Source organism: Diceros bicornis, chromosome X, assembly GCF_020826845.1.
Source record: "Diceros bicornis minor isolate mBicDic1 chromosome X, mDicBic1.mat.cur, whole genome shotgun sequence".
NCBI lineage: Eukaryota > Metazoa > Chordata > Mammalia > Perissodactyla > Rhinocerotidae > Diceros > Diceros bicornis.
Window position 1 is genome coordinate 42,177,647 of NC_080781.1, and position 68,676 is coordinate 42,246,322.

The 68,676-nt window shown below is 51.1% G+C and overlaps 4 protein-coding genes across 8 annotated transcripts in view; all 4 read right to left on the reverse strand.

The window, feature by feature from the left end:
• Positions 1–3,235, reverse strand: part of PIM2 (Pim-2 proto-oncogene, serine/threonine kinase) — a 5,642-nt gene extending 2,407 nt beyond the window's left edge. Inside the window, exons 1-3 of the mRNA XM_058535824.1 lie at positions 3,006–3,235; positions 2,742–2,851; positions 1,990–2,040 (exon numbers count right to left, since the gene is read on the reverse strand). Coding sequence (XP_058391807.1) covers positions 1,990–2,040; positions 2,742–2,851; positions 3,006–3,066 — 222 coding nt within the window. The 5' untranslated portion in view covers positions 3,067–3,235. The remainder of the gene's footprint in view (positions 1–1,989; positions 2,041–2,741; positions 2,852–3,005) is intronic.
• Positions 3,236–6,651: 3,416 nt separating this feature from the next.
• Positions 6,652–32,844, reverse strand: OTUD5 (OTU deubiquitinase 5). 3 transcript variants are annotated; one of them, XM_058535828.1, is made up of 9 exons: positions 31,494–32,844; positions 21,473–21,563; positions 13,727–13,791; positions 13,483–13,639; positions 13,236–13,384; positions 9,611–9,814; positions 7,834–8,035; positions 7,632–7,745; positions 6,652–7,325 (listed from the first exon to the last, which is right to left on the reverse strand). In XM_058535828.1, exons 1-9 carry the CDS (start codon positions 32,085–32,087, stop codon positions 7,201–7,203), a joined length of 1,701 nt encoding a protein of 566 aa, XP_058391811.1. In that variant the 5' UTR covers positions 32,088–32,844; the 3' UTR covers positions 6,652–7,200. The 3 variants fall into 3 exon arrangements, with proteins under 3 accessions (XP_058391811.1, XP_058391809.1, XP_058391810.1); XM_058535826.1 differs by having other exon boundaries at positions 21,473–21,566; positions 31,494–32,843; XM_058535827.1 differs by having other exon boundaries at positions 6,652–7,322; positions 21,473–21,566; positions 31,494–32,842.
• A 2,774-nt stretch (positions 32,845–35,618) lies between these two features.
• Positions 35,619–44,012, reverse strand: KCND1 (potassium voltage-gated channel subfamily D member 1). Its single transcript, XM_058535829.1, has 7 exons — positions 43,795–44,012; positions 41,234–42,476; positions 39,358–39,520; positions 39,169–39,252; positions 38,982–39,080; positions 38,460–38,710; positions 35,619–36,836 (listed from the first exon to the last, which is right to left on the reverse strand). Exons 2-7 carry the CDS (start codon positions 42,352–42,354, stop codon positions 36,611–36,613), a joined length of 1,944 nt encoding a protein of 647 aa, XP_058391812.1. The 5' UTR covers positions 42,355–42,476; positions 43,795–44,012; the 3' UTR covers positions 35,619–36,610.
• Positions 44,013–45,921: 1,909 nt separating this feature from the next.
• Positions 45,922–67,150, reverse strand: GRIPAP1 (GRIP1 associated protein 1). Of its 3 annotated transcripts, none has more exons than XM_058535831.1 (26): positions 67,094–67,150; positions 64,981–65,047; positions 64,779–64,840; positions 63,744–63,770; positions 62,753–62,860; positions 59,515–59,665; positions 58,572–58,756; positions 58,330–58,377; positions 57,596–57,627; positions 57,446–57,493; positions 57,216–57,315; positions 55,816–55,893; positions 55,493–55,585; positions 54,603–54,737; positions 53,728–53,823; positions 53,248–53,460; positions 53,001–53,114; positions 52,108–52,185; positions 51,909–52,004; positions 51,727–51,783; positions 51,523–51,622; positions 49,805–49,935; positions 48,543–48,665; positions 48,312–48,405; positions 47,317–47,453; positions 45,922–46,476 (listed from the first exon to the last, which is right to left on the reverse strand). In XM_058535831.1, the coding sequence occupies exons 1-26, from the start codon at positions 67,133–67,135 to the stop codon at positions 46,384–46,386; spliced, it is 2,508 nt and encodes an 835-aa protein (XP_058391814.1). In that variant the 5' UTR covers positions 67,136–67,150; the 3' UTR covers positions 45,922–46,383. The 3 variants fall into 3 exon arrangements, with proteins under 3 accessions (XP_058391814.1, XP_058391813.1, XP_058391815.1); XM_058535830.1 differs by having other exon boundaries at positions 47,317–47,471; XM_058535832.1 differs by lacking the exon at positions 47,317–47,453.
• Positions 67,151–68,676: the final 1,526 nt, after the last annotated feature.

A 68,676-nucleotide genomic window follows, 5' to 3' on the forward strand; every position in this document is an offset into this window, starting at 1 on the left:
GGAAGGTGAATTGAGCCTAAAGCCTGTGCACATCTGGCATGTAACAGGAGCTCACTAAATATTTGAAGAATAAATGAAAGTGGTTCTTAACAAAAGGCCTTTGGCAGAAGCAGCAACTGATGAACACTACTGTGTAATACTTTATCTGTTTTGTTCAAGGACATCTCCAAGGAGAGTAGAACAGTACTTTACACCCAGCAGGTACTCAATAAATGTCTGTCCAATAGATGAAAGTATAGCATAGAGTCTGGCATGGAGTTAGCACTCAGTAAATACTATTATTGTATAATGGTGTTGGGGAAGAGGGAGAATCCCCCCCCAGCCGCCACCGCCCTTTCCCTTAAGGCTCTATGGCTGGCCAAATAATTAAAAGACAGGTTAGCAGGAGAAAATAATACCAAGTTTAATAACATGTATACATGGGAGAAACCAGGGAAACTGAGTTTCTCAACAAAATGGCAGAGATTCTCATCTTAAATACTATCTTCACCTAAAGACAAAGGAGGATGTTGGGGGAGGGGGGGAGTCAGTTGTGGGAGATTACCAGAAAAGCACAGTAAACAAGAGTAAGGTTATCATGCAGATTTAAGGCCTCCTCTTCCACACTGATAAGTTTCTAGAAATGAGGTCATCCCCCCTCTTCCCAGTAGGGAGGGAGGTACCTTTACAAATGGATATTTCCCTTATAAATGTAAATGTTTGTCTGGCAACTCTTTGCAGGACCATCTACAGAATGTGGCCTGGGGGAGACAGAACTTTTGATAAGATGGGCTTGTTGGTGCCTTTCCTATTGTAACATCTATTTTACATTATATTACACCCATCAAGAGACAGTGGCTCCTTCCTGAAACAGGTTTTCTATGTTAAATTCTTTAGGCAGTTTGGGGGAGGTCAAATGTCCATCAGAGAAAATAATCAAGGTAAAGAGATATATTTTGGGGTGGCCAAATTTTGCTCTCCCACAATGGTTTGTCTGTTTTGTTCACTGACATAGCTCAAGCGCTAGAACAGTGCTGGCTAACAGGGCTCAATACATATTTGTTAAATAGGTGAAAACAACTAGTAGAAAAGGACCTAGCACAAAACGAGCTCTCAATAAATGTGGTATTTTGTGAATTGCCTAGAATTGTGTCTGGCACACAGCAGGTGCTCAATATACAAATGTTAAATAGCTGAAAGTGATTAATTGCAAAGGAACTGGCACAAAGTAAGAACTCAATAATGTTATCATGTGATATTTTGTCATTGTCACCAAGCACCTAGAACCGTGTTGAACGAAGGTCTTAGTGGAATTTGGAATACTATAAGCTTTTATAATGAAGCAAAAAGCCTGAGGCATACAGTCGGTGCTCAATAAAAGGCATAAATGTTACTGGCCACAAAGCCACCCCACTCTAGAAGCCCCGCGTGGGCACACAGACTGCCAGAAGCAGCCTTCCTGCCTGAGGTGGAGCCCTCTCCTGGCCAGTCCACTGACTTGCACAGCCCCAGACAGGTTTTCTCACAGCGATGAGAATGCCGCTACTACGCAGGCGCATTTTCTCCCTCTTAGTCTCACAGGCTGCGCAGGCGCAGCTTCCCAGAGCCCGCCAGGGGGCGCTCCCGCCTCTACAACTTACCCAGACCCGCCCTGTTGTCCGTTAGCGCTCTAACGGCAGAAGAGAAGCAGCCACGGTCACCATGGCAACCAGTGACCTCTGCCCCTCTTTACCCACCAGCATGCCCTGCGGGCAGCCCCTGAAGCAGTGTTTGGAGGGAGCATGAGAAAGGGGGTTTGGAGGGGAGAATCCAGGGCTCTAGGAGAACTGGGGTGAGTCAGAACTGTATGGAGGTGTGGATGTCACCATAGGGGAGTAAACATGGGCTGGTAGGAGTATTCTCCTCACCATTACAGGGCCCAAGGAGTCACAGGAGCGTAGAAAGGCAAGGGGGTAAGTCCATCGTCAGAGATGGCGTCGCCAGGTCAGGAAGGACTCCAAAGATACTCACCAAGGGGGACCAGCCCAGCACACGATTCCGGGGGATCACTTTGATGGCCACCTGGAGAAGACGGCTGAGGTGAGGGGGCCAGCAAATTATCCCCCCCAGACCCCTCCCAGTCTTGACTCACACCCTAGTCTTTCTGGTCCTAAGCACACCACACTCCAAAAGGAGCTGGGGCTTCTCCCCTGCCCTCCAAGTCCCCAGAACCAAATTCACCTCTCTCACCATCCTTAGCCCTGATATCTCCCTTCTCAGGCCTCAGGACCCCTCACTCAGGACTCCAGGTCTTGAGTTCTGAATTTCCTAACACCCCAAGCCCTCGATCTTCCCATCCAGCTCTAGGACACCCCAACTCTGTACCGGGGTCCTAATCCTCCTGCCTCCCAAATCCCCAAAAATCTCAGCTCTTAGGTCCCCATCTTCTCACACATAAATACATCCCCTGGATACCAGGGTCTAGAGACCTCATGACCCCCACTCCCAAGTCTCACTCCTTGGACCTCCAGAAGCCCTGCCCTGAAACCCCCCCCTCCCCTACATACCCACCTGGACCGCCACACACTCACACACACACACACGCGCGCGCGCGCCCGCCCGCGCACTCTCGGACACCCTCAGCAACCCGGATCCTGGTCCTTATGACCCTACCACACACACACATTGTAGGCTCATTCCCTGGTCAATTAGCATCCCAGCCCCAGGACTCCCGCCCTCGCCACGCGCACACCTGATCCTCCCAAGACCCTCGTGGTGAATACCTGGAGTCGGTCTGTGACGCGATGCCCTGCGAAGACGGTGCCAAAGCCCCCCTTACCCAGGAGGGGGCCGAGTCGGTACTCGGCCTCGAACGCTTCCCGATTCTTGCCTCCTACGCAGGCGGAGACGAGGAATTCAGGGTGGCGGCGTGCTCAGCCCGGCCGCGACCCTCTCCCCCCTCCCCCTCCCCCTCCCCCTCTCCCCTCGTGCCGCCCTCAACCACTTCAGCCCTCCCGGCCTGGTCGCAGTAGGGGAGCCTCGCTCACCTGGCGGCGTCGTGGGGGTCACGGGGGCCACGGGGAGCCCCTGCAGAGGCTTGGTCAACATGGAGGAGGCGCTGCGCAGATTGAGCCCGCTGAGCCCGCAGGGCGTGGACGCCCCGGGCAGCGAGGCTGGGGAGCCAGGACTGGGGGGCGCCAGGGTGGAAGGCAGAGAAGCTGGTGGCCCAGAAGCGCCCACAAACGGCGCAACGTTAAGATTCACCGCGCGCGCCAGCCCCAACGCTACTGATCCGGGGCACGCGCCTCCCGAGAGAGTCGCCCTGGACGACAGCCCCGCCTACTTGGCTTTGATCAATCCGGACGCGGCACCTGCTGTCCCCCAGCCAATCGGAGCCAGTCCTTATTTGCATACCACCCTCAACGTTTCAAGTACCCCCTTATGCAAATACATGCCCGGATCTTCCGTGGGGGCGGGGCCTGCATGCAAATGAGGGGGGCGCGCGAAGAGGAAACTGGTTCTGGGAATCCCTTTGCAGCAACCGCATTTGTTTTGGTTGTTGCGCGGGGTTGTTTTTATATATGTGTGTGTATGTGTGTATATATAGATATAAACTTAAAAAAACTGCACCGCCTCCTTTCCTAGGAAGTTGGTTTGCCGCCGCTGCCTCGAGATTAGCGCGGAGATACCACCAGGCCTGGCTTCTAAGAATCCGGGCCTGTGCCTTGGACCCTTGTTTTCGAGGGGTGCTCCTCACCCAGGACCAGAGAGCCTTCTAGGCGACCGGCGGCCTCTGCCCTGAAACTCAAGCCGAGGATCCTGGAAGAACCTGTCCCGCTGCCAAGGAGGGATAACCCCCTGATCGCCACCGCAGGGGACGCGCTGGTCAAAGGCAGTGTTCCCACGCCCGGAGGCAGTGGCCTGTGGGATGTTTCTGGAGCCCCTAACCTAGACAGACCTGGTTAGACGTGGCCGTGACCCCAGTCAGCAGGTCTATAATCTGGAATGGCGGGGGGGGGGGGGGGGGGGGGCGGGGCGGAGCAAACCAGAGTGTGGTTTAGGGGGTGTGCTTCCAGATGAGAGAGACAGGAACGGAGAGAGCTCAGGGAGGTAAAATACCCTAGTCACAAATTTGGGAAAAATAGGCCTCACGCTGCAGAAAGACAGACGTGCACTCCAAAGACACACACACAGAAGTACCATATGAGATACACACACATGTACTGTCAGACACATTCATATAAACTTGTCCTAGACACACATGCAGACATGCACTGGCACAGAGACTGACATCCACCATCAGACAGGCATGCTGCCAGAAAAAGAGTTATGTCCCAGAATGACACTCAGAGATACACTATTACAAAAGACAGGCATTCCGGAGATTCGCATACACCTACATCGCCATGTGACAATGCCACAGAAATGTCTTTGTCAGACACACCACCAGAACTTGTCATAAAGACACTGGCACCATCAGACATGCACTGTCACAGAAAGACTTGTACTGTCCCAGAAATGAGACCCAGAATCTGTCACAGGAAGACACACAGATGCTCCAGAGACACACATGCACTGCCCCAAAGGCCAACATATACTTATATGATAGAGCCACAGAGACGGGCAGCATCACAAAAACAGATGTGGATACACCCAGTCACAGACACACATCAGCAGACATGCAGCGAGGTCCCTGAAACTGTCCAGAAACAGCCACCCAGAACGGACATTCACTCCATCAGAAAGAAATCACAGATGCACTGTCACAGACAGACCCACGCAGACATGCACTTGTCTCAGAAACAGACACAAACTACCAGAGTCCCACACTCAGTCACCATCTGACACACCTGGAAACAAGCCCTCATCACACACACGACTAGACACTCCAGTGCATGAAGTGCACAAAGACTTGGACTCACCACAGTCACACACACACAGACAACACTCAAAAAGCAAATACACACATATATTCTCCCTTATTCATCCAACATTTATTAGGGGTCTACCGTAAGCCTGGCAGGCCCTGGTGGGGGTGCAAATATTAGAGATACACAGATAAGTCAGGCATCACAGCCCTCACCCAGGAAGTTGACAGTACAGTTACTGGGGAAGGACTAAAGACATATTTGTAAATAGAGGTGAGAATGTGGATGGGGTCACAAAGGGCTTCTCAGAAGGTGACCCTCTACCCGGGTAGTCTTGAAAGTCAAGGGTAGGGGCTCGGGACAGGGGAAGGACAAATTCTAGGCAGAGGCCAAGGAAATTGGACAAAGCAGCAAGAAGAAATAGACAGGGGCCAAATGGTGCAGAAAATTCAACATTAGGATAATAAATAATAATTGCTAAGATTTGAGCTCTCAGAATGTGTCAGGCATTGTGCCGTTATACATTATATTGACCATACGCGTTCTCTCAATGCTCACAACCAGAGAGCGTGAGGTAGGAGACATTAATCACCCCTGTCGTACACATGGGATACTTGAAAGTCAAGAGAGCCTGTGATTTGACCAAGGCCACACAGCTAGAAAAAGCCGAGGAAGGTTTCAAACCAGTTCTCCAACGTACACAGGCTTGAGCAGGATTCCACAGAGACATCCCATAGACAGCCACTCAGCCAGCCACGCCCTCACCTGCAGAGCTGGATGTGCATCCTTCCACAGGGGCCCCATTATTGAAGCACAGCAAAAAAAGACATGTGACAAAACTTGGGGGCCAGCCATCCTTCTCTGCCTTGGCTTTACCCCTAGGAATGGCAGGGACAGAAGTTTCAGAGCACTGAGGGACATGAACAACAAAAAAGGGTTTAGCCATTCCTCAGCTTCTAAAATCCAGTGGGGGAGGCCCCACTGGTAACTTCCACTAAACTCATGTTGCTATGAAGCGTCCGTTGTGCCTTTCCAAGGCATTTCATCATCAAGCAATCACAAGGAAAAGGCGAACATTTATGGGGTGAGGCAGGCAGAGAAGCTGGAAGTTCAGTCCCTGTCATTAAGCTCCCAGTCCTCTGCTACCAACACACCCCAGGAAATAAGGCAGGCAGGCTACATCCTGTACCAATACTGAAGCAGGGACAGCAGGCAAAGACGGAGCTTTCTTGGTGGTAACAGGACCAGAAGGTGGTTTAGTAAGCAGTGAGTCAAATATGAACGAACTCTGGGCCCCAAGACAGATCCTACTGGAGAGCACATAGCCCTCAGAGGTCAAGCCAAGGCCTATGTCACTGCCGCCTCTGCCCAGAGGCCCACCCGCCTCCTGCCCCACACAGAACAGAGGCTCTCAGGGGAAACTGACATTTGGTTTTATTGTGCCAAGGACATTACAGATGGCAGATCTTGTCAACACCTGCAGGGCACGGGTGTCCCATCTGCCGAGGCTGCTCCCACTCCCCACACTCAAATCCTGGGTGGTGGCCATGATCCTCAAAGTTGCCCCCCACCCTGAGATTCCAAACAGACTGGTGGTGATGGTGGTGGAAGCAAAAGGAATGCAGCGAGGTCAGAGTCTCATTGTCCAAAGCCCATGTGACACCTGCCACCCCTGCCCCGGCTCACACTCTAGACCCTGCCCACCTCCACAGAGCTGGAGGCCAGAGACAGCAACCATATCTTTGTGCCCCCTCTGTGCCCCATGGCCTGCCTGCCCCCAAACGAGAGAGATGCCGCCTTCATAGAGCCAATGCTGTTGTCTACATCATTTTTGATTGGTTGATTTTATAAGATAAAAGTATACTTTAATAAAGAAAAAATTCAACATTGAAGGCTCAGACATTCTTGGGGTACTGGGAAGGGGAATTTCCCACTTCTTCCTCCCACCTCCCTGGCATCAATGCGGAGGTGGGCTAACAAGTTTATCTGATCTTGGAAGGAACAGGGGGCAGGGAGACTTTCCTCTGTCTGAATGTGTCTCCTCAGGGCTGCCTGGCTGACAGGTGGTTTGTCTCTGTGTGCCTCTCGCCTACCTTCGGCACCCTTGCCTGAGTCCCCTGTGGAATGCAGGGATGGTGCTGTGCAAGGGGCAACAGGGCACGTCAGCTGGCGAAGAGACAGGTGATGGTGGTGGTGGCAGCGATGAGAGGAGGCGCAGGGGTAGGCCAGCCAGAGGGAAGTGGGGAGGAGGGAAAGGAGGGGAGAGAGGGAAGAAGGAAGTAGGCAAAAGGGAAGAAAGCCACAGAAGGTGGGGTGGCACCGGAGGGCAGGAGTGGCGAGGGTTGGGAGGTGGTCTCCAGTCTCTGGGTCTCCATCAGCTCTTGTCTGGGGGTGGATCTCTGTGCACTTTGTTTTTCTTCATACTGTCTAGGTATTCCTGTTGGGACACGGCCAGCACCGACGCGAGGATCTCATCATCATCCCAGTCGTTCAGACCTGCTGGGCAAGAGGAAGGAAAAAGGATGACGAAGCACTCAGCCTGCCTTCTCCTCACCTGTCGCTGATCTTCGACCCTGGAGACATCCCATCCAGGCCCCTCTCACTCCTTTCTCTAAAGAGAAGGCTCCTCTGGGCCTGTGAAACCCCACTCAGATCCCCTCAGGGACAGATCCCTAGGGCCTGAAAAATTCCCTTTTCTTGGGGAGCTAGCCAGAGGCTTCAAAATCCCCCTCTCAGGACTTGCTGTTTCTTCCATCTCTCCCCAACTCCCAGGTGGCCCCTGGCCCCTGGACAGAGGAGGCTTACCAAAGGCGGAGGGGGACATCTGCTGAATGAGGGCTCGGCACTCCAGAGCAGGGTACAGGGACACGAGGGGGGAAGTAGCTCGGTCGGCCCCTGCCGAGAACTGGCTGCTTGTACCTGGGGCAGATGGACAGTCAGAGGCAAGGCCCAGAACCTAGCCAGTACCTCCTAACCCCTGCATACTCCCTGTCAGTAAGTCACTGACCTGGTGCACAGGGCGAAGGAGGTTTGGCAAGAGCTAAGACAGTGCTTGGGGAAGGGGGCTTGATGCCCAGCTCGGCATGCAGCTCAGGGTGCTCAGGTGACGAGGCTGAACTCCGCTGCCGCGGGGACCGGCTGGTCCACTCTTCCAAGCCACTGGAGGCTGCTGCTGTGGCAGAACTGCATGTGGCGCTGGCTTTCCGGGGCTGCGGTGCGGGGGGAGGAGGAGGAGGTAAGGACCAGTACCAGTCTCGACCCTCCTCTGCTCCATCCCTGAGGGCTTACTCCCTCCCGGAGTCCTGGCTATGATACAGCCTCTGCATAGGCCACCATCATTCCTGGTCACACAGTGTACCACAAGATGAAGGTAAGCTCCTTAACCCTCCCTCACACCCTTAAAGCCAATCTGACAGGCAACCTGTTACCTCCACCTTCAAAACAGATCCAGAATCTATCCTCTTCAATACTGTGAACTCCCATCCTCCCTTGCCAGCATGGTCATCAGTCACTGGGACTACTGTAGTAGTCTCCTCCTCGCTAGTGTCCTGCTTCCACCCCAGCCCCCTAGACTCCACTTGGCACTCAGTAGTCAGGGAGACCCTGTTAAATCCTAAGCCAGATCCAGTCTTTCCTCTGCTCACAACCTTCCTACGGCTTCTGCCTCACTCAGAGTAAAAGCCAAAGTCCTCACCAGGGCCCATAAGCCCCTTCCCAATCTGGCCCCACCACCTCTCTGACTTCATCTACTACAACATTCTGTTCAGTCACACTGACCTCCGGGCCACTCCTGAATCACACCAGGTATGCGCTACCTCAGGGCCTTTGCTCTAGCTGGCCCTCTGCCTTCCCCGGCACATGCACTTAGCTAACTCCCTCACCTTCTGCAAACTTTTGCTCAAATCTCACTTGCTCTGAGGCCTACCATGACCATGCTATTTAATACTGTGAACTCCCACCCTGCTCAGCCCTATTCATCCCTTTTACCCTGCTCTACAGTTTTCATCCATACCACCTCTCAACTAATTTATTCATTGTGTTCATTGTTTATTTTGTCTCAACATTGTGTTCATCATTCAGTTTGTTCCACTCTGCAAAAATGTAAGCATCACATTGGTGTCCTGATTCCACCCTTGGGTGGGTGGATCTGGACAGGGATCTGGGCCTGCCCAGCTCACCAATGTACCCCCATACACTGAGAACAGTGGCTGGCACGGACCTGCAATAAATATTTGTTGAACCATTATTCAGCTCTTGCCAACATCTAAACTCACTCTAAACTCCTTGTGATTCCTCCAATGCCTGTCTGCCCTGCCCGCTCCCTGTCCTAAAAATTCAACCTTCACGTATGAAGACTGACCAGAGCTCCCATCTCCACTGGTCTCCTGGCCAGGGTCAAGGGCCCCACTAATGTGTCTGTCTCCCTCAATAGACAGGGGATCATTGAGGGTGGGGGGGTGGGGCGGACCTGATTTTACATCCTCAGCAAAGAGCCTGGCACACAAGGACATTCAACAAAAGCTTGTCTCTCTGAAACTATTCATCAATCCCACATGTCACCACCAGTGGCTGCCCTCACTCACTCCTTAAGAGCTTGTTCTGCACCAATGTTGAGAGTTCTAAGGTACAATGCCAAGACTAAGGCCAAGATGAGGTACAGATAGGGCTGAGAGCTTCCTTCTCTCCCAGATGTCAAAACTGCTTAATTTTTTCTGTCTGTTTGGGGACAGAGCATGGGAAGTAATGGGTTCTTGACCAGGCCAGTGACAGAGCCCAGGACTGACCTGGCTGGGGCCGCGGACCTGGCGGGCCTGTTTCTCCTGATCCCGCAGCCACTGCAGGTAGGATTCCCGAGCTACTTGCTCCTCGATAGCCTCATTTGTGGCCTCCCAGTCTGTGGCCCGCTTCTTGTCTTCCAACATCTGCTGTTCAATCCATGACTCCTCTGATGTTTTTATGGCATTCTTCATCAGAGACTGCTCCGCAAACTGCAAGGTGGGGAGGAACAGGGATGTGGGGTGACACTCTGGTCAAGAGCCAGAACTGGCTCAGGGATGTGGTCCCACCGGCCCAGAAGAGAGGAGACAGGAAGGCAGGTACTCTTACTAAACCCCCCGGCGCAGGCAGGCTGCCTATTCATCAGGGACTGGGGGAAGGCAGGCTTGGTTTGTAGGACCTGTCATTCCAACCTCCTACACTCAGAAGCCCTGCTCCCAATCCCAAGATTCCTCAACTGGAGTACTAAGTCTGGGGCAACCAGGTGCCCTCCAGCCTAGGCCAGAATTTAAAGAAGCCTTACCCAGCGATGACTCAGTTTCATAATGCTGAGGCCTTTCCCATCTATGCCCAGTTAGGACAAGGAGAAAAGTCCACCTGAGAAGTTAGCTGTGTGTGTGCAGGGTAGAGGGAGTATTCGGGCATTTAAGGGATGAGGGGACACTATGAGCATGGTACGGGGTGCTGAGTTCTGGGACACTGTATGAGAGTGCTCTTTGTCAGGCTGTGTGATACAACAGCATTTTAAAAAACAAAATAATAAAAAATATCAGAGGATATTCCAGGGAATAAGTGTAAGTATTCTTCAGTGAAACTCTAACATTATTATTTTTTTTGGTGAGGAAGATTGGCCCTGAGCTAACATCTGTTGCCAATCTTCCTCTTTTTGCTGAGGAAGATTGGCCCTGGGCTAACGTCCGTGCCCATCTTCCTCTATTTTGTATGTGGGACGCCACCACAGCATGGCTTGATGAGCAGTGCATAGGCCCACACCTGGGATCTGAACCTGTGACCCCTGGGCCGCTGAAGCGGAGTGTGTGAACTTAACCACTACACTACCAGGCTGACCCCTAACCTATGGATAACAGTCCAAAAAGTATGTAAAACTCTGTTAGAACAAGCCAATTTAAAAAATGGGCCAAAAAATCTAAACACAATTTCATCAGAGAAGATATACAGATGGCAAATAAGCACATGAAAAGATGCTCAACGCCATTTGTCATTAGGGAATTGCAAATTAAAACAACAAAGAGGTCTCCCAGTTGGAGATATCAGTAAGAACTATAGCTTCATATATATATATAGATGGTTACATATAGAAATATTTCTAGATATGTATATACACACAGATTAGTATACACACATGTATCTCCTTGCTCTGTCAGCTCAAAGGGCCTAGAAGAAAGGACACCCCAGTAGCAAGGAGCACACTCAGCACTGAGATCTTGGTTTCTAATACTATTCTCCAATAAAAGGAACCAGGACTCCTTGGAGAAATGGCTGGTTTTAGGACTGGGGCAAGAAATATACAAGATGAGCCTAGAGCACCTTGTAGTGCCAGAAAGTAAGAAGTGCCCAAAACAAATAAACAAACAAAAAAACAAAACAAAATTTTTAAAAAGCCACCCCCACAATGATGGGGGTATGTCACAGACATGTAGGAACCTAGTAAGAGAGCTCCCAATAGTCAAAACTGGAACAATATGAGCATCAAAATAAAAATAGTATTGGATTATAACCCAAAGTATAAAAGTATAAAATAAATACCTGTGAGTCTATATTGATATAAATGACTGAATAATAAATGGGGGACAAGAGACAAATTTCCCTTGTAGAAGAATTCCAAATAATTTATGTAGATACTTTGCCCTCAAGAGATGGAGCTTATATAACCCCCACTTAAGTGTGGGCTGGACATAATGACTGCCTTCCAGATGGTACAGTATGGAAAAGGGGGTGGACGGAGAGAGTAATTTTACAGTGGAGAAAACTTGACAAACACTACTTCTGCCAGGTGATCAAAGTCAACATCAACAGTCATAAATAATGTTCATAGTACATACTACTGATATGATGTGATGAGAATGGCACTTTACCACTGTGATCTTCCTCCCTAAAACCCATAACCCCAGTCTAATTATGAGAAAAACATCAGACAAATTCCAGAAAAGAAACATCCTACAATATACTTGACCAGTACTCCTCAAAACTGTCAAGGTTATCAAAAACACACAAGCGTGAGAAAAGTCACAGACAAGGGAGCCTAAAGAGACATGATGACTTCAGTTAATAATAATGTATCAATATTGGCTCATATATTGTAACAAATGTAGCAAGTCATCTGATAGGTTAATAATAGTGAAACTGTGTGCAAAGAGGGAGGAGGATATATGGGAACTCTGTACTATCTTCTCAATTTTTCTGTAAATCTAAAACTATTCTAAGCAATTAAGTCTATAAATAAAATAAAACAACTTAAGGCATTCACATTTTCAAAAACAGGAAAAAGAAACAAGCGATCAAACCACAAAAAGTCATGGATCAATCTTAAACGTACGGTGTTATGTGAAAAACATAAACACTCTGAAAAAGCTACGTACTGTATGATTCCAATTATATGACATTTTAGAAAAGGCAAAACTATAGAGTCTGTAAACAGATCAAAAGCAAAAACAAGGAAATTCGGAGAAACTGTCACAGCCAAGAGGAGCCAAGGAGACATGACAACCAAATGTAATATGGTATCCTGCATGGAATCCTGGAACAGATAAGATCATTAGGAAAAAACTGAGGTAATTTGAATAAAGTAAGGTCTTTAATTAACATATCAATATTGGTTCATTAATTGTGACAAATGTACTATTCTAATATGTTAATCACCGTGGGGTATATGGGAATTCTCTAATCACAATTCTGTAAATTTAAAACTGTTCTAAAATTAAAAGTTTATTTAAAAAACATAACCAAAAAAAACCCTATGTTGGAGGGTGTGTTGGTGTTAGGGTGTGTGTTTCCTAAAATGAGGCAGGAGCACTTTGTTTGTAGGAAGTGAAACCTGAATACAAGATATCAAAATCCCCAGCAGATGACTGTTTTTGAGAGAGAGAATGAGAATCTGTCAGTGTGTGCTGGGAAAATGTACTGCCACCTTCTGAGCACCTACTAGGCACCAGGCCCAGTGTTAGGTGCTTTCGTGTATCGGCTGAGCTGCCAGCCCAGATTACTTGTATAATCTGCCCTAGGTCCCACAGTCACTAAGTGGTGGGGCCAGGCCTGCACTCCAAGTCTCTGTGACCACAACTGCTGAGTTTCAGAGGAGGATCCACGAGGGTGCCAAGACACCCAGACCAAGCCCTGGCTCACAGTTCCCAAATGTGATTCCCTATCCCAAAATGCCAACCCTCAATAGGCAAAAGAGATAGGTGGAGCCAGCTCAGACAGGCAAACCAAGACCACAGAATGAGCCCTGACAGATCATCTTGGGTAACTCCCTAATTTTACAGAGGTGAGACCTCAGGAGCAACTCAGAGAGGGGACAGGCCATTTCTGTGGGCTAGGGGCAGAAGCGAGACCCCAACAGTGGTTTCTGGCCTCTACATCCAGTAGCTTTCCTAGGCAAAGTGACCCACTTACCCCTGGTTTGAATGACGGCAGGCCCAGCCCCACACCAATGGTGGCCTTGTTGGGATTCACCACTGAATTGTAGTGGATATTCCGATGGTAGCTGACGCGGATGGGTTCATCCTCATTTTGATGGATCCCATGGAATGTGTTGATGGGTTCTGCAGAGAAAGACAAGGAGGGAGCATCCACAGTGGGCCAGGTAGGGCAAGCTCGGACCAGGTGCCATCAGTCGCTCACCTACCCACCACAGAAGTACCTGTGCTGTACTGGTACACCTCCACAGGCCGGTTGTACATCTCCGCCATGGCCTGCATCTCAATGTGGTTGCCATGGCAATTGTTTTTCCGCTTCCGGTTGATGTAGGTGGTGAAGTCCTCTGTGACATAGTTGGAGAAGTAGTCAGCATTCTTCATCTGCAGAATAGATCAGAGGGTCAAGGTCCGTGTGGGGAGGAAATCCTCCCACTCTGCCCCCGCCCCAAGGCCTCTGTGAGGTCTCACCAGATAGTCCATGCAGTGCTTTCGCACAACCTCATGCATGTCCTGGTCTCCATACACCTGGTCAGCTGTGGGGACAGAAGAAAGGAGAGGCGGGGGTCAGAGCTGCCACCAGAGAAAAGTTCCGAGTCATGGAACAGCCTTAGGGGTGGAGGGCTGGGGGCCAGGGAAACTCCCTTTCCTACACCAAGGCCTGGAGAGTTCTTGGCCTTGTGGGCTGGAATGGGGTCGTGGAAAAAGAGGCAGGCAGGGATAGTCTTTAAGAACAAGAGAGTACAGGTGAGAGGGACACAACCACAGGCCTCTCCGACAGATGCCTTTGTTTAGGGCTTCCCCAACCACTCAGGCAAGTCAACAAATATTTTAAGTCCCATAAGTGGCCTCAAACACCAATGATTCCACATTCCCCCCTTCACTCTTCACATGAGGAAACTGAGGCTTAGGTAGAGTTTACGGCTTGACCAAGGTCACAGAGAAAGTTAGTCTGTGACAGATTCAAACTCTAGAATTCAGTCTTCCCGGCTCCTAGGAGTCAGCATGGCCTTTGTAGGTCTAAAAAAAAAAAAAAAAAAAAAAAAAAAGGAAAGAAAAGAAAAAGAAGAAGAAAAAAAGAAAAATAACTGGGCTCTAAGCCCAATTCTGTCAGGTACTAGTGAGCTAAATGACCAGAGGCAAGCGACCCAAGTGTTCTGAGCCTCATAAGCCTCACATGTAAATGGTAACAAGCTGGATAACTCCCTGGCAGGCCTTTTGTGGGATTAATGAGATAATGGGTATAAAGTGACTAGCACTGGGCTTGGGACAGAGCAGTAAATCAGAGTTCCCTTCCCCATAATGGGGCGTGAATGTGGGGTACTGTGAAGGTGACACAGTAAAATCCTGCCCCTGCCCACAAGAAGTACATAGTCTAGTAAGCGAGACAAGGCACATTTGCACCTAACTTAAGCTTAATTCAGGAAGGGCAGCCTGCGGCCCAAATGGTCCAGGCGTCACGGGGTTTTCGTCAAAATAAGAACCAGGCTCCGTCTGCCTCGCTTGAGGATCTTCACATGTCATTCCCTCTTTTCGGGATGTTCTTTCCATCTTCCTTGGTTGCCTACTTGTCAAACACCAACGTGCTCTTTAACACAGTTACCCACCCTCCCCACCCTCCAGGGTACGTCTATCACCACATTTATCAAAGGTGTGTACTGACTTCATCTGCCTGACACACTGGGCTCCCACAGAGGACAGTTCACATCCAAGTCCACCCCCAGCTCAGGACCCGATACAGTGCAGGAAATAAGGAGCAGTTTGCTGAGTGCATGGATAGGCTGGAGGAGCCAGGGAGTCTTCTCCCTAGGAAATTTAACTGGGCTTGAAGATGAGGCACGCCTGATGTCCACTGGCTAAGATGAAGAGGGAATTTCCCTTTGTCTCCCCGGAGGACCGTTGCTCTGACGGGATCTCCCTGGGGCACTGGGGCAGGGTCAGATCCTGTAGGGAACACCGCAGAGTTCTTCCATGACAGCCAGTCTACCTCTGTGAAGAATCGCCAGAAGAACGCCTTCGCCGCCCTCCCCTTCCCTCCCTGGTGGGTTCTGTGAGATAAGGAGAAAAAGGCTGCTCTGAGATAGAAAACGGGGCCCATGCCTGTCTCATGTCCTCTTGGAGGTGCAGAGACCTGAGGGTGAGGGGGAGTGGAGGTTGTGAAGGCGGGAAGGGGTAGCCCCTTCACTGATGTAAACAAGGATGTGGGTTCTGCGGCCACACTCTCCCCCATCCCCCCAGCGGCACTTCCAGCAAGTCACATGCCCTGCGCACAGGCTGGGGGCCCCCTGCTGCTGTCTTTCTTAGAAGCCAGGACCACAGAGCCCGCTGTGGCTGCCGGAGCTGCCTGAAGAGCTATTTCTGTAGAATGAGCTTGGGGTGCCGGGGAGGCAGTGCTGTTAGCAGCTGCAGTAAACAGGAACTGAGACGGGAGCGAACAGGTTAAATAGGGGTCGGCCTGCCAAGCTCAGGGAGGTGGCTGAGATGTTCCTAGGGAAGGGTCAACTGGCATTTCCAGGCCTGGGAGACAGATCTACCTGAGCTAGATGCCAGATGCAAGAAAATGGGGGAAAGAGGGGAAATTGTGGGCCAGGGAAGGGAGCTGGGGAGAACCCCATCCATTTCCCTTCCATTGACCCCTCTGCCTGGCAGAAAAGCTCTGCTGCCTCCTAGCTGTGTGGAACTGGACAAGGCCTTTAACCTCTCTGGGCCGCAATGTCCTCATCCATAAAGTGCGGAGAGCAACTCTTCTTTCTCTCACAGGGCGCTGTCAAGACTACAGGGGATAGTTTGCCAAACACCTGAGGCACACTAGGCATTCAAGAAATGGGGCTCCATTTGTCATGAGGACGACGACGGCTCCTTCAGCTAGCTAGCTACCCTCAACTCAGCCAGAATGTCACCAGAACCACCTAGTAAGCCCTTCCTCGCTTCTGCTTCCTCAGCCAGAGGAAAGCCCCAAACTCAGAGTCTAGGCTGTCCCTCCTTGTGCAGGCAGGACTGGCTCTCAATCTTTACAGAATCCAAAGGTCCACAGGCCTACCTTCTGTGCCCGTAGTTCAAATCTTTAGCAACCAAATTAACATCAAATCAATAACATAGGCTTCACAAAACAGGGTCCTTAAGTGTGGGCAAGGTATGACCTTCTCTACTTATCTGTAAAATGTAAAATACCACCTTCTCTCCTCAATTATATGATGCATTGATAGGTGGTACAGTACATGTCACAGCTTTTGCAGGGGGGACCCACCTCACTGATTCTAAGATGTATTCTAGCTTAGGGATCACTGATATGGAAGAAAATGTGCATCTCTGAACCAAGGAAACAGAGCAATAGTACCTCCCCAATGAGGGAGGGTAGAAGGATCTTTTCAATGATAGAAGGTGGGGAAAAATACCCAGCGCAGGGCTAAAAACACAGCAAGTCCTCACTGAGGAGGTGCTTTTCTGACTTTGCTAGCCCCACCTCTGTCCTCCAGAAAGCCCTCCTCCTCCCAGAAGGTTGGCACATGGGACTAGGGGCCGGACTGGACTTCCCTGTGGGGGCTGAGGTGGGGAAAAGGGCCCAATGGACCTACAGAGGTAGGGGAATTCAGAGAACTTGTTTTGATAGAAACTGAAACTCCTCCTCTTGCTGACGCTGCACTTGTGGGCAATCTGCACCTGCTCTCTCCTCCCAGAGTCCAGCTGGAAGGGAGTCCCCCACTACCTCACCTCTGTCCCCAATCCAAACATGGCTCGGAAATCCTCAGTACAATGCTACGACTGGTTCCACCAAGGCCTTTTCACATTCCAACTCATTCCATCCTCACCCAAAAAACTCTCCTTTACACAGGAGGGATACTGAGGTACAGAAATGCAGCACAGCCGGCCCAAGGTCACACATTTGGGAGGGTGAAGGTGAGGCCAGGATCTCAAGGAGTAACTGGTGACTTTAAGCACTGATGCCCCAGGTGACATTACCATACCCTCCAGTCCAGCTATCACCTTCGCCATTTGACTCCCTGGGGCCAGGCCTGATCCTGTCTGCCTCAGTTTCCCCATCAGCACAAGCAGCAATCAGCTGGAACCCAGAAAAGGTCTGGGAATGGGCAGAAAATACAGATATCAGGGGCTGTACCCTTCTCTAGGGCCACAGAGGTCAGCATGAACCTTACCTCCCCATACCCCACTTCTGTCCTTTCTCTGAGCATACAGAGACACCAGCACAGAAATGCACATGTGCACACCCACACAGCCAGCAGATCCTGCCCAAGAGGTTCCCTGAGGCCAAATACTCACACAACAACCCTCACAACTACAAAGAACTATCACATTCAACATGTAGATGCCCTTGCCACCAACCAGGCAAGACTGAAGGCTGGACAAGATTCGAGGCTGTACGAATGGAGGACCCCCCACCTCCTGCCTAGCCTTTGCCAGGGGTGGGTGGGAGGGGAGAACAGCCAATAGTTCTAACAGACTTGCTCCAATCTCCCTCTCCCCTGCTGCCTGGGGGAAGGTCCCCCAAACCTCTGTAATCTTTCCTCCTCAGCTTCCCTAAAATGTCCTCACTATTTGCCGAGGAGTTATTGGAGAAGCAAGACAGGAGAGCCTGGACTATCTAAAGGAGTTTAAGTACAGAGCCCTACCATTTGTTTTAGAGGCACCTGGGAACTGCCTCTCCGCCAGGCTGCTGCCTGCCTGCCTGCTGAAAGAGACACAGCAAATTCTGCTGAGGACAGAAAAGGAAGCTTGGTGTCTGCAGGGAATCTAAAAACATACCACACAAATGTGTGTACACACAGCAGCAGGAGGAGAGAGGGACCTGGTCTGTTTCCCACTTTCCTCCTGGCCCAGTGGGAACCCTGGCCCCAGTGAGGAGATGAGCCAGGAAAAAGTCCTCACCTGCCTATCAAGCAGCTGTGGTGTACACCTGGCCGGTGGCTCCAAGTACCCCAACTGGCACACTCTCAGTGGGGGGAGACAGAACTCGGCCCCCTCAATAGCCTGGTCTCTGAGATGCCTGCTCCTCTACTCAAGGATTCCCATGGCAAAGACGGGAAAACTGAAGAAGGCAAGGCAGAGAGAGGCCAACGGAAGCTGGTGTACCTGGTGGCCCATGGGAATCTTCTCCTTCTGGCCTGGTTCAACCTCAAACACCGATGTTCTGACACTGGCCGTGTGATCTAGATAACAGGGTCTCGGCTTTCTCTTGAGGCTTCAGTTTCCCCATTTATAAGACAGTCAAAATTGATCTAAGATCCATCCCTCTGATGCTAATGGTCCGTGTTCCAAGACCAAAAGGCCCAGAAGAGTGGGCCTGGCTAATGTCTCTGGACCCCACTGCTGTAATACGCGTAGCCCCCAGCTGCTTCCCCATGGCCCATGCAAACACAAGCACATGCGGCCTCCACTTTTCCCACAGAAGCCAGCGCCAGGGCCAGAGGTTTTTGCTGAGTCAAAACCATACGGGGAGAGGGAGGGAGAAGAGATGCAAACTCACGTTTCCAAGAGGAGGTTATCTGAGCATAGCAGAGGCAGGGTGGACCACAGGATACCTCTGGGACTCAGGCTCCCACTTCCACTCCACCCAAACCTTCACTGATGCTCATGAGTCCCCAGTAGGGGGTAATGGGAGAGATTTGGGCACAAACAGTGGGTACTGGTTCACACAGGGACACCCAGACCTCAGAGGCAAAATAGAGGGTAGAAAGCCATCTGCCTCAGGATTCCCAACAGTAGAGGGCCACAGGCCCCTAGCTGGAGGAAGTGAGGCCCAGAGAGGTCAAGAAATACATCCAAGGTCACCCAGCCATTCGACAGCTAAGCTAAGAAACCACGGCTTTCCTAAGGTCATAGAAAGAATGTGTCCTTCAGACACCTCTGAGTTCCTATGCCAGTTCTGCCACTAATAACCCCGAGCACGTCATTTCCCTTTCCCAAGCCTCAATCTTCTCACCTGTCTCATGGGATAATGATCCCAAAATTTTGCAGATGAACCTGAAGCATCCTGATCTGAATGCCTAGCAATCGGTCAAGGGTCAAGGAACAATGGAGTGGCCCCTATGTCCGCAATCCCTCCCTCCACCTACAACCCTCAGTTATGTGCTCCTTCCACTATTCAATGTGTGGCAGGAAGTTAGAACCTGAAGGCCTTCTCACCAGAGCCTAGGGTGACTACCATCTGTCCCTGTCCAAGCTAGGCTGGAAGCAGAGGGGCAGCAGAAAGCCTGAGGACAAAGGCCCCTTCACAGGCACACTCTGCCCCAGGGAAACCTCCAGATGAGGCCTAGGGACTCAGGGGCCATGTACTTCTGGGGAGAGACGATGGGGCTTCTGAGGTTTTACAGAGAAAAGCCCAGTCAGGGGAAATGGGTAGCCATGGTGCTGATAGGGAAAGGCCTTCAACCTGCCATGGACAGCTCTTCCTGTAAGCTCAGGCCCCTTACTGGAAGGCCCCAGTGGGGAGGGAAGGGTCAGAAGTTGTTCGGAGAGAACAGCTAGATGGACATACATGCAAATATTGCTCTTCATATCGGTTATTGCACAAGCCAAGTCCTCACTGGGCCCAAGGTCTGCCTCAGAGACCGCCCAAGACTCAGATGCTCAGCTGCATTCTCTGACCCTCACTCCACCCGCAGCCCTCCTTACCTCACATCCAGCCTAGGTCTCAGCACAGGGCCTAACACCTAACAGGCCCCCATCTATTCTTTTTTGCCTTCCTTTGGTCCAAGATGCCCCCAAATCCAGCTCTTTCTCTAGGAAACATCCCAAGGAGAACACAGACTTGAGCCATAGGCGTAGCAGGTTTGGGATTTTCCCAGCCCAGAAGAGTCCACGCCTGAGCCTCTTCTGCTTGGTAGAATGAAGAGGCAACTGCTCACCCCACCTAACTTTCTTTCACCCATTTAACAAACATTTGTGGCTCTGAGGCACCACTGAGAACAGCACTCAGGCTTTACCAATGCTATTGTTCCATGAGGGCCTACTATGTGTCAGGAACTAAAGGGATTTACTGAAGTAATCTCATTTAACTGTTACAACACTGGGTCTTTTAGCCTCACGTTACAGACGAAGAAACAGGCTCAGGAAAAAAGGGCTGCTTGCTTAAGGTCACACCAAGAATCAGTGCCACAGCCAGAAGTGGAGCCCGAATCAGTCCATGCCACCAGTAGACACCGGGGGTACCCACAGACTGAGGGAACAGCAGATCCAGAAGGGATTCAAGGCGCCCTTCAGAATCAGCACCATTTCACAGATGGCAAAATGGAAGTCAGGGCCAGAACTAGATGAGGCTTCTGAATCCCAGCTCAAAGATCCTAACAGACAGTACTTTTCCTTAGTACGTATCAGAGCTCCAAAGGGAGGATCAGATCACGCTCCCAGCTTCCCCTGGACACTAGCACAGGACCTCATGATTGCTTGTTGGATCACAGATTCAGAGCCAGAGGGGCCTCAAGATGTAGCTCAGACTGGAGAGTAGACGGTATTAGGAATTATTAATTTTGTTAGGTACAATAATGGCATTTTGGTTATATTAAAAAAAAAGAGAGAGAGAGCCCTTATCTGTCAGAGAAACATACAGAAAAATTTACAAATGAAATGATCCAATGTTGGGGTTTTGCTTTAAAAATACTCGTTTCAGGAGAGTGAAAAAGAGTAGGCGGGGTAGTGATGAAACAAGGCTGGCCATGTGGCAATGACTATTTTGAAGATGAATGATGGGTACACAAGGGTTCACTACTCTACTTTTGTGTAAGTTTAAAAAAATTTCTATGATCTCAGGGTGACAGCAGTGTGCTGTGGTTAAGAGCATAGGCCTCAGACTAACCTCACCCAGACACCGACTCCCGACTCTACTACGTACTATCAGACCCTGGGCGAGTCACTCTCCATCTCTGAGCTGCTTTTCTAATCTGACAAATGGAAGCAATAGTCCCTACACTTATCTAGCTTGGGGGAGAATTAAAAAGAGTTTCCTGTAGTGCCTGACAGAGCGATCTGTCCCTAGGTAATGTTATTTTCTTTATCACTATTATTGCTGTTATTACTCTCACACCACACCACACCGCCTCATAACCGAGGGCTAGAGGCCAGATACTAACTTGAGGCTGGGGCCTGGAGTTCCTAAAAGACTAGGTAACTCGTCCCCCAGTCCTGTCTCAGGGCTTATTCCTGACAACTGGGACACAGCTCAGGGGCAGCCCTAGGCCCTTGAGGGCTGAGGCAGAGACTCACCTACGGCCCGGAAGAGACAGGCGCCGTCCTCCTTCATCTGCTTGATGATGAAGCCCTTCTTGTCTCGCAGGGCCTTTTCAAACCAGTGCTCCTGCTGGAGGGAAGAGGTGGGAGTCAGCAACAGGAAAAGCCTGTACCCCCTCCCCAGGGCCCTGTCCTCAAGCTCCCGAGGGGCCCCACTGATTGGCTGAGAGGACACTGGGCAGGTCAAGTTCTCAGCCCTGCTTAACCACTCAGGGCATATGGAGCAGGAGGAGACCCTTTCTTCTAGGGAAATCAGTCACTATGTGAGCAGACTTGCTCCCAGAAGGATCCCAGCTTCCCTGAGGGCAAAGACCCCATCTGCATTCTAACCCCTGCTGGCCATGCTGGGAATCCAATGCTGGGCCTTCCCCTACGCAGCCAGAGGCCCAGACCTGGCAAGTACCTGGGGGGAGAATCTGGCTCTACCTCAAGGAGTTTCACCTGGGGACCCTCTAGGCACTTGGGAGAGGAGAGATGTTGAGGAGGGAGTGACTGGCAAGAGCCTAGATCCTGAGCCCCACATATAGCTAGGGAATTCAAGATATATTGTATATGGCAAAACATGCAAAGTATGATGTCACTTGTGATTGAACACATTTAACATATATGTATATGCATATGTATACAAACACACATGCACAGAAAGTTGAGAAGGCTTGGGCCGGCCCCGTGGCTTAGCGGTTAAGCGCGCGTGCTCCACTGCTGGCAGCCCGGGGTTCGGATCCCGGGCGCGCACCGACGCACTGCTTCTCTGGCCATGCTGAGGCCGTGTCCCACATACAGCAACTAGAAGGATGTGCAGCTATGACATAAAACTACCTACTGGGGCTTTGGGGGGAAAAATAAATAAATAAATAAATAAAAGAAAGTTGGGAAGGCTATACAACAAAATATTATCCCTAAGTGTTGGTATTACAGGTGATTTTACTTCACCTCCTTTTTTATAAAAGATATACAATCCCTTGTCCAAAAATTCCAAAACTCAAAAAGCTTTCAAAGTCAAAAGTCGTTATCTAACTCATTTGGCATCATAACCTGACCTGAGCTGACAAGAATGTATTTATCTCACTTGAAGGTGAATATTCAAACATTTCCATGCAGAAACATTTGGATGTTTGATTATGAGGTGCTGCCATAGACCCCCCTGGGGATGTAACATAATACATAATATACACACCAGGTGACTTTTCTAAATTCTCAAATTTTTCTAAATTCCAAAGCACATCTGGCCTTGAAGGTTCGGGTTAAGTAAACCTGTACAAATGTGTATTTTCAGATGTTTTTTCAAAAAATAATGGAGAGATGAATAGGTGGAAGACATAGGATTTTTAGGGCAGTGAAACTACTCTGTATGATACCATAATGGTGGTTACGTGTTATTATACATTTGTGCGAATCCATAGAATGCACAACACCAAGAGTGGACTCTAACGTAAACTATGGACTTCGGGTGATTATGATGTGTCCATGTAGGTTCACTGATTGTAACAAATGTACCACTCTGGTGAGGGACTTTGATAATGGGGGAGGCCATGCATGTGTGGGGGCAGGGGTATATGGGAACTCCCTGTACCTTCTGCTCAATTTTGTTGTGAACCTAAAATTGCTCTAAAAAATAAAGTCTATTCAAAAAAATAACGTCCACGTGTCACTTAAAACATATTTTCCATTTCCTAACAAAACAAATCAGAAGCAGCAGACCTTTCCCAGGCCCCTGACGCCCTCTGCTGGCCACCAGAAGAAGCTAGCCTGATCCAGCATCAGGGCTAGGGACCAGAAATCCCAAGCCTGCTCCTTGGGGACACCACCCTGCCCAGGGATTTATAGGATCCGAGCTAATGCTGACCAGACAGAGGGGATCATCTCTCTGCAGGCCATTTTCCCCCAGTTCAACTGAGAGAAATTCCTGGCAAAGGAGGAAGCACAAGGTTTGGAGGCCAAAAGCTCTGGGTTCCAATCCCTGCTCTGTCACTCACTTGCTGCATGATTTCAGTTAAGCTACCTATCCGAACTCTCCAAGCCTCAGTTTTCTGTCAAATGGGGGATATGTGATCTACCTGATAGAGCTGTCAAGAGGCTCAGAGGAGCTTCAGGGCCTGAAAAGGCTTTGTAAATAAAGTACCGTACACTGGTGAGGTGGCCACCAGTCACAGAAGAAGGGGCAAGACCACACAGAGATGATGTACAACTGCGAGGCCCTCAGAAAATCCCAGGTGAGTGGATGGACAGGAGGGGATGAAGAGGGAGTGACAAGGGAATACTCAGCAGCCCCACCATCAGGGCCCACACCCCAGGAAGGTGTGGCTGGCTTTCCAGAGATGACAAGGCAACTGGAAGCCCTTAATGGGCTTCCATGGGCAGCATAAAGTGTCTTGTTTGTGCACAACATTCCAGCAGTCCAGGTGCCCCTCCTGCCCCAGGGGCTGCAAACTAGCACACTCAAGCCAGTTCCCCCAAGTCCATCCCTGCCCTGCAGGGTCAGCCATCTCTCAGCACCAGGGCACCTGCCCTAACCAGGGGTCTCCAGAAGGGAAGCTACAACTTATGACTATGCCCCACACTGGACAGAAGGAGAAGTTCTAAAAAAGAAGGGCACACAGCAACCTCCTGCCCTTGAGCGTTGGGGGGAAGGAAGACCGAGAGGATCAAAGAGGATGAGAGGGGCTCTTACTTATTCATCCAACAAAGGCTTACCAGGCAGCTACTAAGTCAGACCCTGGGCTGGCAATGAAGACAGAGAAATGAATCAGACTTGGTCTCTACCCTTGATAAGCTCAGAAACTGCTAAAGAGGCAGGGAACCAGGCAATGACCACACAAAGTGTGAGCAGGGCTGTGAAAGAGATGAACACAAGGGTGCTGTGAAACACTGAGGAAGGGACCTGGCCAGTCATTAAGGCTGGCACCTGAGAGGAGATGCCACCTGAGCAAAGGATTAAAACACCAAGACCTCCAGAAATGCTTGTTAAATGGATAAGAAGTCACTTCTGCCACAAAGCCCCAGGGATGCCAGAGGCCCAGCAATGAGTTCTGCAGAACTAAAATCCTGGGTTGGACCAGGCAGGTAAGCAGGGCAGGGGCCAGGAAGAAAGATAAACTCATATAAGCTGAATGCCTGCCCCACGCCAGGTGCCAGATGCAAAAGGTGACCTCATTTAATTGTCCTTACCACAGTCCAGGTGGCAGGAAGCATTATCCTCGTTTTACAAAAGCAGAAAGGATCTAGGGTTTGGGCACCAGCAAAGCCTAGTGTAAAGGCAACAGGGAAGGCCTCATGAGCCACAGCCTGGAGCCCATCGTGGGAAAATCCTGGTTTACCCCTAAAAATGAAGGAGGCCTCAGCACACCCCTGGGGCAACCAGATTGGCATCTAGGCCTGCATCTGGAGGCCAGACCACTAGCTACCCACTGGCTTTGGCACCAGAAGCCTTAAGAGCTTGGGCTCTGGCTGAAATGCCTTCTCTCTCTCCTTTTGGGGAGAGAAAACAGGGAAGTCATGGTCCTGGGCTCCAGGAAGAGTTTAGAGAGTCCTAGGAGCTCCTCGCACAGTCTACTCCTTCCCCTAGCTGGACGGCAACCTCCAAGAAAGTGCCAACCTGGGAGTTGTCTAGGAAAATACCCACAGGGCTGGCCCCATGGCTTAGCGGTTAAGTGCACGTGCTTTGCTGCTGGTGGCCCGGGTTTGGATCCCGGGCGCGCACCGATGCACCACTTCTCCGGCCATGCTGAGGCTGCGTCCCACATACAGCAACTAGAAGGATGTGTAGCTATGACATACAACTATCTACAGGGGCTTTGGGGGAAAAAAATAAATAAATAAAATTATTAAAAAAAAAAAGAAAATGGCCCAGGAAGGAAGGACGGTGGGAGTGAGGGGTGGGGGCTGGCCCAGCCATGGGTAAGTTTAAGCTACAACAATGCCCTGGCCTGAGAAGTCCAGACAGTGAATCTCGCAAGCCCACTGCTGAGCCTGTGTGGGCGAGTCTATCCACATCTCTGAGCCTCCACAAAAGGGCTTGGCAAAGCTTTCTGACACCAGGGATTCCCAGGTGCAAGACTATGCAACCTACTAGTCCAAAGGCCCAAGAGACGTTGAAGCAGGCTGTGAGACTCAACTGACTTAGATTTCAATCCAGCTCCACCAATTATTAGCCATGTGATGAACTGCTCTGAGCCACAGTTTTCCAATCTGTGAAATGGGATAACAAGCCTCCCAATAACAGGAATACTGGGCAGACTCAAATATTACAGGACTTTGCCTAGTAGAAGAGCACTTAAGTTCCCTTCCCCTCCCTGGAAGGGAAACAAGAACACACCTGTAGTAGGCTATAATAACCATCCAAAGATATCAGGCCCTCATCCCTGAAACCTGTAAATGTTGTTTTATAAGGGAAAAGGGTCCTTGCAGGTGTGATTAAGTTAAGGATCTTCAGATGGGAAGATTATCTTGGAGTATCCGAGTGGAACCTAGATGCAATCACAAGTGTCCTTAGAACAGCAGAGAAAGATCTGATACAGACAGAAGAGGAGACCACACATACACAGAGGAGAAGATGATGCAAAGGTAGGCAGAGGCTGGAGTAACGTGGTCACAAACCAAGGAATGCTGGCAGCCACCAGAAGCTAGAAGACTGGATTCTCCTCTAGAGCCTCTGGAGGGAGTGAAGCCCTGCCAACACCTTGATTTTGGCCCGGTGAAACTGATTTTGTACTTCCGGCCTCCAGAACTGTGAGAGAATAAATTTCTGTTGTTTTAAACCACCCAATTTGTGGTAATTTGTCACAGAAGCCATAAGAAACTAATACAACCTTCTTGTAACACTCCCTGGTGTGAGCTGTGAGGTAATGTGGCATGGTTCCCATCCCACAAGATCCACCTCTCTAGCATGCCCCCCAAAGAGAGGGTTAGAATTAAGGCAGCAGGGGGTTGGAATCCCCGCTCCCAGCCTGGGAAGCTGCTGACCCTGCCTATCAATGACAGGAGGGACAGGGGGCAGGGGAAGATGGCAGCAGCAGTGGCAGCTCATAGACAGATGTCTTCCTAGAGCCCATGGCCAAGAGGTGTTTAGTATTCTGGGCTTCACAGCTCTGTCTCAGCAAGCCCGGTGCCAAGACCACCCCTCTATCCTCAAAAACACCCAGGAACACTGGCTCAGCTCCATGGGCAAAACACAGGCAAGCCACCTAAGGAGAAACACAGACAAATGCACTGCTTTCTAAGGACCAACACAAGCTCTCCAGGGCGAAGGAATGGGAAAAGAGCAAGGCCCCAAACCTGCTGCCAGGCCACTGAGATTGGGGGGATTATAAAAAGGAGATTTATTATTCTGCAACAAAAAGAAATGAAGTACCGATGCATGCTATGACACAGATGAGCCTTGAGAACATTATGCTAAGTGATAGAAGCAAGTCACAAAGAACTGCATATTGTATGATTACATTTATATGAAACATGCAGAACAGACAAACCAATCAAGACAGAAAGTAGATTAGCGGTTGCACGGGGCTGGGAGGGGATGAGGGGATTGGGGAATGATGCTGCTGCAGGGGTTCTTTCTGAGGTGATTGAAAATGTTCTAAAATTGACTGATCATGGTGATGGATGCACAACATACAAAAACACTAAAAGCCACTGAATTGTACACTTTAAACTGGTGAATCGTACGGTGTGTGATTTACCTCAATAAAGCTATAAAAATTAAAAAAAAAACCCAAGTCCCTACAGCACCGGCTGGGGAGAAAGAAGCTGAACACCGCTTGAAACTTCACAGCACACCCCTAAAAGCGAAGGGGCCCCTCAAAATTTTCAAAATGGGTGTGGGGAGTGAGGAGCAGGGAATTAAGAGATTACAACTAGCTTCAGAGCAATGAGTCCAATCTTCCTCCTCACCACTACACATTTTACGGATGGAGAAACTGAGGCCCAGAAAAAGAGAACTGCCCAAACATACAAGACTCAAACCCAGACTGCCTGGGCAGGGACCACTTCCTGCTATACCAATCTGTCTCCTCACCAGAGGAAGTGGCAGGTTCCTAGATGCCAAATGAAGGATCTCTGCTAACAAAGATCGGTTCGTTACAAAGGTTCCTAGGAAGAACCCAGATGATCTTGGGGAAACTGCAAGAGAAGAATCAGTCAAGGTCTGAGGTGGGCCAGGTCATGTATTCACACTCAATAACCCTGGACAAGGATGGACTTTTGCAAAAAAGGCAGCCGAGAGTTTGCCAAAGCCATAAAGCAGCCAAGCAGGAGACCCTGGGGTTTGAACTCAGGCCTGCCCAGCTCCAAAGCCCTAACTCTTTCCTCACACAACCCTACCTCCACACCATCAGACAGGCCCCCTGGCAGGCAATCTCCGAACTTCTTCACAGCACACCTGGCCACAAAAATCATTGTCCGCCAACCCCAAGCCTCACAGTGAGCAGGCTGCTTGTCCTGCCCACCAAGCTCGGATGGCTGGGAAGGAAGAGACGGGCAGGGAGAGAGGGAGAGGAACGCAGTTCTTCCTCAAAAGATCCACCATTCTCTGTCACCTCCAGGTCCAGAGGGCTTTGGTGTGAGTTCCCTAAAATCCCAAAGCTAACTGACACTTCACCAGCTCCTTACCTGACCAATGAGGAAACTGAGGCCCAAAGAGCAGAGGCAAAACTACTCTGGTTCATCCAGCAAAGCCCCGGCAGAGCAAGGGTGGGAACTCGGGCACCCTGGCTACAGTGTCAGGTCCAGCTTCTCCTACCACCTCAGCAAGCATGCCCCCTTCTCAAAATGCTCTGTGGGGTCCTCAAGCTCAGGATGCTTGTAAGCCATTCTTTTCCTAGGGTACTCTCAGCAAGGCTGCTGTGCCTGGGAAAGGAAACCCCTGACATCACCACCTCCTCAGCACCGGGACCCCAGGGGGCCAAAAGGACTTTTAAAAGCAGTAGAGGTACAGTCACAGCATTGAGACAGACAGGAAGTCTGAGTACTCAAAATAAGGACCAAATTCACCATCTGGGCTCCCTTCAACAACTCCCCTCTTTCCCAAGGGATCTAATTGGCCTCCAGGCTACAAATGCCCCTAGTGACAGTTCAGGACCAAGACTGGGGTGGCAGGAAGAATCTCCCCTCTTCTCATCCCCAGAAGGTCCCAAGTTGGACCAGATGAGGCAGAGAGAAGCATCTTCTTCCCCCTTTTGTCCCAGGAAGTGGGAGGACAGGAAGCCTCTCCTCTGTCATTGGGAAGGGAAGGTATCATGCAACCACAGAGTTTTACTTCCATGTTCTTATGGGGACAAGAATAGGGGAGGAACTCCCAGCCTAAGAGATGCAAAGGGAGTGTAAGGAAGTGTCTTTCTAGTCACCATGGCAGCACACAACTTTCTTCCTCTCTGTCCCTGGAACCAGGAACATATCGCTCCCTATTTCTGTGGAGGAGGAGGCAGCAGACTTTACTCCAACCAGGGAGAGAAGAAACAACTCCTGGTCCTGGCCCTGTGGGGTCCAGATGAGGTTTATCCTGCCTGGAGAAGTAGTAATGGGTAGAAAAGGAACAAGGACAGGAGACTTAAGACAAGGCCCTGGCCCCTGTGAAATACAGCAAGATTTACCTGAGTCAAGGGGGAGAGGAATATAGGTGGGGAATTTCCCTGGAGTGGGGATGTCCCAAACCCCCTCCCTGTCTCTGGGAAGGAAAAAGCTTGTTTAAAGCAATTCAGGAAGCTCAGAAAATTTCCCTGATCCTGGAAATGAGAAGCAAGTGGAGCTGGGTCAGGGAGACTCAAAATACCTCCTAGTTCTTGAGGGGATGCCTCAGTCCCCATATCCTCAGTACCTGAAAACCTTCTCATAGAAAGTAGGGGGACTTTCCTGGTCGGGGGGCTCAGGTAAGGGGTTCTTATGACTGTGAAGAACACCCAAGTCCTTCTGTCCAATGGGGGAGGCCTCAGGCCACACGGGGGAAGACCTCATGTCCCTCTTCCTAGTGACAAAGGATTGCCTGGTTAGGGGGAAATGGAGAGTCTCATACCCAAGGAGGTAGGGGGCTCAGGCCCTTCCCTAAGGTGAAGGATCCTTAGGGAAGCTTGTCTCTAAGAGGAAGCTTAGGCCACTGGGAAGACACTCAGACTCTTTTGCTTAGAATCCCGCTTTACCCATGTCCCCAAAGGGAGTCAGCAGTTCTCAGGACTTAGTTCACAAATGGTGGGTAGTCTTAGGCTCCAGTCCCCAAGGCAGGAAATCTTACGTCTCTAAGAGGCCCCTATGACTAGAGTATACGTATGCTATCTGAAGTGAGGTGACAGCCAGTACTCTCGGGGCAGGCTCAGGTCCTAAGATGGGGGAGGTGTCTCATGCACATGAGGGAAAGTGTAAACTCTTGAGGGGAGATTCAGGACACTATTCTCCAGGGACTCTGTATCCATGCCCCAAGGGAAGGGTCTCAGGGCTCCATTCTGGTGGGGAGAGTTTTCCTGTTCCTGAGGGGTACCTTAAGTTCCTTGAGGGGGAAGCTCAGACCTCATCTCTAGAGACACACTAGTCACTGGGGTATATAAGGGTCTCCTGTCCTTGAAAGAAAGTGCAAGCGTCCTTAGCACACTGGGTCCCAGGCCCTTGAAGGCAGGCTTAGATCCATGGTGAGGCCTCAGACTAAATCTCTGGGACTCCATGCTTCCCATGTCCCCTGAAGAGTGGTCTCAGTCCCGAGTTCCCAAGGCAGGGATCTTACGTCCCTGACAAGAAGCTCACGCCGTTACGTGTGGGGAGTGTGTGCTCAGATGCCTATTATAGGGGAAGAGGGGGCTGTTATGTCCCCAAGGTGTGTTTCAGTCCTTCATAATTGGGCTAGAAGGATCTCACATCCCTGTGTGTGTGTGTGAAGGGGGGGGTCTCAGATTCCTAAGAAGAACACTCAGACACTAGCTCCTGAGGAGAAAGGTCCCCTAAAGACCTCACCTTGCCTGGGACCTGCGGAGGGGTATCAGTCTCCTGAAGAGGCTTCAGACCCAGTCTCTGAAAGCCCCAGTCCATAAGCAGGAGGATCTTAGGCTCCAGTATCCAAAACAGTGAGTCTCACTTTCTTGAAGCAAGGCTCAGGGCAGGGAGGAAGCTGAAAGTCTAATGCTTAACAGAAGCTTAAGAGAGATTCACTCTGGTCCCCAAGAACGTCTCAGACCACTGAGAGGAAGCATAGACCCTTGTCACTTAGAAAGGAGATGAGTTTCATATGCCCTAGTAGAGTTTCTGGTCCCTGGGTGTTTTGACCCTTGTCCCCAATGGGAAGGAAATCTTATCTCCCTGAAAGAAGTCTTATATACCTGGAGAAAAGCTCAGAAGATCCCTCTCTCTAAAGAAGACATATATGTGTGTGTCAGGCCCATGATTCTAGAAGAGGGAGTCTCAGGCCCTTGAAGGCAGGCTTAGGACCCTTGAGGAGGTCTCAGACCCCATCACTGAGTGGTCCTGCACTGTGTTCCCCTGAGAAGAAGGTAGAGGAGATCTGTCCTATATAGTGTCTCAGACTCCCGAAAGGATTTAGGTATCTTGGGGACACTCAGACATCTCTGAAGTCTCCACCTCACTTGTGTTCCCTGAAGACGGAGTCTTAGACTCTTATCCCAGAGAAAAAGAAATCTCAAGCCACTGAACACAGACCAAAGTTCCTTGGAGAATCAGGAGACACCCTTCTCAGAAAGCATTCCATCCTGCCTGTGTCTCCTGGGGAGTTCCCACCTATTGGCCCTACATGATGAGGTCCCAGGGCCGGAAATGACGACCATGAGTCCTCAAAGTAACCACAGACCTCATCTTTAAGTCCTCCATCTCATCTGGGGCCTCTAACACCAAGTTCTTGAGAGGAGGAAGAGGGTGTCTCACACCCCTACCACCAGAGAAAAGAACGCCAAGCTCCGGGAAAAGATGTTAGGGCCCTTGGGCCGATCTCAAAAACCTTCCTCGGGTCCCTACCCAGCCCGGGGATCCCATCGACCAGACTCACTCACCTGCCACCCCCAGCCCATACCTGCTCGACGGTGGCAGGATCCATGGCCTCGATGCGTGCTGCAGCTGCTTCATACTCATCCTCGCTGTTGTAACCTGCGCCGACCTCCTCACGCTCGGGACTGCCCCCGCCAACCGCGCCAACCCCAGGCGCTTGACGCCGCCGTTTGCTGTGACCCGGCCCAGAGCAGCAGCTGCCCACGCCTACACCACCGCCCACGCCCACCACCACGCCCGCCGCGCCCACACCCGCCGCCGCTGCGCCCAGCGCGTCACCGGCACCGCCGCCGGGTCCGCCTGGGCCCCCGCAAGGAGGAGGAGAGGCCTGCTGTGGCCGCGGGCCTGCCACAGCGCCTGGCGGCACGGCCAGCGCCCAGCGGTGAAGCGCACCCGGTGGCCCCGGTAGCGGACCCTGAGGCGGTGGCGAGGCCCGGGAACGGGCCCCCACAACGCCCGAGTCACGGTCGCGGTCGCCACCGCCCACGCCCGTGCCGCCGCCGCCCACGCCCACACCCCCGCCGCGGCGCGGCGCCGGGGGCAGCGGCCCGGGCGGCGACGGCTCGTTAGCGGGGTCAGAGTCGGGAGGCGGCGGCTTCTTTTTGGGGAGAATAGTCATGGCGGCACCGCCGAGTACCCCCCAGCAAACCCGGCGCGGGGCACGCCGGGAGAGAACCCGGATGAGGGGGCTACTGTGGTGCGCGAAGCACGATGGGATCGGCGGGACCCGGATAAAGAGATTGAGGCACCGGTTCGAGAACTCTCGGCGGCGCGCGGGTCACGCGGCAGGAGAACCCGGATGTGAAGTCCAAGCTGAAGGCACCCCGGCGAGTTTGTCGTAGCCTTCTCTTCAAGTCCAGCAAGTTTACTGCTACGCTCGCTCCGGCCTTCTGCTTCAAAGGAAACAGAACCAAAACAAGCACCTCTTCGCCCCGCCCCCTCGCAGGTTCTTGAACTACCGGGTGGGGCCCCGGGACGCTGCGCACGCGCGCCAGGGCACAGCCCCGCCTCTCGTGCGGAAGTACGTGGGCAAAATCTTCGCCGCCGCCACAACAATTGCGGGCAGCAACCAATCGAAGCAGCTGCGTGGGTCTTCGATGACGCCCACAGGCCAATCAGAGATGATCGCTCGCCCTCCCGTGCCCTCCGTCTCAAATTTCAGTCAAGTCGGCACCCTCGTTCCTTGCCTTCTTGTCGGCCGTGTCCGCTCTTTACTTCTCTCTCCGAGGCTCTGACTCGCAGGCAGGAGTACTGCGACAGGACAGCGTAGCCTGCCCCACGCAAGATAATTTTAAAAGTACCTCCCTACCAGGCTTCTAACTTGGCTGCAGTCAGCCGGACTGACGAGAATATCAACACTCCCAGAGCATAGCAATCCCCTGAAGCGTCAGTTCCGGTCCCACCCACCGGCAAATCCACATCCGACGGAGAGGAGGGCGCCGCTTCACCCTGGCAACAGGCTGAATTCTGCGATGATTGGTTAAGAGAGGCCGTCATTCAAGTCGGAAGGCCAACCATGGGACAGACATGCACCGTGGTGTTTGGGAAACAGACACGCCCACTTTGGCACCACCGCATTCTCGCCCTCGGGTTGACCTCCCCGCCCCTGTAGCTAGTGCGCAGGCGTAGCGCAGCCTTTTTTTCTGAAACTGAGTTTACCTGGATCGAGAAGTCTATGAACCAGGTCTGTCACTGGCCAGCGTCTCGCAATGGGGTTGGTAAAATCCCTGCTACTGAGCTACTGGAGAGCTACAAGCTAATCTTAGCTCTGACCTTCCTGTCTGAGTGATCTCCGGCAAGTCATTTAACACCCTCCATCCTCAAATTCTACTTCTCTGTAAACTGGCAATGATAATTCCATTTTAATGATCAGAGATGAATGCTTGTAATGGGCTTGGTGCTGTACTTGGCACGTAGTAAATGCTCAATAAATTAGTCTGCGTGACGGTACAATGGAATGGATCTCAGGCTTTGGAGTCAGGAAGAGTCCAGTTCCAGGCTTCAGTTCCAGGCACGGATGGACCCTTACCAACTGTATGACCTCGAGCAAGTCATTGTGTCTCAAATTTGGGGTTAGCCATGTGTAAAACGGGAGTGATAATGCCTGCCCAGACTCCCTCAGAGAGTAGTTATGAGGTTCAATAAGCTCATGAACCGAGAAGGTGTTGTGAGAGGTGAGGGCTCACTACCAGTCTTAGGAGCCGAGCCATACAAGAGGTTGACAGTGAGACCATCAGAAAGCCCTTCTGAGTGCGACCTAACCTCGCTTCAGATGCTGACCCTAGTTGAAGTTCTTCCCTGAAGGATGTCAGTAATAAACGGACTGTTGTGGTGTTTTCTGCTCTTGAGACAATGAGAGGAGAGGACTCACGTTTACTGGGCCTATTGTGTTCAGGGCACTGTGCCAAATGCCTATGCACATTATCACATGGAATCTTCTCATGACCATCTCACTTGACCCATACATCCCACTCCCTACTGGATATTTGGTCAGCACTACATATCTAAACCTGAACTTATGATAAGAATTGTAGCTAACCTTCACCGAGTACTTACTATGTGGCTGGCACTGTGCACTAACAGCTTTGATGTTCCCTTTGACAGTGAATGGCACCCCAATCCAGCCTTTCCCCAAGCCAGAAACCAAGAAGTCAACCTTGACTGTTTCCTCTTTCTTAACTCCTGCATGCCTGTCAATCCCAAATTCTGCCCATTCTATCTCTCAAATCTCTTGACTCTCCAACTCTTACTGCCACTACCTGATCCAAGCCACCATCACCTTTCAACTGGACTTCTGCAAAAGCCTCCTCACTGCTCGTCCTCCCTCTGGGACTGTTTCTCTATAATCCGCTCTCCACAGACAGAATGATCCTTCTGAAACACAAACCTGAGAGTGACTTTCCTGTCTATAAGCCTTCAGAGGTCCCTATCATTCTTAGTATGAAGTCTAAAACCTGTATCATAGCTTCAAAGGCCTTTTATGATCTGGCCTACCTCTGCATCTTCACCCTCCTCACAGCCTCACACTCTCCTCCCCAGCTGTACTGAACTAATTTCAGTTCCCCAAAGGCCCTGAGCTCACTCTCTAACCTTCCAGCTCATTCATTGCACATGCTGTTCTCTCTGCCTGATACATTTTCATACTTTTGTCTTTTGCCTGGCTAACTCCAACTCATTCTTCATGTGTCGGCCAGATTAGGTTCTCCTGCCATCTACATGCTTCTATAATCTATCCATCTTAGTTCTACTGTACTGTATTGTAATCGCTTAATTGCCTGCCTTCCATGCTCACCTCTGTAGATGAGAGATGATGTCTTCTTTGCCCATCTTTGTCTCCCTAGGGCTAGCACATGATATGAAGTTAATACTTGGTGAATAAATGAATGATTATTTCGCAGATTAGCAACCTGAGGCAACAGAAGTAATTTTCTCACGCAGGGATTGGAACCCAGGTCGACCTGAATCCAAGGTCTGTCTTCTCAGTGCTCCACAGAGCTCAGTCACACACTAGCCTAGTGTACCCGGGAGCTCAGAAGAGAGAATGTAGGAGACATCCACAAGGAAGGGGAATTTGCCAAACTGAGAGATGCTTTTCATTAGGGTTCAATTCAGAGCTGTTTGATGTCAGGAAGCCTCGGTTTAAGTCTCCTCTAATCAAGCGTGTGCTGCTCTGGGTCTCAGTTCCCCCATCTGTGAGTGAGGGAGCTGGAGCAGATGAAGTTCAAGGGGCATGTCTCACGACCTCCTAGCCTGCCTTGCTGGCTGTAGATTCAACTCTTCAAACCACCCTCTTTCATTTCTCCTAGATTCCCATCTTCCAGAACACGTCACCAACCATCCACCTCCCATACCTTTACCCACAACCAGCCCTTCTCCAGCAATACTTTGAAATCATAGTATTGTTAACCCCCTAGCCCAATCCAGCCCCCAAACCCACAAAGCCAGGAGGTGCTCAGCCTCATCTCTCCTCTCAGATTTTATTGACTGATGGAAACTACATCTTTGTCAGCCTCCAACTCCACAGGGACAGTGCTGGGGACAGGGAACCTGAGATGATGCCAGATTTCAGCCTGAGAGCAGACACAGAGTTCTGGAAGGTGACCCAAAAGGGAGAAGAAAGAGGAATATGTGAAAAAGCATTGTGGGAGGAGGAGATCAATAAGTTCCTCCTGCCTCCTAGAACTCCCAGAGTTCAGGAACAACCCAGGCCCCAGCCCTGATGCTTCTGGACTCCTGCCCAAGAACATGGAATTAGCCCGTGATCTCCAAACACAGCCCTGCTCTTGCTAGCTGCCAGGTCTTATCTCAGCCAGTCCAGACTCCAGCCCAACCCAGGAAGGGAGCAAACCAGAGAAGAGAGAAGGAGGAGTAGTTAGAGGTGGCCCCTCTGATTAGGGCAGATGTAAATGCTGCAGCAAACTGGGCAAAGGCTTTGCATAATGTCATGGCAGCAACTGCTATTGCTAGAGTTGGCTGGGGGCCCAGCAGAGGACGGGGTTGTGGGGACCCATTTCCAGCAGCCAGGGAAGGTGGGTGGTGTTTGTGCTATCTGTGTGTGTTGGGAGAGGCAGCCTGACCCCTGAGCCAAGGTCTGGGGGTGGCAGGTCACTGCTGAGGCACAGCTCATGAAGCCTGTGGTTGCATTCCAAGCTTCAGAATCTGGGAGTTATTGGGCCTGGTGGAGGGTGGGGACCTCTCCTAAAGGCCAGATCAGAAGTGAGAGTTCTTTTCTCTGAACCTCCAAACCTCCACAGCCCGGCCAGAGAGAAGAGGAAGTCTCATCTCTCCTTCTTACGCCGAGCTCAGATGTCAGGTGGGAGCCCAACGGCCCGAGGGGAGGAGCATGCAGGAGGCCAGCTCAGGAAGAGGGGCCAGTCCCAGTGTGCTGGGGCAAGGAGGCCAGGGGCGCGAGGAAGCCCAGCTCTTCAGCTCCCACAAGGAAAACTGTCTGGGCTGGGGGAAGTTTCCCATTCCCTGGCTACTTCCCCACTAGGTAGGCCATTCCATGAAACTCCATTGCATAGTTCTCAGTGGGGGGCAGAAGGGGTCCCCAGGCCTGCCCCTCTCTGCCTCTCCAAAATATGGCTTTGGAAAGGAGTCCCCAAGAATCAAGAGGGCTCTCTGGATGGGCGGGGCCGCCCCTCACAGGGAAGAGATCTTGACAGTCTCAGGGAGGAGGCAAGGGGTACCCAGGCTGGAGTTCCTGAGGGTGCTGCTGGCCCCGCCGCCACCACCAGGGGAGGAAGGTTGGCTCTCATTTGGGGTGTTGGCAGGAGGGGTAGGGATACTGATGATGGCAGCCACGAAGTCCCGGCTTTCACAGTTCAGGTCAAGGCTGTCATGGGGCTTGGCATTGAGGCTTGAGCGGCTGTGGATAGGGTGGGAAGATGGAAGCTTCTTAAAAAGTCATCTTAATACTTGCCACATCAATCATGACATTTATTGGGTGCCTACTGAGTCCCTGGCACTGTGCTAAAGGCTTCCCCTGACTCCTCAATTATGGTGGTACAGAGTGAGGGCTCTGGAGTCAGTCCTGGGGTCGAATTCTGGTCCCACTGTAACCACTCTCAACCTCTTTTTTCTCTCATCTGTAGCATGTGAATAACAGTATTTCTTCTTGTAGGGTAGTTGTAGAGAGTAAATGAGATAATAAATGATACAAAGTGCTCAGAATAGTGCCTGGAACATAATGAGCACACACACAAAAATGTTATCTATTATGGTTACTCTTTACAATGCCAAAGTCCTCACAATAGTTGACAGTAAGATCTACAAAATCTGGTCCCTGTTTCTTTCTGATTTTACCTGCTATCATTCTCCCCCTCATTCACTCCACTCTACTCACAGTAGCTTCCTGGCTGTAACATGGAGACGCACTCCTGCCTCAGGGCCTTTGCCCAGGCTGTTTGCTATGCCTGGAAAGCTCTTGCTCTAGATATCTAGATGGCTCACTCCATCACCTCCTTCAGGTCTTGGCTCAGTCATCACCTCAGCAAAGCCTTCCCTGAGCACACTATTAAAACTGCATCATAGAGGGCTGGCCCAGTGGCGTAGTGATTAGGTTTGCATGCTCCGCTTTGGTCGCCTGGAGTTTGCAGGTTCGGATCCCAGGCATGGACTTACACACTGCTCATCAAGCCATGCTGTGGAGGCACCCCACGTACAAAATAGAGGAAGACTGGCACGGATGTGAGGTCAGGGACAATCTTCCTCAAGCAAAAAGGGGAGGATTGGCAGCAGATGTTAGCTCAGGGCCAATCTTCCTCACCAAAAACAAAACAAAATAAAACAAAACAAAACACAAAAAAACAAACTTAGAAAAACACAAAACAAAAAACTGCATCACACTCTGTTCTATACTCTCTATCCCCCATCCTTCATTTATTTTTCTCTTTGGCACTTAACATACTATATCATCTGTGTACAGTATTTGTTTATTAACTGTCTCATCCCACTAGAATATAAGTTCCAGAAGGTCAGGGATTTCTGTCTGTTCTACTCACTGCCTAAAGTGACTAACCTCCTAAAGTGAACTCCAAAGTGCCTTAAACTGTGCCTGGCATATAGTAGGTGCTCAATAAATGTCTGTTGAAAGAACCAATAAAGAATGAGGAGTTCCATGGGCTGGTCCCATGGCTTAGCGGTTAAGTGCGTGCGCTCCGCTGCTGGTGGCCCTGGTTCGGATCCTGGGCGCGCACCGACGCACTGCTTCTCTGGCCACGCTGAGGCTGTGTCTCACATACAGAAACTAGAGGGATGTGCAACTATGACATACAACTATCTACTGGGGCTTTGGGGGAAAAAATAAAATAAATAAAATTATAAAAAAAAAAAAAGAATAAGGAGTTCCAGGACAGATAAGCCCAAGCTCCCAGCGTGGAGGAATTTGGGTTCAAGCTTGACTTGCTAGGCCTGGAATCGTGAAATCTCAGAGCCCCTGGTCCAAGCTCTGAGCTTCCCCAGGGGTGGCCAACAGGTGGGGGGTCCTTACCTCTGAGGGGCAGGGCTCCTCCGCAGCCCTGCCAGTGTGTCCAGCTCTTGCATGCTGCCACGGCTGACCGAGGCAGTGGAGTTGGCAAGGCGGATGGCACGGCGCTTGGCCCTGCGGGGGCAGCAAGAGGACAGCAGGCTGCCAGGCCCCACTGGCTGGGAGGACACAGAAGTGCTGCGGCTGGTGCGGCCACCCAGTGAGACAGCCCCCAGAGTATCACTGAAGGTTAGCTCATCTGTGAACTCATGGCACTGTGGGCAGAAGGTAGAGACTATCACAAGGCACCACACAGGAGCTGACCCCATGCCCAGGCCTTTGCTTAGGCTGTTCCTTCCTGTCTGGAAGTTGCTCTCTCTTCCCTTCCCTTGCCCACCCTTCAAGGCTCAGCTCTATTGGGGCTCTTCCAGGAAGCCCTGTGTGATTTCCACAATTAGCAGTGAGCCTCCCATCCTCGGGAGGGGGCTGGCTTGGCAGCAGAGGGACGCCCTTCATTCTGCCACGCCACCTCTCGTTAGGCCTCACCGTCGTCTTCTCTAGACAATGCAGCAAGTGGTGATGTTGCTGCTCAAAAGCAGAACGGTTCCTGACACACAGCGCCTGTTCCTCCCCACTGCCACTGTCCTGGAGTGGATGGAGCAGAGGGATAAGGTCAGCACCTTGCTCCCCCCATCAATGCTCACCCGCAACCCCAGTCCGGGCCCTTACCCACCTCAAGGCCCCCGTTCTGCTTGTACTGCAGGAAGGCATTGGTGGTACCACTCTTTGCTAACCGGATCCTTGCTAAGCGCACCTTCTACAGAGAGAGGAGGAGATAAATGATCAGGTGGGTAAAATCGAGAGTAGTAGACTGGCTTGGGCTATGGGGAACAGGAGGCACTCAGATGGAAGGTGCAGTTACCTGCTGTGCTCGGCGCTTGTCAGCACGCTGGTTCTGGTGGTAGATGCGGCTAAAGTTGGACACAATGACTGGCACAGGCAGGGCAATGACCAAGACGCCACTGAGTGAGCAGATGGATCCGAAAATCTTGCCAGCGATGGTGCTGGGCACCATGTCTCCATAGCTGGGGTGGTGGGAGGTAGGCCAAGGTCAAGAAAAGTGCCCACCCACCTCTCAGTCCCCCACTCCATCTCATCCAACCCAACTCACTCTGCGACCCTGGCCAGGTGCTCAAACTCTCTGAGCCTCAATTCCTTGCTCTGCAAAATGTGAGGAATGACCTCTCTGGCCACTAGTGGGGGTCAAATGAGAAATGGTCCCTCAGCCCCTACCCTCTGCTGCCCCCATCCGAGCAGCACACCAGGCATCTGAGTCAGCTTGAAATCTATTAATACCAAGCATAGGGGAGAAGGAGGAAATCACAAGCAGTAATTATAACCTCCTGGGGAGAGAGTCCCACCACCACAGGCCAGCTGAGGGGCTCTGAGTCCCGAGAGCAGTGCTCTGTTACTTTTGCATGCATCTGTCTTACCTGCTGTAAGGTAGGATCCCTTCTTATTCTCCGAGGGGAAGCCTTGAAACTGTCCTCATATGAAAAAATAAGGTGGCGCCTTGAAACTCCCCCTTCCCTTTCTCCATGCCACTCCCTCTTCCCACAGAGATGGAGCAGAACCAACCTTACCAACTTGTTTCACAGAGGGGGAAACCGAAGCTCAGGGAGGTTCCGTAACTGACTTGCTCAAGATCACACAGCATACTTTTGTTCTAACTATAGGACCAATCAGATCCCCTCCACAGAAACGCAGCCTCTGCAGTTTTTGGCCTTTGCTCAGGCTGTGTCCCCCTCCCCCGCAGGATGGCTCTTCCTTATTTCTTTATTTTAACTCCCTTAAAAGTCTCTCCAACTTGGCCATTTCTGGCTCTGTGATGTGTCATCTCAGACAGTGTCCTCAACTATGAGACACGGGCAGCCACCCACTCTCCTAGGGTTGTTGTGAGGCCTGAATAGGGTAAAGGCATCAAAATACCCAGTTCCAACCCATTCTCAGGGCTTAATATTTGTTTGTCGATCCAATCCTGAACCTCCAACCAGAATTAATTTCTACTCCTTAGAAACCTCATCAGTTTTCCTGTCTCTCTATCAAGGCACTGAGCAGGCCCAATTCATCCATTCAACAGATACTGAGCAGCAACTGTATCCCTAATCCCAGTGATGGAAATTTAGAAAAGGATCACAGTATCTGCCCTAGACAATGTTTTTAAGAACAACCTGAGTTTGGTGATTCCATTTGATGCTTTTATCCCAACTGTTCCCTCTCAAGGATTGGCAGTAAAAAATTAATGCTGAAAATATCTTGTTCTGGGGAACATCAAGGAATCACAAAGCCATAGAGGTAGTGCCCCACACATCAGATGATTCTAGAGGGTTGGGAAACATGGGGTGCTCAAGATGGAAAAAGGGGTGATAGAAAGCCAACACCTTATTTATCCTGTGCTAGAAACATTCAGAGAACTTTCACTACCGTGATGTCATTGGATCCCCTCTACATGATGAAGGGATCATCATTTCTCATTTTAGAGAGGGGAAAACAGGCCCAGAGAAAACAAGTCAACAGAAAGAGTGTAGCTAAGACAATCCTTGAATCTAAGTCTGTTGTCCTGGAAAATCAAGGCATTGTCAGAGCTGGGAAGGATTTGAAGATTAGTCCAACTCCCTCAGTTTTTACAGATGAGCAAACTGAAGCTCAAATAGAGACCATTTCTCTATCCTTAATTTTACAGAAAGGTGAGTGTAATTGACTGATCGGGCAGCTCCCAACACAGAGTCTGCACTCACCCAAGTGTAGTCATGGTGACAATGGTATACCAGAAGGCCGCAGGGATGCTAGTGAAGTTGGTCTTGTTTGTGCCCTTCTCGGCATAAAACATGACAGTGGCGAAGATGATGATGGCCATGGTAAGGGAAAAGAGGAGAAAGCCCAGCTCAGAGGCACAGCTCTTGAGTGTGTAGCCCAGAATCCGCAAGCCCTGTGAGTGCCTGGAGAACTTGAAGATGCGGAACACCCGGAACACACGCAGGGTGACGAAGGCGCCCGAGACGTCCTCGTTCTTGGGCACGAAAAGCCCAATGTAGTAGGGCAGGATGGCCACCACGTCGATAAGGCTCATTACACTCCGCAAGAAGCGGCAACGGCTGGGGGCAGCGAACAGCCGCAGGAGGTATTCGCCCGTGAAGATGAGTACACAGGCCGTGTCCATGCAGAAGAAGGCCAGGGGGAAGCGGTCACCACAGGGCTGCTCCCGCGGGGGCCGCCGCGTGGGGCCACGGCACGGGATGGTCTCGACCACGTTGGCGATGACCGACACAGCTATGAAAAAGCCGGTCACATAGTAGAAAACGAGGGCCGCGGTGCTAGTGTGGGGGTTCTCGAAGGCCCGCCAGAGTCGCTGGCGCAGGGACCTGCCGGCCGGCAAGGTGGGGCCGTCTCCGCCCTGCTCGGCCTCCTCGTCCTCCGCCAGGCGCTCAGCGTTCTCCTTCTTGCGGTCCCGGTACTCCTCGAGACAGCAGTCTCCGACGAGCTCCGGCACCAGGCCGTAGAAAGCCAGCTCCTCGTCGAAGGCCTGGATGCACTCCTGCCGCGGGCAGTGCAGTCTGCCCGTGCGGTAGAAGTTCAGGACGTGCCGGAACATGTCCGGGTCGCGGTCGAAGAAGTACTCGCCCGAGTCGGCGTCAAAGAAGAATTCCTTCTCTGAACTGCCCAGTAAGGTGTCGGGGTAGCGGTCCAGAGTGTTCTTCCAGGTCTCAAAGCGTCGCCCGCTCACGTTCACCACCAGAACCTCATCCCCTCGAGATGCCTTCACCCCCGGCGCTGGCGGCAGGGGCTGCTGGGCCAGCGGCAGCCAGCCCACTGCGGCCGCCCGCGCAAAAGGCAGCCACGTGGCCACACCTGCCGCCATCCTGCCGAGCCCCAGGCTCTCGGAGACTTGGGGGGCGGTGGCCTTTAGGAAAATGTGGCTGTCTCCAGGATGGTGGGGGTTGGAGAGGCCCTGGGCCACTCGCACAAGGAAACTGGGGACGTCTAGAGAGGCCAAGGTGAACCAGGAGGAGGAACTAGAGAGAAGAGCAGGGGCTTGGGGGGCATTTAGAGGGTCTTGGAGGGACCTGGGGGATGTCTTGCCTAACTGAAAAGGGGCGTCTAGAGGGGCCAAGAAGGATCTGAGGGAGTATTTAGAGCGACTGAGATGATTCTAGAGGGGTCGGCATGTGCCTGAGAGATGGCTGGGGAGGTCTGGGGGGCGGGCAAGAAACACTGGGGAGTTGTCCACACTCTCAAGAGTTCTGAGGGAAGGAAGAAGGGACTGGACCATTTAGCGGGTTGGGGAGGGGATTGGGGCATTCAAACGGGTGAAATGGGACCAGAGGGGTTTGAAAGAGGCTGAGAGTGTCTGGAGGGGGTTCAAGAGGGTCTGAGAAAGGTGAGGAGGGTTGTCTACACCCTCAAGACTTCTGGGGAAAAGATAAGGGGGTTGGAGCCCCCTGGTGGATCTAGGAAAGGGGTCGGTGCATGCTAAGGGGTGGCTATAGAGCCAGGAGGTTGTAAAGAGGCTGAAAGGTGTCTTGGGAGTGCCTAGAGCTGCGAGGAATAACCTCGGGGGGCTGTCTACACTCTACAGGAGTTCTGGGGAAGGGGGGTGGCCTAGTGGGGCTGGAGAAGGGAGTGGGGTATCTAAATGGGTAGATATGGAGCTGGGTTATTTTTCAGAGGCTGAGAGGTGTCTGGGGAGAGGGGTGTCTAGGGGGGCTGAGAAAGCCTGCTCTATCCTCTCAAGCGTTCCAGTGGGAGGAAAGGAGCCTGGGGAATGCCGCAGGGCTGGGGCTCAATTGGAAGGAAGTTGGGCACAGCCACAGAGCACCCAGAGGACTGAAAAAGACTAAGATAACAGGAGGAGGGGCCCCCCCCAAAATAGGTTGGAGAGCAAGGTGGGGTGTTGAAAAGGAGTTGGGTGTGTCTCCAGGGAGGTGGTGCTGCTGGGCCTTGCAGGAGTCTGATGGGGGAGGCCAGGATAAGTCTGCGTCCCACCGTTGGGGGCTGGTCTGGGGAAACCACACCCCGAGGGGCTGGCGGTGTGTGCTGGGCAGCGGCAGTAGCAGCAGCGGCAGCAGGAAGAGAAGGAAGAGGAGAAACAGCCACAGCCACAGCCAGGCCTGGGAGAGGAGAAGGCAGCACAGGCAGGGGGAGGGGGCTGGGTCCCTGGAAGGAGGCTCTGGAAGGACAAGGTCCAGCAGGACCCCTGGGGACTGTCCCAGGATGGGCTAGGGCGTGGGGGCTGGACCAGGGAAGGACAAGGACAGCGCTGTTAGTGGCCCCCTCCCCCTCCCCATAGGGCCGTCCTCACCTGTGTCCCCGCTGCAGCAGCGGCCACAGCGGTGGGGCTGGGGGTACCAAACACCGGAGCTCCTGCCCCCCTCTGCAGAGCTGCCCGAGTTCTCCTCCTCCTCTGGCTCTCTCTCCCCGCCCCTCTGAGCTTGCCGGGAGATGGAGAGAGAAGCAGGGAGGGGCCTCGTGGCTCCCAGAGCCCCCTCCCCTAGGACAGCCCAAGAGGGACCCTGGGGAGACTCCGCCTCTTACCAAGCTGGTTGGGCCTCAGTAGCGTCATCTGGAAAATGGGGGTGGCAGGGAGCTTTGCCAGTTCTCCCCACCTCCTTCCTGGACTCCCCCCTCTTCCTGCCCGGCTCCTACCCCCTCTGCCCCCAGGGGCCCCCACCCCCACCCGTCTGAATCAGCAGCACTTAGCAGATCCAATCGATGGAGAGGCGTCCGTTAATGGCCCCAGAGCAGAGTGCCATGGGGAATGATGCAGCGCTGTGTCCCCTCCCTGCCCCCCAGGCTGTAAAAGAGCTGGAGAAGGCGGGGATGAGGGGAAAATTGGTGGGGGGCATTTCTCTAGATGGCCAGGCCCCCGAAGCTGCTCCCTGGGGGGGCGTGGGTTAGCGCCCAGCTCTAACCAAGACTGCTGCTGTGGGACTGGAGCCTCATCCTTCTCTCTGTTTTTGGATGTAAAAGGGGAGGGGATAAGGGGAATGCAGGTGGGGACAAGACAGGTCTCACTCCCATACCAGTTTCCCTCCCAGGCAGGCCCCAATCTGAGGGGCAGTCTCCCTCATCTGTCCACATCCAGGAGCCTCAAATCATGCCTCTTCCCCTAGAGGGCTCTGCTCCTGGCTGGCAAGAGTACTGGGTACCCAGTGCCTCTAGCATGGGTGGGTTCTTTTTTTTTTTTTTTAAAGATTATGTTTTTTTTTTTTTTTTTGAAGTGACTTCTATTTATTTATTTATTTATTTATTTATTTTTTTCCCATCCTTCTAGTTGCTGTATGTGGGATGCGGCCTCAGCCGGTGCACGCCCGGGATCCGAACCCGGGCTGCCAGCAGGGGAGTGCGTGCACTTAACCGCTAAGCCATGGGGCCGGCCCTGCATGGGTGGGTTCTAACCCCAGCTTTGCCATTGACTTGCTGTGTCCTTGACCAAGTGACTTGCATTGTTTCCTCAGTTGTCGGACAGTTACCCCAACTTGATAGTGTCATTGGGAGCGTTCAATAGAGTGATGTGAAAGGGGATGGCATAGGGCATGGCACAGAGGCAGCCTCATCTTTAGTAATTAAAGGGGTGTGGCAATGGGAGAGCAGTAATGCAGGGCCAGTTTTAGCCTTTCAATCGATTTACCCACCCATGTAATCCTCCATTTGCTCACTCATCACACTCTTGGTTTGTCCATTTCTCCATCCCTCCACCCACCAACCACCCACCTATCCATCCATTCACCCACCCACACAACCAATTACTGGACCCATCCCTCTACCCACCCATCTGTCCATTTAGTCATTAATCCACCCACCCACTCACTCATCCATTTGTATATTCACCCCATCCACCTAACTATTCACCAACCTATCCATATGTATCCCCCTCCACCCATCTATCTGTTCCTCCATCCATAGCCCTGCCCATCATTTATTCACCTACTCTTTATTCTTCCCATTCATTACTCACCCGTCCATGCATTCCCCTAGCCATCCATCTGTCCACTTACATCCCCACCTGTCCATCCTCTACCTATCCACCTACCAATCCATCTATCCATTCATTCATCCAATCACCTATCCATCCATCTGTCCATTTATTTCCCAACCTTTCCAACATCGATCCATGCAACTTTCCACTTATTTATCCATCAGTCCATCCAACCACTTATCCATTTTCCCATCTGTCTACTCCTCATCCACACCCACACCCCATACACATCTACCCACATACATATCTGTAGATATTTCTGCTCCACTCAGTTTGGGGGGCTGGGCAACATTAACCGGAGACAGGCCGAGGTGGGGTAAGGAGAGTAAAGTTGCAGCCAGAGACCACCCTCCTCATGCCAGAGACCTCCCTCCCCATTCCAGTGGTGTGACCTCCCCTTGCCCCCCAAGCACATCCCTCCTGGTTAGAAAGAATGAGAGCACACAGTCAGTGGGTGGGCCTGTCTGGCCAGATGGTATTTTGGCTGCACAGCCTTTACACACACACACACACATTGCTAGAATGCTGAACATGGACCGTGCCCCACCCAACATCCCCAATCCCAAATGCAGAGTAGCCAGGCTTCCAGACATAAATTAAAAAATAAAATAAAATAAAAAAAGAGTTGGTCTCTGGGAGGGAGAGTTCATGCAGAGATGAAGGCAAAGGCCCCTGGTAGCCAGGGCCAAGAAGGAGGAGAAATCCCTGCCCCTCCCTTCATGATCCCCACTCCCCAGGGGCCTCTGCCCTAGGACAGGGTCACTAACACCAGCCATCAGGCCTCCAACCCCTTTAATGTCCAGTCTCCCAACCTATTTGATTTTGGTGCTGGCCCCATTTTCCCACCACAACCCAAGGGAATGGTGTCCTGGGGAGTGGGTAGGGGAGGGAGTGGGTGCAGCCTGTAGGTCTTTAGCTGGCTTCTCCGGGTTCTAGGTCTGGGTCAGGGGACCCCACGCACTCCTTGCTGAGCCGCACAATTTCCTGGGACAGGACTTCCATGTCCTAAGAAACAAATGAGCCATCAGGGGCCAGAGGAGGTGGCAGGGGAAGCATTAATCAATGCCCAGCTATGTCTAGCCTGGGACAGGAAGGTATTTGGAGAAGCTCACAGAGCCCCGAGCAGTGGCCTGGGCTCAGAAAAGTGTGTGTGTAGGAGGGGGTAGGGAGCCTCTGGAGCTAGGGATATGGAAGGCAGAGTGGATCACCTGCTGTGCATGCTGTGGCTGGAGGATACAACCGCCACCCTCGCCATCTTCTTTTCTACTAAATGGTGAGCTTGCTTCTCAGAGGCAGGGGCTGGGTCTGCATCCTTTCTGACTCCCCCAGAGATGGGGGAAATATTTGGGTGGCAGGATGGGCAAGTGGACATGTGGGTGGACACATGGGGGATCCATGGTAGGCAAACAGGTAGACAAATGAACTGTTCAGAGGACAGATGGAGGACAACAAGCAGGTAGGCAGGTTACTGGGCAGGTGGGTAAAAGGTAAGACAAGGGGTGATTGAGGATTAGGTGAAAGAGAGAGCAGTATGTCAGGAAATGAGTGGAAAGACATGGGGCAGATGATCAGATGCGTAAGGGGCAGATGGGCAAACAACAGGGTGGGTCGATGGGAGAGCTGGGTGAATGTGTGTTTGAATGGATGAGTGGGTGGAGGCAAGGACAGAGGGAAGAGTAAGACTAAACTGACAGTAAGGTGACTGGCGGATAGGAAGATGAGGGTGAAGGAGTGGTCAGTGAATGGGGTGGGTGGATGGGGGCCTGGCAGATGACCCACGGGCTGTGTGGCTGGGTTGACAGGTGGCTAGATGGACCGACGGGTAGGCTGGTAGGTCACACTCGCCTTGTGCAAGTGCATATTCTTGGTGAGCTGCTCCTCCAGCATGTTCTGAAGCTTCTTGTTCATCTCCCGAAGGTTCTCATCACCTGGCTTCACTAGGTCTCTCAGGACGCTGCCCAGCCCGCTGCGGTCTGTGTGGCCTGCTGCCACAGATACATCTGCAAGGGCCCAGGCTGAGAACCACCCACTCGGCAGAGCCGGAGGAGAGACGGAGAGAGACAGAGCAGAAAAGAGGGAAACAGAAAGCAGGGAAGAAAAGTCGGGAAGAAGCCAAGTAAAGTAGGGAGCAGAGGCTTTACCATGTGAAACCTGGCTGTCACTAGCTGTGCAGCCCTGAGAAATGAGGATAATAACTAACTCATGGAGCTGGAAAAATGTATACGATTGCATGTGAAGCACAGAGCACACAGTCAACTCTTAGCACGTGTCAGTCGGTACTATTCTGATTAACAAGGAAAAAACAGGGAGAGGAGAAGCTTTGAAAGAAAGGAGCAAAAGAAACAAGGTTAGGGGAGGAGGGAAAAAAGAAGAGAGAAGGTGGGAGAGGGGAGGGAGAGGGGAGAGGACGAGGTAAGGACCCCAAAAGGGATACACGTACAGAGAATGACAATTTCCGGAGATGGAACAACATAGACAGGCAGGGAACAGTGAGACAAGATGGAGGGGGATGGGGCAGAAAGAAGAGACAGGGAGAAGAGAGAAGGGAGCGAGAGAGAAGAAGAAGAGACACAGGGAGAAGGTCAGAGAGACACACTAGAGATCGGAGAGTGGAGAGATGACAGAGACACAGAGAGAGGGAAGAGCTGATATAAGAGACAGAACAGAGAGAAAGACACACAGGTACAGGCTTGCCCTGCTCTCCCCTCTGCTGGCTGTGGTCTTATCAGTAACTGCTGAGTTTCAAGAGGAGAGGATAGAAGCCACAGCACTGGACAGTGGGGAAGGAGGGAGCAGGTGAGAGGCCGGATGAGCCGTGAGGGCTGGGGAGGGGCACTGACCGATCCGGCTGTCCATGACGTAGGTCTCAATGATGGCGCTCTTCCGGCAGAGGTCCTCTGCCATGGAAGCGCTGCTCACCTCCAGGTGCTTCACCTGCAGAGTGGCCCAGCCCACCTCAGACCCCTCAACTGTGTATGTTCACACGTGAGGAGGGGCCCAGCCAGACATCCCCCCCACCCTAGCCTCCTTGCCAAGGGCACGCCAAGTGGGGACGAGCAGGCAGACAGCACCTTCTCCTCCAGCATCCATTTCTCCTGCTGCGTCTCTGCCAGGCGCTGAAAGAGCTCAGCCACTTCCTCATCTGACAGCTCTGCTGGCCGTGGGGGCTGGGCCTGTGGGCTGCTGGATAAGGACTGCAGGGAAGAGGAGGGGAGAGGCCAGCCCAGGCTCAGCAGCACTGCCTGGATAGGATCAGGGGATAAGGAGAACCAAGCCAGGGGCAGGGGGTGGGCTCTGCAACTGGGGTTGTAGGCAAGTTTTAGCACCCTCAGAGACTGTGGATCCCCCTTTGCCAATAGGGCGGTGACAGGAACCACCACACCAGAGGTATATTGAGAAGATGAAAGGAGAGCCTGCAGCAGATGAGATCTACCTTCCAGTTGACAGGAAAACTAAGGGAGAGAAGAACAGGCTAAATGATACCACTGGGAAGCCACCAGGAAAATCCAAAACGTGGGACACTTTCTGCAGGTGAACTGGGCTGGTCTCTTCTACAGACTGGTGTCATGAAAAAAAGGGACCACACCAGGTTCAAGAGACTTACAGGACATGAAGCAACCAGATGCAACATGTGCTCTGAAACAGAATGTTGGTTTTTATAAAACCAGCAATAAAGGATATTTTGGGGCCAACTAGAGAAATCTGATTAAGGTCAAAGTATTGGATGAGATGAAAATTTACCAAACTGGAAGGGTGGAGATCAGCTGAACAAAAACAGGTTATTTACAATCTCATTTAGGTTTAAAAAAAGAGAGAGAGGTCTGTAAGGATATGAACTAAGGATTTATAGTGGTGACCTCTAGATGTTGAAGATGTGATTTCTTTGGAATTTTCAAAAAATCTTTGCTTGTTTGTGTTTTTTAAATTTTTCTACAATGCACGCATACTACTTACGGAATAATAAAAAGTTACTTCCAAATAAAAATGTCTGGCAAGGATGCTGACATGATAGATGACAATAACAGTAAGTGATAATTATGAGTTGGGAAAAAGGACCTCCTACATGGATGATGCACCTACTATGAGCCAGATATTTTATGGCACCAGGAAAGATAGAATTAGCTCACAGATGATGAAACAGCGGGTCAGAGAGAATAATTTGCCCATCCTCCATGTAGCAATCTGAATCCAAGTTGGTGAGCTTGGGGAAAAGTTGACAAGAAAATGTGTGTGCTGGGCCCAGAGTAGGAGACGGTTGCAGGGGAGGGAAAAAGGAGGGCCCCAGAGTTTGGGCAGGAGAAGCTGGGGCTCTAGGCTTTTCCCTGCCCCTTACCCTGGCTGGAACTGTAGAGCTCTCCTTCTCCCGCAAGACCTCTCGATAGCTGAAGGAGGAGACGCTACTGCTGTCCCCAGTCTGGGTCCGGCTTGGTGAGTTCATCTCTGAGAGAACCAGCTCCTCGAGGCCTAGGTAGAGGGAAGAGAAACCTGAGCCCCAATCCCCCAGGGTCCCAGGGCAGGAAGAGGCAGAAATAGATTTGCCAGAGATGCAAACAGGCAAAGAGACACTCAGACATGGGGAAAGGCAGAAGCAGACAGGAGGGTAGGGAGAGGAAGAAACAGAAAAAGGAGCTGTCTCCCTAGGCAATCACACATGCCAGAAGAGAAACAAAGGTGAAGAGATGGGGAGAAAGATGGTGATATGGATACATACAGGCATAAAGTGGCGTACACACTCAGTCTCAGGGTACAGACAGCTGGAGAGGGCACGGGGCACACCTACATGCAGAGAGAAAACTCCAGAGAGACAGCAAGCTGGAGCAGATGATAGAGGCAAACAGAGACCCTGCATAAGGACACGAGTCAGAGTAGAGACAGTAAAAGATGGAGACAGACTCTTGTAGCCATGTACCTACATCTGAATTTCATCTAATGGACAAGGAGAATGTATGGCACACAAATCGAATCTGTTTGTTGGTTTGGACATTAATCTGTAACAAACCGGAAACAAAACTCCTTCTTTATAAGGAGAGGTTACTTCAGGAGACTGAGTGCCTTGGAGAGACACTGATTGGTGAGAGATACATCCGTTTTTGCGATGTTACTTAAAACATGGCCACTGAGCTTGGGCCTCTGCTCTTGCAGCTGCTTCGTGGAGGGGGGCTGATGCCACACCCCCAGGATCTCCAGCAAGGGCCGGGTGGCTGCAGGGGGGGACAAGGGAGCAAGTTTCCTCTGAGCCTGTGATGTGGGAGATGCACCAGAGACATTACTGCATCTCATTTATTTATGTAAATGTATGTATAGGCCATTTCCTTCTAAAAAAACTCTGAAGCAACTCAAGTTTTTTTCTTTTGTCTTCTGCCTAAAGTGGCAGAAATAACATGGATTTTAGCTGCATAATGATCACACCAGAGTGCTGCTGCCTGTTTGTAAGTCTGTCTCCCTAGCTCAATGGGAGCTCCCGGAGGACTGAGACTCGGGGGTTTCCTATCAGGGATGTGAGCATGGGGGCTCAGTCCATATTTATAGAATGAGAGAATGGATAAAAGAGATTTAGACACCAGGTGAGGTGTGGAAGTGTGTACGAGGGGGTGGTGGGGAGACAGACAGAGATATACATAGACAAAATACAGAGAGGGAGAAGAAAGACAGAGAAAGAGAGAAAGACAGAAAGAGATAAAGGAACAGAGAGAAGGAAAAGGTGGGAGGAGAAAAGGAAAGCACTAGAGAAAGAAACCAGGGAGAGAAAAGCAGAGACAGACAGAGATGACATGAAGAGGCAGAGACAGACAGAGAAGAGACATAGCAAAAAGGAGAGAGACAGAGACACAGAAAGAGATAACGCAGACAGAGATGGAAACAGAGGAGAGACAGACGGAGAGAAAAGGTAAAACACAGAGCAAGTTCAAAAGGGACAGAAGACGCAGGACAGCCCGACGGAGCGAGCTATGTGAAGCAGCTCCCGCCTTTAGGCCCAAGCTCTGCCTCCCCTACACCTCAGCCTCCCCTGCCTCCCCCGCGCCTCCCTCTCCCGCCGGTCCCGTCCCTCACCGGAGCGGCTCTTGCTGTTGGTGAGGATGTCCTGCAGCCGCTCCTGCAGCTTATCTGCCCGTTTCCGCTCCAGGTGCAGCTGCCGCTTGAGGTCCTTGAGCTGTGGGGTAACAGAGGGAAAGATGGGGGCTGAGGTCCGGCGGGCCCACAGGTGGGGGGCCACGGGCCAGGAGGGGGCCATGCTTGGATACCTCCCCATCGTACCGCGGCACTGCCCTTCTTCTCCAGGATTCGCTGCCCATCCACCGTGTCCTTCACCTCCTGTGGAACAGAGAAAGCATGGCCAAGGGGTGCTGGAATGGCTGCATGCAGTGTGCTCCCTCCCTGCCCCATCACTGCACGCTGAGGCCTGGGGTGGGTCTGAGCACCACAGAGGGACCAGTGACCTGCTTCAGGCTGCTGATGGTCTTCAGGTGGCAGTCCCGCTCCTGCTGGGCCTGCTGGAGCTGGTGCCGCACACTCTGTAGCTCCTCCTCCTTGCTCTGCAAAGCAGAAGGCAGCTCAAGCCTCAGCTTGGGAAACCTCAGTCTCCCCAGCAGGGCCTGTCCCTCCCCGGAGAGAGGAACATCATCACATAAAAGGCACCTTCAGCTCGCCAGCGTGCTGCTCCCGACACTGCTTGAGGGCTTCCTCTTGTTCCTGCTGCTGCTGCTGCAGAGATTCCTACAAAACAAGTCCCAAGCCTGGCCACGGCCCCCAGAGGACATCACACCCCCTAGAAGACACCACACCCAGTGAGGGGTGTGAGGGACTGCAGCAGGGTCTTTCAGGTATGTAGAAAAGACATGCCTGCAGGGACTACCACATGCCTGTAGGCAGGACGCAGAAGGGGCAGATCTAGGGCTGCGCCGTTCACATCGAAGACTGACATTTGCATTTATATTTTATTTTAATAAAACATAACACAGCACTTACTGCATGCTAGGACTGTTGTAGGGATTTTACATATATTAACTCATTTTATATAACCTTCCCATGATACCTAGACAGCAGGTATTACTGTTAGCCCTTTTTCACTGATGATAAAGGTGGGCCACAGAGAGGTCAGAGAACTTGCCCAAGGTCACACAGCTAGAAGGTGGCCCGGCTAGGATTCAAAACCCAGGCAAACAACTGGTTCCAGCATCTATACTCTTCACTGCTATGTGACACTGCCTCCTATATGTTATCATGAGTTTTCCAGAAAACAGTAGTAAAAGTTCTTGTTTGAACAAAATCAGTATATTACGATAATTCCTTGACAGAAGTACAGTTTGAGAAGGAAGAGGTGCCTTTTCAAATTTGCAGATCTGACATTCTGCCCTACTGTTGGTCACTCCCAGATCCCCTCCAGAGGGCTGCTGTTGAGCTAGGGGGGCTGCGGGGTTGCCCCCAAGTCCAGGGCATCTCAGAAAGTTCCAAGGCTTGACCACTCCTGCTCCCCTGGTCTGGCACGGGTGCCCCTCGACCAGCCCGTGCCTCACCGGATACCAACTCACCTCAGCCTCCTTCAAGCGGCGTTCAAACCAGCCCTTAGCTCCATCCATAGAGTGTACCTGAGCTTGAAGTTCTTCGACTGTCTGCTGGAGATTCTCCAGCTCGCGTGTTCGGGCCTGGGAAAGGGCAGAGCGTCAGGGGCCAGCAAGGGGAGAAGCGGGCACCTCACCTCCACCATCTTCTGCCCCATCGGCAATACTGTGGTCCCAGGTTTTAGGGGTGGAAGGGCACCATCAGCTACCCACCCACCTTCTCCTCGCGAATCTGCCCCCGCAGCTCCTCCTCTTGCCGCTTCTTGTCTTCATGCAGCTCGCGGAGCTCGCGCTCATAGCGGGCCCGCACGCCCAGCACCTCCTTCTCATGCCGTAGTCGGACTGCTCCCAGCTCCTCTTTGTGCTGGGACTTCTCCTGCAGCGTCTCCATTGCTAGCTCATCCAGCATGGCCTTCCGCTTCTCAGCACTCTGCAGGCAGGGAGGGTGGGACAGGAGGATGTCAGTAAACCCCCTCCCTCAAACAGGGCCCACCACCTCTCCCCAGGCCCAAGGAATGAGCCAAACTCCACCTCCTCATTCCCACAGAACTGGCTAAGTCACTCACCCATCTTCATGGAACTGGTCACTTTCCGTCTCCTCCCATTCCCATGGGTTTGGCCACATCACCTGACCCATCCCTGAGGACCAGGCCAATCCCTCGCCCCGTAGCCTCCCCGCCCGCCCAGCGCTGCCCACCTTCCGAGCCTCCTGTAGTTCCTGGGTCAACTGCTCCTTCTCCTGCCCAATTTCTTGAAGCTGTTCCAGCAGCCGACTATTGGCCCGTAATGACTCCTAAGGCAGGGACAAAGCAGGTGACTTTGATCAACAGTGTCCAGGAGGTGCTGGTCACCCAAGACACTTCTGGTAGACCATCTCCCTTAATCCTGGTAAAGTGAGCGTAGGTCTCTCCATTGCTAGATGAGAAACAAGGCAGAGATCGTTAGCTGCTCCCTCTCCTTCCCTAGCAATAGACTTTGAGTTGGGCACATGGTTGTCCAGCTGATGCTTCCCTGCCTCCCTTGCAGTTAGGTGCAGCCATGGGATTAATTTCTGTATGTAGAAGTGGTGAGTGTAACTTAGATTATGTTCATAAAGAAAAGGGGCACGCTGGGCCCTTCCTCCTCTCCTCCTGCCTTCCAGACAGAATACAAACATGATGGTAGGAGAGCTTGAGCAAGCATCTTGGATGCCAAGATAGAAGTCTTGTATTGAAGGTGGCAGAACAGCAATGTAGAGGAACCTGGGTCACTGGTAATGAGAAAGCCATCGTTCTATCCCTGGACAACCTACCCGGACTCTTACGTGAGAACTAAACTTCTATCTTATTTAATAGAAACCATTATTATTCTGGTTTCTATTTCGGAATCAGAATGGCTATCCTTACTGAAGAGGCTCAGTCTCAGAGAAGTGAAACAACTCAGTCTAGGACACACAGGTGCTAGTAAGTTAGGGAGCCAGATTGGAACCCAGGTCCTCCTGACTCCAGAGTCTTCCCACTGCACCTCACAGGAAATTCCACTGAGCCAGAACTAGGGAACAAGGAGAAGACAGGTCGGAGCCAGAAGTGTCACCTGGAGCTGGGAGTTGAGGTCATCTTTCTGTCCCATAAGGTCCTCATACTCAGTTTGCCGCTGCTGCAACTCAGCTGTCAACCCAGTAGTCTGTTCTCGGAGCATATTTAATTCTTGGGTCTTTGATGTTTGGATCTGGAGAAAGTGGTGGTGATGGAAAGTAGAGTGAAAGGGGCCCCAGGGGCCAGGCACAGGGTGTGAACCTCCCGGTCCCAGGGAGACAGGGACAGGTGGAAAGAGAGCCAGGAGGAGAAAGAAGAATTTCAAAGAGAAAAACAGTGAGAGAAAGAGATCAGTGGGGGAATGGATAAACGTGGTATATTCATACAATGAAATACCACACAGAGATAAAACAACAGACCAGTGCCACATATGGATAAACTTCCCAGATATAATGCTGCAGGAAAGAAGCCAGACACAAAAATGGGCGTCTGATTCCATTCACATGAAGTTAAAGAACAAGCAAAACTAATCTATGTTGCTAGAGGTCAGAGGAGTGGTTACTTCTGGGGAAGTATTGATTGGGAAGGGGTAAAAGGGACCTTCTGAGGTGCTGAAAATGCTCTATATCTTGATCTAGGTGGTGGCTGCATGGAGATAGATAGACAGATAGACAGACAGACATATAGACAGAGATGATTCACTGAGTGTACACTTAAGATTAGTACACTTGCACTTCACTGGAGAAAAACTAGAATGCAAGAGGAGCAGGAATGGATGGCCAGAGAGAAGAGGGGTGGAAGCCAACAGAAAGGAGAAGCTGAAAACAAAATAGAAACAGAGGCAAGAGAACAGCATGAGGCCAGATTACCCTGCCCTGATGTGGATCAGAAGCATAGGGAGACGGGGAACTGGGGAGGGATCAGAGAGGGCTCCCAAGTGTCCTGTACCTGCTCCAGGGCAGCCAGGCTAGTCCTCAAGGCATTGTTCTCAGCCAAAAGCCCTTCCACTTGTTCCTGTGCATCTGCATTCTGGATGGACACCTGGCCTCATCCCAAAGACAGGTGAGAGTGGTCCAGAACAGGGGGACAGGACTTACCCACAGCGAAGAAAGAAAGGACACACACACACACACACACACACACACACACACACACACGAACCACGACCATGGGAAGAAGGACCCCTGGGGCCTTGCCTGCCTGTACAATACCCACTGTGGCTGCCCCCACCCTCACCCACCACCTCCCTGAACCCACCCAGTACAATGTACCTGATCTTGTAGGGCTCGCAGAGCTGCTGCATGCTCCAGGCGCTCCCCCTGCCGCTGATCCCTCAGCTCTGCCAAGCTCTGTGGGGACCAGGTCAGGGGAGCCCATTCCAGATCGCAGTCTCCCCTGGGGTGCGTATAACCACACAGACTCCCTCTTTGACCACATGACAGCATGACAGCACTTAAGTGTCTTGGACTACCCAGCCATCAGAGATCTCAGGCTCACCCAGACTCTAGGTCATTACCACCAGGGACCTCAGACACCCCTATATCTCAGCTCCAAGCATCTCAGAAAACACCTAGGTTTATGGGGATTTCAAACTCACTCAACCTCCATCCATGAGGTCACACACTCACCCAGATTCCAGCTCGGAGGCCCCAGGACTCTCTGACACACTCAGCCCCCAGGGACTATAGTTTCACCCAGACTCCTGACCCCAACCCCTAGGGGTTGCAGACACACTCAACCCCCATGTCCCTAGCTCCCAAAAGTCTCAGACCCACCCAAACTCACAGCCCCAGTCCCTAGAGGTCTCAAACTCATATAATCTTCTAGTTCCCAGCTCCTGGTGAGGTCTCAGACTGACCCCCTATCTGCTACTCCTGTCCCCAGTCTCTGGGGATCTTCAGACCCAGCTAACTGAAGACTCAGCTTTACCCAGACTTCTGCCCCTGGCTCCTAGGGGCCTTAGACCCACAAGCCACCATATCCTGCCATCCAAGGGACCTCAGACTCATCCACTCTAGGGGGAAGCCTAGAGGTTTTAAAGTTACCCAACCTCCAACCCTCAGGAGCCTCAGACACAGCTAGACTTTTGTTCCAGTCTTTGGGTGTCTCAGACTCACCAGTGTTTTATTCACAGCCCCCAGGGGTCTCAGGACCACTCAGCCCATGTGACCCAACTTCCTAGGTGTCTCAGACCCAAACCAGCTCCCATACTATGAGGGTCTCAAATGCACTTAGCCTCCAGGCCCAACTGTCCCACTCCTGAAAGTCTTGTATCTACCCAGACCTCATAGGTCTCAAAGTCACTCAACCTCCAGTGAGTTCAGAATCACTCCAACTCCTGGTCTCACTCCCCAGTGACCATGGATTTCTCCAGACTCCTGTCTCCAATCCCCTGGAGCTGCAGATTGATCCAAACTTGTGGTACACAGCTCCCAAATCCTCAAGCGCCCTGAGATCTTTGATTCATGCAGACTCCTAGCCCAACTCCTCGGGCTTTCGGGGCTCCCTAGCACCCGTTTTCCTAGCTCCTGGGGGGCCCAGGACCCACTCAGTCCCTATATTTCCAACATAGGAAACATCAGACTCCCCAGCTAGCCTCCGTAGACCTCAGAACTCCCCAGACTCCCAGCCCTGGGCCCTATCCCAGCGATCTCAGAACCCAGCCACCCACTTGATTGGCAGCCTCGAGTTCCTGCTGCAGCTTCTGAGTTCGAGCCAACTGGGCTTTGAGATCAGCTTCCTTTCGCTGTTGTAACTCCTCAATCTTGTTCCTGGGAGTGAGGGGAGGGCGCAGTGACCATGGCCTGAGGCCCAGTCTCCCACCTCTGCCCCTGCGGTCTTCAGTTAATTTTGCTGGGCACTGTTCCCATTGTCCACCAACACCCCCAATGCTGTAGTTACCGGCTGTCATTGAATAGTGTCTCCTTTTCTGTCTGCAGACGGCAAAAACTGGGCACAGACAGACAGACATAGATGGGTCAGTTCCACAAGTCACTCCCCTCCCTAGTCCCCCAAAACCCCTTCCCCCACCTCTGGAAAAAAGAAATTTACCTTTCTTGTTTCTTTTTCAGTTTCTCGGAGAGCTGGGGTGGGGGAGGGTGAGTGCAGACAAGTGATAACAATGAGAATATTAATAAAGACAAAAATAAACTTAATATTTACAGGTACTTCTTACTAAGTCCTTTTTGGAAGCCATAATTTACTTATGTTATCTCGTGGAATCCTCAAAACAATCCTGAGAAGTGAGTACTACTGGTTTGACAAATGTGGAAACTGAGTCTCAGAAGGGTTAAGTAATTTGGTTGCCCAGCTGGTAAGCAGCAACAACATGATCTCCAGCCAGCTCCCTCAGGCTCCAAAGCCCAGTATTTATGCCCCCAACATATCGACCGATGGCCACATCACAGAATGGCTAGGCTGGGAGGCCTGGAAGGCAGGATCGTGACTGGCTGCCTCACCACTGGGTCTCCAGTTCCTAAGATAAAAGCCAGCAGTCTATAATTGCTTAGATGGATAGATGGATAGATGGATGGATGGATGGACAAACAAAGCAATGAGGACACAGAAGGAAGGGATAGGGTCTGCCACGCACAAGACAGAGAGAGACCACATTAGCCCATTCCATGTTGAAAGCAATTCTGAAACATAAATGTGAGTATCTCCATTTTACAGATGATGAAACTGAGGCTGTGAGGGGGTACTCTGTCCCTTCTGCCCTGCCAGTGGAAGCATGGCAGCTGGGGAGTGGGATGGGGCAAAGTCCAGGGAAAGCTCGGCAGCCCCACCTTAGCAAGTTCTTCCTGCAACCTGGACGTTTCAGCCTGCTTCAAGCTCTGCAGGGAAGGATGAGGGAGGGGGTTGTTGTCAGCAAGGGGGAGGTAAGGCCTGTGCTTTCCCCTGCCCTCCTGCTTCCCTAATCCGTCGACCCACAAGATGGTGATGTCACAGACATCTCCATGGGACCATGGGCAGAGGTAGGGCATCTGCCTGCCTCCTGGTACCCCAGTCCCGACAGACCCAGATTCACCTCCAAGCCTTGTAGTTGCTCCCAGAGCAACCTCTTTTCCTCCTTCTCCATTTCCCATTTCAGTTCCACTTCTGCCAACGGCATGGGGGCCGGGGCAGTGGGGGCTGGGTCTCCCGGGGGGTCCCCTTGGCCCTCACTGGCAGCTGGGGACCTCCTGGCCTCTTTCCCGTAGCGCTCTTGCAGGGCTGGTGGATAGAACAGAGATATACGATGGATAAGGTCATATCCAAAGAATGCCTCAAATAGAGGGAGAATTGGCCTTCAACCCCTCAGGCAGCAGACACCCTGCCCCAAATGATCAGAAGCCTACAAAACAAAGGTTCAGCCCCATCCACACCTCTCAAATCTTTTAAGCCCCACCAACCACTGAAGCCCTGTCTACCATCAAATCAGTCCAAACTGGTTTCCCAAGTCCCACCCTCCATCCACCAAGCCCTATCCACAGCCCTCCAAGGTGACGCCCACCATCCTCCAACCCCTACTCACAGCTGAATCCTCCTATAACCTCCTAATCCCCAGCCACATTCTACAAAGTCTCTCTCCTGATCACCAAACGACCACCCAGCACCCCACAAGCCTCAGCTACTCTCCAAAAGTCAGAATCTTCCCAACGCTCCTTCATTCACTTTCTTCATTCAGCACACATCTCCTTTCTGATGTTCAATCTGCTAATCGGTAACATTTGCTAGGTACCAGGCACGGTACTAAACTCAGAAAGATACCACCTCCTCTCTCTACCACAGTCTTCCAGGTGGTGGACATCACTACATGCACTTTATAGATGAGGAAGGTTTGGCTCAGAGAGGTGAAATGGCTTGTCCAAATTCATACACTCGTTCACGGCAGGACCAAGCCTGATTCTGAAGCCTCTCCCCTTCCCCCAGGAAGACAACACCCTACTCAAGCCCCAACCTCCCACATCCCCAGGAGGGCCTCCATGCACCTGCCACGTTCTTCTGCAAGGCTGTATTCTCCGCTTGCAGTCTCAGCAGCTCCCCATCCACAAGGCTCCCAGCTTGGGCAGCCCCTGCCGTGCCAGCCCCATCCTTCAGTCGCTGGTTCTCCTGCTCCAGATGTTCCATCTGGCTGCAGAGCTGAGCAGGGGAAGAATGAGGTAGCAGAAAAGCAGAGAATGAGAACAATATTCGCTGAAGTATACATAGCACTTGGTCCATGCACTTTACAATTCGTTTAATTCCCATAGTGCCCCTGTCATGTAGATGCTTTCATTATTCGTTATCCCCACTTCATAGATAAGGACACTGAGGCACAGATGTTAAACAACTTCAAATTCACACATCTGTTCAGTGGCAGAGACACAGAGGATTGAGAATATTGAGAACAATCTTCCACTTGCCCACTCCCAACCTCACAGTGGCAATCCAAGACCTCAGGCTCCTCTGGAAGTTGCTGGTCCAACATGTCAGCATCATGGACAGCCCCACTGCCAGCCCTCTTCTGTGGAGGGGTCTGTGTCTGGGAGGCTAGGCACCACAGACAGCTTTTAGGGCATTTCCAGGGCCACCACTGCCCACAGCTCCCCATCGTCAGCCTTTGGCCTTGGAGAGGTGTACAGTGAAAATAAAACTAAGCCAGCCCCTTGCTCAACTCCTGGCTAAAACACAGTTCTCACAGCAGACCTGACAAGATCCTCTGTCCCCATTTTCAGATGAGAACACTGAGGCCCACAGAGATTTTTATTTTATTGCCTGGGATATTTTCTACCGAGAACATTATTCCTTTCATCCAGTTCTTCACACGACTGGCTTTGCATCCTTCAGTGCTCTACTCAAATGTCACCTTTCAAGTAGTATTCCCCAACACAGAAATTCCACTACTCTCTAGCACAGCACTCCGTTCATTTCTTTCTTCGACAGACCAATCACAATTAAGTTTACCTAATGTTTGTAATTTCTTAAAGCTCTGAAAAATTTTGGATCATAAATGGTGATTGACAATTAAATTCTACTTTGTAACAGGGTCACAGGCACAGATTCTGAAACCAGACTGCTTGGATGTGAATTTCTACTCTGGCATTTACTAGCCGTGTGACCTTGGGACAAATTACTTCACCTCTCTGGGGTTGTTTTCCTCATCTGTTAAATAGGGATACTAATAATATCCCATAGGCTTGTTGTGAGGATTAAATGAGTGAGTTATGTAAAACACATCGAACAGGACCTGCCACATGGGAAATGCTATGTAACTGTCAACGATCAGTACAATTACTATTTGTTTACTATGTTTTCATCTGTCTCCCTATCCCACCCCCAGAATGTAAGCTACCCAAAAGTGGGACCATTCTGTGCTGCTCACAACTATTTCCACAACACAGAGCACACAGCGGGTGCTCACTAAGTATTTTTCTGTGTGTGTGTGTGTGTGTGTGTGTGTGTGTGTGTGAGGAAGATCGGCCCTGAGCTAACATCTGCCAATCCTCCTCTTTTTTTGCTGAGGAAGACTGGCCCTGGGCTAACATCCGTGCCCATCTTCCTCTACTTTATATGGGACGCCGCCACAGCATGGCTTGCCAAGCAGTGCGTTGGTGTGCGCCCGGGACCCGAACCGGCGAACCCTGGGCCGCCACAGCGGAGCGCGTGCACTTAACCCCTTGCGCCACTGGGCCGGCCCTCAATACCTATTTTTTGAAGGAAGAATTGAGTGGAAATATCTTGGCAAATAAGTGGTGGAGGCAGGACTTGATCCCAGGTCTCTCTGAGCACTTGCAGTTCCTGGGAGAAAGTGGAGGGGAACTGTGAAGGAGGTTCTATACCTGGCCAAGAGCCTTGGCCAGGGCAGGTGCTGGGAAACACAAGCTGGATTTATGGAGGAATGCCTGCCCCTTCCTCATCCCACAAGAACCATGATATCATCGAGGCTGGAGGCAGGAAGCAGTGAGAAGTGAGGCAATGAGGTATGCTGTTATAGGAGCACAAGGGGCTCTGAACTGTTAGGGGCGAGGACCCACCGGGAGGTGTTGTTTAAAGGAGTGATGTGGTAAGACCTGCAGGTCAAGACAACCTTTATGGGTTGGACTGGTAGAAGCAGCTAGAAGTGAGGAGACCAGCGAGGAGGCTGTGGGAATAGAGCAGGTGAGAGGTGGTAAGGGGTGAGGCAAGGCAGAACCACAGAATAGATATAAAACTTTTAAATAGTCAAGAAATATTTTAGAGGGAAAGTGAATTAATAAAAGAATACCATTAGTAGATAACACCTACACAGCTGATACTACATGCAAGGCTCTGTTCTAAGTGGTTTACAGACATTAACCCATTCAATCCTCACAAAAGCTCTCCCAGGAAAGTACTGCCATTATCACCATTTCCATTTTAAACATTTGGGAACCAAGAAACTGGCAGGACAAGTGACCTGCTCAAGGTTACAGTTAGTAAGAGGTAGAGCCAAGAGTTTAATCTAGGCCTTCCGGCTCTTAACTACGACTTGCTAAATTGTCTCTCCTGGTATCGTACCTGCATAAAGGTTGTTTTTTTGGTTTGTTTTGTTTTTTTTAAGGTCTTAAGCTCTACATTCTCAGGTAGAGCCTTGGAAATACCATTTTTGTTGCTGTGAGACTTTTTCCTTAAAATGCACTAAAAACTTAGAAAATTATTGACCACAGATACAGAAGATAAATAAGGGAACAAAAGACAATGTTTCCAACTGCCCAGTCAGTTTAGAAACAGCCAGGATGCTAAAATCAGTGAGGAGGCAGAATTACCCAATCCAGGATGAATTATCTAGAAGAAGCAGAACCCCAGGCTCATGTCAGATGAAGTGAAGGAAGAGAAAAGGGAAGCAGCTCGAACATCTTTCTATCCCATGTTAAGCATAAGAACTTTACCTAAGACCACTCAACACCCTGGGGCTCCATAGCATCAGCCCCAAAATATACACAAGACTTGTAGCTCAAAGAAAAGGAGTGACTTGGCCAGGAACCAGCTGACCTCAGGGCTTGCAGTCTTCTCATCCCAGCACAGTGGGTGGCCCCATCTGTCAGATCGCTGCCCCCCAGCAGAGATCCAGGACCTGTTTCAGCACCATGGACAGTGGTCCAGGGCCAGCCTCTGTCTTAGGAAGAGGTCTTTACTACGGATCCTACAACCACTCTCGGCTGCCCTCTGGCTTCAGCCCAGGTGGCCCCTACTCCTTGGAGCCCCCTCGGCTATCCCGGGCACGAGTACCTTGCTGAACTCGGCCATAAGCGTGCTGTTCTGCAAACGGAAGTCTTCCTCCTGGCTGTGCAGCTTTGCCTGCAGCATCTCATTTTCACTCAGCAGCCCTTCAACTTCCTGCAGTGGCAGACATGGACCAGGTCCCCAACAAGGGCGGAAAGGATGGGGAGGTAGGGTAAAGAAACAGAGAAAGGAAGAAAATCACATTGGGGGGAGAACATAGGGCACAAAGAATGAGATGGGTGAAACCAGGAGATAGAAGGAGAGAGAGATACAGGGAGGGATAAAAGAGGAGACAGGGAGGGAGAAAGAGAGACATGGGGAGTAGAGAGAAGGAAAGATGGGGAGTGAGAGAGGGACATGGGGGAGAGAGTGGGAGGAAAGAGAAGGGTAGATAGAAATAGAGGAGAGGGGAAGTAGAGAGAGATGTGGAAAGGGGGATAGATAGGGAAGGAAAGAGGGATGGGCAGGGAGAGAGAGAAAAAGAAAAGGCAGGAAGACAGAGAGATAGGAACAGAGAGATCAACAGGAGGAGAACAGAATAGAGAGAAAAGAGAGAGGGGTCAGGGAAAGATACGAGTCAGGAAGAGACAGAGAAATGGGGGTGGGGAACAAGGAGGCAGAGAGAGAGATAAAGACACGGAAAGAGGAAAAGAGAGAAATGATGGCAGAGATAGGAACAGATGAGGGAGAGACAAAGAGAAGGGAGGGGAGAGAAACAAGAGTCAGAGAGAGAGGAACAGGAAGACAGAGACAGAGAGAGACTTGGAGAGAAGGATAAAGAGAGAGAAAGGGAGAAGGAAAGACACACAGAGAGAGGCACAGAGTGAGAGACAAATAGAGGAAAACAAAGACACAGAAACACATGGCAGTGAGGTAGTCACAGATGCAAGCACACACAAAGAGAAAGAAAGGCCAGTACAAGGAGATCCTAGCATCCAGAAAATCTCCGCTAAGACACAGTCTCCCAGACACATTCACCGGCCATCGCTCCCCTTACCTGAGCTTTCTTGCTCTTGCTCAGTGCCTAAAGGTAAGAAGGGTGAGAAGAGAGATAAGGTGAACAGAGATGGACTCCCTCACTAGGGTATGGTGACATTGTGGCAAGTGTCAAGGGGGCCAATGATAACAGGGGTTGGGGGATGGGAGTGTCTTCAACCACAGAACTTGCTTGACAATTTGTAGCCCACAGGAATGATGGAGTGATGGAGGGAGGGAGGGAGTGAGTGAATGAGGGAACATCCTGCTTACATCCTTTCCTCTAAGCTCTTGAGGCTGTTCATGGGTTTTAGTATTTAACCCATCATGGGCTGGGTCTCCGGGCTCAGAAATTGTGGCTTCATTGCTACATCTCTCCAAACACATCTCTGTGGCTCTCTCCCATGCACCATGGAAACTGCTGCTCCCCTGCTGGGCAGCCAAGGGCATTGCCAGGTTGGAGAATCAGCACTCTACCAAAGGGAAGGTCAGCTTCCTGACTGCCAGACTTTCTGCATTCTGTATTCCTTCATCTAACAAATATTTATGGAGCACATACTATGCATAACATTGTGCTATGCAATGGGACAGAGCAGTGAAGAAAGAGACCAAAGGAGGGCCCTGAATGCCTCGAGGGGCCATAATATGTTCTAGGCTATCTCATTTTCAGAGAATCTGAGATGTAGGTTTAGTCTCACTTTACCAACAGGACCAGGACAGGGATGGGAAGTAGGAGCGCAAGGCAGGAGGGTGAGTGGAGGATAGGAGGCGGATTCAAGGCAGATTTACTGATAGATTTGACTAGTTAGTTAAAAGTTAGTGAATAAGAATGAGTAATTGAAATAAAAAATGAATTGAGAGTAAAATAAAATTAATCAATAAATTAATCAGGATTACATAAAATTAGCAGACTAAAGAGACTTCCATGAGAACTTTTTGAATGACTAATGACAGCATGTAACATGAGGTCTGGTTCACTGTACGTGTTCACTAGATAGATGAATGAGTCAGATGGCTACATGGAAGCATGGGTGGGTGAGTGGGTGGAGGGAGGTACCTTCTGAGCTCTGCTGAACTCCTTATCCAGGTAGGTGACCTTCTGTCGAAGACTGGTGAGTTCTGGTGTGGAGAAAGCAGGGAGTCTCAGCCTCAGTCTGTGGCAAGGAGCTGAAAAGTCTTCCTGCCAGGCCTCTGAGGTTTCTTCCCTCAGCCTCTGTCCCCCAAAGCCACCCCCATCTAATGAGACTCTCTTGGCTCACCAACACCATTCTTGCGTAGTTCATCTGAAAGCTGGTAGTTGTTTGTCCGGAGTTCCAGGAGCTGAGCCTTAGAGGGAAGCAAGGAGGAGAAATGACTTGGTCAGGAATGTGCCCCTACCCTCACCATGAAGGAACAAACCCCCTGAGCCCCATGGACCCTGCTGCCCTCCATGTGCCTCTTTAGTCACTCCTTAAGACCTGTGCATGCTCTACCCTAAACGACTTTTCAGCCCCTCAGCCCTTGTCCCACCTTCTCCAGTTCTACTTATAACCACAGCCAGTCTCACCTCTCCGTCTCTCTGCTGCTTCCATTTCTCCCTTTCCAATCCACTCTGCACTCAGGCCATGAAAGAGCCCTGACCCAGTCAGGCTCTTGCTCATGTGTGTTCCATGGCTCTCCATGCCCACAGGATAAAGTTCCTCCTCCTCATCCTGGCTGACCTCGTCACATACTAAACGCTGTTCTGTCTTTCTTTCAGAAGTGAATGTTGTCTATCCTCTTGGCCAGAGTAGGGGGCAGGAGCTTGCCTTCCTCCCTCTTTCCCAAGGGAAAAGGGCCTGGTATTCTCCCGACCAAATTCACCTAGTAAAAGGGGGCTGCTCCGGGTCCCCACCCCCAAGGCTCTCAAAACATGGCCAGACCTCTTTCAAGAATTGAGGGAAAGTGAACTATGGGCCATTCCAAACAGCACACCCCTACTTACCAGTTCTTCCCAGAACCACTGCCCCTTGCCCCACTAGGACCTTTCCCTCCCTCCCATGGCACCAGCCTCCACCCCCTGGTGGTCTGCTAAAGGTCAGAAGACTTGGCTTCTACAGCATTTTTCCTGTCCCTGCCCTCTCCTGGACCCAGTGATCTGTCTCCCCCAGTCCTGATCCAATTGGAACACCCTTGGCACCCACTTGGAGTCCCTATCCCTCAGAGCCCAATGGTTTTTCCCTCACTCATGGCCCAATGGAATCAATCTTCCTCACTCAAGGGTCCCCCACACCCCTCAAGATCTCCCCAGTTATGATCCAACGGGATGGCCCTATATCCTTCAGTGTCTTTCCTCCACAAGGACTTGGGTGGGCCAGTTGGATTACTCTTACTCACTTAGAATCCCCTGCACAAGTTACAGAGGTCTTCCCCTTTCACGGCCCAGTGATCTCGCTCTTCCACCCTCAGAGCCCCTCACACAGGGACAACAATTCTCTCATTACCTGTCTTCACTCAGAGTTCCTCCTCTCCTCCCATAGGACCCTACTCAGGGTTTCCCCCTTTCAGAGTCTCCCCACACACAAAATCCAATGGTCTTTCCCAGTAAGGAACTCTCCCAACAAGGGCCCACTCTGGCCTTTCATCCCATCTCAGACTCCTCCCCAACAGAATCGAGTGGTCAGAGTACCCAGTCAGGGTACCCCCCCCAACCTAGTCCTCCACACTGTCCAAGGTATCGCTCGTTCACCTTCTCTGGTCCTCTCTCCAACAGGGATTAATGGTATTGCCTATTCAGGGCCTTCACCCCAGGCCTAACGGGATCACCCCTAATCATCAATGATACCACCTCTTCTTGGGATACATTACCACCACTCGCACAGGATCTCCACCTCCTAGGAACAATGACACCATATGGGGTCTTTCCCGAATCCCCTGGCACAGTGGTATCTCCCACAAAAACTTCCACCTCCTACCGGGTAATGGTATTGCCCTCTCAAGGGCTCCCCCGACCATGATGCAAATGGCCCAACGCCTGCTTCCTTCCTCTCCAGACAAAATGGTTTCGCCCTCTCAGAATCTCCTTCCCTTGAAGCCCAACGTTATCATCACCCACCCATGGTGTCCCCCACACGGGCCCAAAGGTCTCGTCTTTGCTAGGTCTGAGTAAGGTATCGGCCACTCTAGGACTCACTCCTCCACCCACAAGGCTAATAGAATCCAACCCCTCAGAGCCGAATAGTATCTCAGAATCCAATAGTCTCACCACTCAGAGCCTCAGTTTCCCTTCTCCAGACCAACCCTTTAGGCCCAAAGTCCATCCCAACCAACCCCTTCTCAGAGCCAGTGGCACGACCTCTCTCTACTCCGCCCCCCATCGCCTAGCCTGGTGGTCTTTTCCCTGGCGAGTGGCACCTGCATCCGCTGAAACTCCTCTTCAGACAGAGCTTGCGCCATGTTCCTCCCCCCACCCCCCCCACGACAGCTTTCTGCGCAGACGCAGTTCGTCCCTCCTGTCAGTATTAGGGTCGGACCAAACCACTGGCCAGGACTGAAGGGGGAGGAGTCTACTCCGGAAGTTCAGCATTTTGGAGACGGAGAGGAGAGAATGAAACTGACAGGTCAAGTGAATTGCAATTTAATGTTTTACCAGAATCTAGGTCATCTGATCTGACTTTTGAGCTCTTATAGACTACCCATTGTGATGCGACACTAGGGCATCCCTGTGTTATAGTTGGACTCGTCGCTAGGGAAGTGTTAGCCGACAGAAAATCACCCTTCCGCGGTACTCCTTTAATGAGAATGGTTGACTTAATAACCGTAGAAATGAAAGCGGAAGCTTTGCGCTGGGCTTGTTCCCGCCCTCCTCCGGGTGACCCCAGAGGGGAATGCCGCCTCTTGTGAAGCCCTTGGCCATGTTTTTTTAAGATTTGAAGCTGATTTTATTAACATGATGCTGTACATCATGTTAAGTAAACGCCTAGCCACCAATAAATTTAAAATACCTGAGAGAAAAGGATGGCAGTGAGTCAAACGAAAAAGCTTCATTTAAAAAACAAAACAAAACAAAACAAAAACAGGATGGCGAAACACCAGGAACATTCAAATAAGTATTAAAATGCATTATAAGCCTCTCTTAAGTTTTCCTGCCCCCTCTGCTTACCCCGCCACCCAAAGAGTAGTTTTTATTTGAGAAAGAAAAAAATTAGGAAGCATGGTTAGCGACAACATTCCAGCACTAAAATACTCCCTATTTTCTTTATCTTTCTTTGTTTTGGAGGAGGGAGTGGTAACTTAATTTTGATATCAGTTTAAACATACAAAGAAGCAAGGATGATACAAGGAAATTCCATGTACCCTTTACACAGATTCATCAATTGTTTACATTTTGCCACCTTTACTTTATCATTTGTCCCTCTATATAAAATTTTTGAACCATTGGCTTCAGCATCTGTTGATGATTTTCTAACACCAACATTCCTTTGATATTATTAGTTGCTATTCTACCATAAGGAAGAGCTTTCTCTTCTCCCCCGTTTATTTGTGTATTTATATCTGTACAGACTGGTGTTATTTTTTTATTCAATGAATTATAATTGATCACTGTCATTATTTCCTTTAACGCTCAAATTGTCCCAGATTTGGCCAGTGGGAGCTTCTTCAAGTTGACTTCTGTGTCCCTTTGACATGCCGCATCATTTTTTGTTATTTTTTTTAGCACTTCCTTGCTTTCTGGCACTACAAGATGCTCCAGAATCACCTTATTCTTTTTTAGCCCCAGTTGAGAAAGTGTTCATTGCTACTAGGGTGTAATTGTTTCTAGGCCCTCTCAGTGTACAGAGCTAGGAAATATATGTATGCATTCTAATCCATCTATACACACATATCTATATCTATTTATATATTTTGTTATAGGTATATATATTTTAAAAACAGAAATTCATTATTAATACCTTCCATTTCTTTTTTTGTTTGTTTGTTTTTTTTTTTTGTGAGGA

What these genes read in the sequence shown, in the direction of transcription:
- OTUD5 (XM_058535826.1), bottom strand. Translation starts at nt 32,087, where the DNA reads ATGACTATTCTCCCCAAAAAGAAGCCGCCGCCTCCCGACTCTGACCCC. An exon ending in AGCACTGCATGGACTATCTG is followed by an intron (nt 13,640 to 13,726) that starts GTGAGACCTCAC and finishes TCTATTCTGCAG; the next exon opens with ATGAAGAATGCTGACTACTT. An exon ending in GATGTCCCCCTCCGCCTTTG is followed by an intron (nt 7,326 to 7,631) that starts GTAAGCCTCCTC and finishes CCTCTTGCCCAG; the next exon opens with CAGGTCTGAACGACTGGGAT.
- GRIPAP1 (XM_058535830.1), bottom strand. Translation starts at nt 67,135, where the DNA reads ATGGCGCAAGCTCTGTCTGAAGAGGAGTTTCAGCGGATGCAG. An exon ending in TGCAGGAAGAACTTGCTAAG is followed by an intron (nt 57,628 to 58,329) that starts GTGGGGCTGCCG and finishes CCCCCACCCCAG; the next exon opens with CTCTCCGAGAAACTGAAAAA. An exon ending in GCCGCTTGAAGGAGGCTGAG is followed by an intron (nt 52,186 to 53,000) that starts GTGAGTTGGTAT and finishes CTTGTTTTGTAG; the next exon opens with GAATCTCTGCAGCAGCAGCA.
- KCND1 (XM_058535829.1), bottom strand. Translation starts at nt 42,354, where the DNA reads ATGGCGGCAGGTGTGGCCACGTGGCTGCCTTTTGCGCGGGCGGCCGCA. An exon ending in ATTGTCTAGAGAAGACGACG is followed by an intron (nt 38,711 to 38,981) that starts GTGAGGCCTAAC and finishes TTCTGCCCACAG; the next exon opens with TGCCATGAGTTCACAGATGA. An exon ending in AGGAGCCCTGCCCCTCAGAG is followed by an intron (nt 36,837 to 38,459) that starts GTAAGGACCCCC and finishes CCCTATCCACAG; the next exon opens with CCGCTCAAGCCTCAATGCCA.